Below are 72,089 nucleotides of genomic sequence, written 5' to 3' on the forward strand. Positions count from 1 at the left end.
AACATCTTAGTGGAGGCCAGTCCAGGAATTTCACAGAGCTAAAACTTGTAATACAGTGCCACCTAATGGAATAAAATAGAACAACCTCACAATAATTTTTTTTCCTTTTTTTCTCTTTTGAATTTCATTTTCTTTAATTTTTATCCTTTTCTTATTTCTTGTGGGTTTTTGTTTTCTTTTGATTATAGTTTTGTTTTGATATTTGGCTTTTCTGGTTTTTAATTTTTAGTTGTCATTATTTTTAAAATTTTTACATTTTTTAATTTAGAAAATTAAATTTAATGAGGTGACATTGATCAATGAAAATAGGTAGGTTTCAGGTAAACAACTCTATAGCATTTGATCTGTTGATTGTGTTGTGTACTCACCACTCATGTCAGATCACTCTTTTTTTTTTATAATAATTTTATTTTTTTAATGGGGTGACATCAATAAATCAGGATACATATATTCAAAGATAACAAGTCCAGGTTATCTTGTCATTCAATTATGTTGCATACCCATCACCCAAAGTCAGATTGTCCTCTGTCACCTTCTATCTTGTTTTCTTTGTGCCCCTCCCCCTCCCCCTTTCCCTCTCCCATTCCCCCCTCCCCCCCCGTAACCACCACACTCTTATCAATGTCTCTTAGTTTCACTTTTATGTCCCACCTACGTATGGAATAATGCAGTTCCTGGTTTTTTCTGATTTACTTATTTCGCTTCGTATCATGTTATCAAGATCCCACCATTTTGCTGTAAATGTTCCGATGTCATCATTTCTTATGGCTGAGTAGTATTCCATAGTGTATATGTGCTACATCTTCTTTATCCAGTCATCTATTGACGGGATTTTTGGTTGTTTCCATGTCCTGGACACTGTGAACAATGCTGCAATAAACATGGGGCAGCATGTGTCTTTATGTATCAATGTTTCTGAGTTTTTGGGGTATATACCCAGTAGAGGGATTGCTGGGTCATAAGGTAGTTCTATTTTCAGTTTTTTGAGGAACCACCATACTTTCTTCCATAATGATTGTACTACTTTACATTCCCACCAACAGTGGATGAGGGTTCCTTTTTCTCCACAGCCTCTCCAACATTTGTTATTACCTGTCTTGCTAATAATAGCTAATCGAACAGGTGTGAGGTGGTATCTCATTGCCGTTTTGATTTGCATTTCTCTAATAGCTAAAGAAGATGAGCATCTTTTCATATATCTGTTGGCCATTTGGATTTCTTCCTGGGAGAAGTGTCTGTTCATATCCTCTTCCCATTTTTTTATTGGATTGTTTGTTTGTTTGTTGTTGAGTTTTATGAGTTCTTTGTATATTTTGGATATTAGGCCCTTATCTGAGCTGTTGTTTGAAAATATCATTTCCCATTTAGTTGGCTTTCTGTTTATTTTGTTATCAGTTTCTCTTGCTGAGCAAAAACTTCGTAGTCTGATGTAATCCCATTCATTAATTTTTGCCTTCACTTCTCTTGCCTGTGGAGTCAAATTCATAAAATGCTCTTTAAAACCCAGGTCCATGAGTTGAGTACCTATGTCTTCTTCTATGTACTTAATTGTTTCAGGTCTTATGTTTAGATCTTTGATCTATTTTGAGTTAATTTTTGTACACGGGGAGAGACTGTAGTCCAGTTTCATTCTTTTGCATGTGGCTTTCCAGTTTTCCCAGCACCATTTATTGAAGAGGTTTTCTTTTTTCCATTGTGTGTTGTTGGCCCCTTTATCAAAAATTATTTGACTATATATATGTGGTTTTATTTCTGGACTTTCTATTCTGTTCCATTGGTCTGAGTGTCTATTTTTCTGCCAATACCATGCTGTTTTGATTGTTGTGGCCCTATAATATAGTTTGAAGTCAGGTATTGTAATGCCCCCAGCTTCATTCTTTTTCTTTAGGATTGCTTTGGCTATTCGGGGTTTTTTATAGTTTCATATAAATCTGATGATTTTTTGCTCTATTTCTTTAAAAAACGTCATTGGAAGTTTGATGGGAATTGCATTAAATTTGTATATTGCTTTGGGTAATATAGCCATCTTGATTATATTTATTCTTCCGAGCCAAGAACAAGGTATATTCTTCCATCTCATTATATCTTTTTCGATTTCCCTTAACAATGGTTTATAGTTTTCATTATATAAGTCCTTTACATTCTTTGTTATGTTTATTCCTAAGTATTTTATTTTTTTTGTTGCAATCGTGAAGGGGATTATTCTTTTGAGTTCGTTCTCAATTGTTTCATTGTTGGCATATAGAAAGGCTATTGACTTCTGTATGTTAATTTTGTATCCTGCAACCTTACTGTATTGGCTTATTGTTTCTAGTAGTCTTTTTGTGGATTCTTTGGGGTTTTCGATGTATAGGATCATATCATCTGCAAAAAGTGATACCTTTACTTCTTCTTTTCCGATATGGATGCCTTTTATTTCTTTGTCTTGTCTGATTGCTCTGGCTAGAACCTCTAGTACCACATTAAATAAGAGTGGAGAGAGTGGACAACCCTGTCTTGTTCCTGATTTAAGGGGGAAAGCCTTCAGTTTAGTGCCATTTAATATGATGTTAGCTGATGGTTTATCATATATGGCCTTTATCATGTTGAAATATTTTCCTTCTATACCCATTTTGTTGAGAGTCTTAAACATAAAATTGTGTTGTATTTTATCGAAAGCCTTTTCTGCGTCTATTGATAAGATCATGTGGTTTTTGTTCTTTGTTTTGTTGATATGGTGTATTACATTAACCGTTATATGTATGTTGAACCATCCTTGAGATTCTAGGATGAATCCCACTTGATCATGATGTATTATTTTTTTAATATGTTGTTGTATTCGATTTGCTAGTATTTTGTTTAGTATTTTAGCATCTGTATTCATTAGAGATATTGGTGTGTAGTTTTCTTTTTTGGTGCCATCCTTGCCTGGTTTTGGGATGAAGGTTATGTTGGCCTCATAAAATGTGTTTGGAAGTATTGCTTCTTCTTCAATTTTTTGGAAGACTTTGAGTAGAATACGAACCAAGTCTTCTTTAAATGTTTGATAAAATTCGCTGGTATAGCCGACAGGGTCTGGACTTTTATTTTTGGGGAGGTTTTTAATGGTTTTTTCTATTTCTTCTCTACTGATAGGTCTGTTTAGGCTTTCTGCTTCTTCTTGACTCAGTCTAGGAAGGTTGTATTTTTCTAGGAATTTATCCATTTCTTCTAGGTTGTTGAATTTAGTGGCATAAAGTTTTTCATAGTATTTTACAATAATTCTTTGTATATCTACGGTGTCCGTGGTGATTTCTCCTCTTTCATTTTGGATTTTGTTTATATGAGTTTTTTTCTCTTTTTTCCTTGGTAAGTCTTGCCAAGGGTTTGTCAATTTTGTTGATCTTTTCAAAGAACCAGCTCCTTGTTCTATTAATTTTTTCTATAGTTTTTCTGTTCTCTAATTCATTTATTTCTGCTTTGATTTTTATTATCTCCTTTCTTCGGCTGGTTTTGGGTTGTCTTTGTTCTTCTTTTTCTAGTTCCTTAAGGTGGGAAGTTAAGTGGTTCACTTGGGCTCTCTCTTGTTTGTTCATATATGCCTGAAATGATATGAACTTCCCTCTTATCACTGCTTTTGCTGCATCCCATAGATTCTGATATGTCGTATTGTCATTTTCATTAGTCTGTATATATCTTTTGATCTCTGCACTTATTTCTTCTTTGACCCATTCATTTTTTAAAAGTATGTTGTTTAGTTTCCACATTTTTGTGGGATTTTTTTCCTCTTTTTTGCAGTTGAATTCTAGTTTCAAGGCTTTATGATCAGAAAATATGCTTGGTACAACTTCAATTTTTCTGATTTTGCTGATGTTGTTTTTGTGGCCCAACATATGGTCAATTCTTGAGAATGATCCATGTACACTGGAGAAAAATGTATACTCAGTCACTTTGGGATGAAATGTCCTGTAGATGTCTATCATATCCAGGTGCTCTAGTGTTTTGTTTAAGGCCACTATATCTTTGTTGATTCTCTGTTTGGATGACCGATCTAGAGCCGTCAGCGGTGTATTGAGGTCTCCAAGTATGATTGTATTTTTGTCAGTTTTTGTTTTAAGATCAATAAGTAGCTGTCTTATATATTTTGGTGCTCCTTGGTTTGGTGCATATATATTAAGAATTGTTATGTCTTCTTGATTCAGTGTCCCCTTAGCCATTATGAAATGGCCATTTTTGTCTCTGAGTATTTTTCCTGTGTTGTAGTCAGCATTATCCGATATGAGTATTGCTACACCTGCTTTTTTTGGATGTTATTTGCTTGGAGTATTGTTTTCCAGCCTTTCACTTTGAATTTGTTTTTATCCTTGTTACTTAGATGAGTTTCCTGTAGGCAGCATACAGTTGGATTTTCTTTTTTAATCCATTCTGCTACTCTGTGCCATTTTATTGGTGAGTTTAATCCGTTTACATTTAGTGTAATTATTGATACTTGTGAGTTCCCTATTGCCATTTTATATCTTGCTTTCTGTTAGTTTTGTATCTTGTTTGATCCTTCTCTTTTGTTTTTCTATCTTTTGTTTTTATTTGGTTGTATTCCATACATCTTTCCTCTGTTGCTCTCTTTTTTATCTCATGTGCTTCTGTGGTGGTTTTTTCAATGGTGGTTACCTTTGAATAATGAAAAGGGTCCCTACCCTGTTCATTGTAGCGAACTATTTTGTGAGTACTTTTGCACTCCATCGTCCTTTGCTACTGTTAATCTCCATCTTCTCCCCCTCTTTCTTTTTGTTGTTGTCACAGTTTAAATTTGGTTTTATTGTGTTCTTCTTGGAGCTTTTACTTGTGGCTCTGTTTTTTTTTGTTTTTTTTTTTTGTTCTTTGTATCTGATTGGAGAACCCCCTTTAGTAATTCCTGGAGTGGGGGTTTTCTGATGATAAATTCCCTCATCTTTTCTGTATCTGTGAATGTTTTTATTTCTCCTTCATATTTGAAGGATAGCTTTGATGGGTATAGTATTCGTGGCTGAAAGTTCCTCTCTTTCAGGACTTTAAATATTGGGGTCCACTCTCTTCTAGCTTGTAGAGTTTCTGCTGAGAAATCTGATGATAATCTAATGGGCCTTCCTTTATATGTTGTATTCTTCTTTTCCCTGGTTGCCTTGAGAATTTTTTCTTTGTTGTTGGTTTGTGTCAATTTCATTATGATATGCCTTGGAGTAGGTTTGTTGGGGTTAAGAAAACTCGGAGTTCTGTTTGCTTCTTGAACTTGAGGCTTTAGTTCTTTCCACAGGCTTGGGAAATTCTCATTTATTATTTGTTTGAGTATGTTCTCCATTCCATTTTCTCTCTCTTCTCCCTCTGATATACCTATTATTCTTATGTTATTCTTTTTGATGGAGTCAGATAATTCTTGTAGGGCTATCTCATTTTGTTTTAATTTTTGAGTCTCTTTCTTCTTCTCTCTGTTGTGCCTCAAGTTGCTTGTCTTCTATTTCACTAATCCTCTCTTCTATCTGACCTGTTCTATTAGCTAAGCTTGTTACTTCGTTTTTCAGCTCTTGAATTGAGTTTTTCATCTCTGTTTGATTTGTTTTTATAGTTTCAATTTCCTTGGACATATATTCTTTGTGTTCATTGAGTTGTTTTCTGAGCTCCCTAAATTGCCTTTCTGTGTTTTCTTGTATATCTCGGAGGATTTTTAGGATTTCTATCTTGAATACTCTGTCATTTAGCTCCAAGGTTTCCACTATATTAAATTTTTTCTCCATAGATTTTTCCTCATCTAGCTGTGTTACCTCTCTTTCTTTTGTATCCATGATATTCGATTTTCTCTTCCTTAATGGCATCTGAGGGTGGTTTTGTTGATAGTATTAATGAGATTTAATAAAGAATAAAAATTTTAAAAAAATAAAAAAATAAATCGAAGAGTTGTTTTTTTTTAAAAAAAAATTACTAATGAAATAAAGAAAAATAAAATAAAATAAAAATTAAAAAAAAAGGAAATTATTCCCCCCCTCTTTTTTTCCTCTCCTCTCCTTTCCCCTCTTTTTTGAGAAAATCTTGTGGTGAACTGTGAATTATAAGAAACAATGCCTGTTATAGAGGGCCTGAATTGGGGAAAAGTAATAAAGGGGCAAAAAAAAAAAAAAAAAAAAAAAAAGGAAAAAAAAAAGGGGGGGTATGGACCCACAAAAAGCAAATAAGGAAAAAATTTGGGTCAAGAATAAAATGATTTGATTTTAGGTGTTGGTTGTCTAAGAGTTATGATGAGAGGAATAAGAGGAAAACAGAAAAATGTGGGGACAAATTAAAAAATTACTATTGTATTTAGTGGAATAAGAACTAGATAAAATGGAGAGTCAGGGATGGGAGCACTGCTAGTGAGTTAAAAAGGTGAAGTAAAAACCCCCCAAAATGCCATAAACATAAGTTTGAGTCCCAGATAAGATAATTTGTTTGTTATTGAGGTTTGAATGAGAGGAGATGTAAAGGAGAAAGGAAGAAACTAATATAGAGGGAGAAAAGAAAGAGAGAGAAAAAAAGAGGGAACCACTAAAAGAAGAAAGAAGAAAGGAGAGAGAGAGAGAGAGAGAGAGTTAAGGGTTTTGGAGTGCAATCCTCATAGAGAGAAAGGAAGAGGAGAGAAAAGATAATGGGAGATGTAACACTTATGGGTAGTGTAGTTCAAGGAGAGGAGAGAGTAAGACTGGCAGAGAGTTAATCGGCCAAATTGGAGGAGGAAAAAAAGTATCAAGAATGAATATAAGAGAAACAAACGAACAAATATAATAAAATGGGATAGGTTATAAAGTCTGCAGATTATTCTTGATTTTGAGAGGTTATCTTCTTGCTTTTTCTTTTCTCTCCCTCTTCCTGGTCGGTGACTCTGTACCCCGGGTTCTGCCCCATTGGCATGCTCAGGTAGAGGTTTGCAGTTGATAAATCTCTATGGCGATGTCATGTATTGTGCTTTAGTCTCGTTGGCAGTCGAGGCTCATTAGCATTTATAGGCTCCAACAGTGAGAGAGTCCGTGTTCCTGGAGCCTTTCTCCTAGTCTTTCCTTCCTCAATTAGTAGCCTGATAATCCAGCTATAGGGTTGCTGCTGCCTCTGCCTGGATCGTAAGAGGTTCAAAGAGCTGGCAACTCCCCACTCTATTTGCACTCAGCACAGGGCTCTGGGTAAGGCTCAGTCAGTCAGAGCTGCTAGCATAATCAGGTGGGCTTTTCGCCCACTCAAAGACCTCTGGCTCTGCCACTCTGTCTGGTAACACAGGCGGGCGCCCACTTCCAGGGCGCTTGGAGGAAACTCTCACTATCTGCACACGCAGACCAGGATATCCGGCCAGCAGTCTCACGCTCTGAGTGAAACCCCCAACCGCATAAAAAAGTTGCAGCGTTGGAATTGGCTCTCGCTCCCTTTTCTAAGGCACTGGGGCTGCCCAAGATTCCACTTTGGCCCACACAAAGGCCCCTGACTCTGCCCCTCTGTGCGATAACACGGGCGCACACTGCCGAGGCACTCGGAGGAATCTCTCACTCCCTATGTGCGCGCACAGACCAGGATATGAGGCCGGCCGCGTTTCCCTCTGAGTGAAACTCCCACCAGCACGGAAAATTTCCACCGTTGGAATTAGTTCTCACTCCCTCCCATGTGCGGCTTTCCCAGGGCGCTGGGGCTGCCCAGAGATTCTGCTTTCGGCCCACAGAAAGGCCTCTGACTCTGCCTCTCTGTGGGGTAACACGGGCACCCACTTCCGGGGCTTAGGAAGAAATCGCTCGCCCACTAACTGCGCACAGACCAGGAGAACGGGTCAAATGGCTGCCCCGCTTGTCTTTCTTTGTCTGGGTTTGGCGGAGTGTTAGCTTGTATTGCCCGGGTTGCCACAGGATCAGTTTTTCCTTGGCTTGGATCTCCGTGCCACAGCCTGGTTCGGCCGTTTGTGCCGCGGCCTGGATCTATTCACCCCCTTTGCCCGCCTCCGTTTCTATATTCACAGTTACCAGAGAAAGCCGCCCTGTTTAGGTTAGTGGGGAAGGCGGAGCATTTCTTACTCCTTATTTCCTTCGGGGTTTGGTTATATAGTTAGCCAATTTTTCACTCGACCCTACCTTTGGGTGTATTGCAAATCATCTGGAGGCTCCAAGTATAGGTTTTTCTGTTTCTGGTTGAAGATCTTGTTGAGTTTTGGGGGAGATTTATTGGTATCGCTTCCTACCCCACCATTACTCTGACGTCATCTCTCCAGATCACTCTTTGTTACCATATACTTGTCCCTCTATACTCCCCTTCCCAGTCCTCTCTCCCAAAACCATCTCCCCCTGGTAACCACTTCACTTTTATCTATGTCCATGAATATTAGTTTTATATCCCACCTATTTGTAAAATTACATAGTTCTTGGCTTTTTCTGATTTACTTATTTCACCCAGTACAATGTTCTCAAGGTCCATGTATGTTGTTGTAAATGGCAATATGTCATCATTTCATATGGCTCAGTAGTATTCCATTGTATATATGTACCACATCTTTTTTATTCAATCCTCTACTGAGGGACACTTTTCTTGTATCCATGTCTTGGCCACTGTGAGTAATGCTGCAATAAATATGGGGGTACATATGTTTTTATGTATCAATGTTTTCCATTTTATTTATTTTTTAAAAAAATTTTTTTCTTTATTTTATTTTATTTTATTATTATTATTTTTTATATTTTTCTGAAGCTGGAAACGGGGAGAGACAATCAGACAGACTCCCGCATGTGCCTGACCGGGATCCACCAGGCACGCCTAATGTTTTCAATTTTAAAGGTAGATACACGTAAGAGGGAATGCTGGGTCATATGGTAGTTTTATTCTTAAATTTTTGAGGAACCACCATATTATTTTTCATAATGGCTGTACCAGTTTACATTCCCACCAGCAGTGAATAAGGGTTCCCTTTTCTCCCCAGCCTCTCCAACACTTGTTACTACCTGTCTTGTTGATAACAGCCAATCTAAAAGGTATGAGGTATAATCTCATTGTAGTTTTGATTTGCATTTCTCAAATAGCTAGCGTAGATGAGCATCTTTTCACATATCTGTTGGGCATTTGTATGTTTTCTTGGGAGAAGTGTTTGTTCACGTCCTCTCTTCATTTTTATTTTTTGTGACAGAGACAGAGAGAGACAGAAAGAGGAACAGACAGACAGAAAGGGAGAGAGATGAGAAGCATCAATTCTTTGTTGTGGCACCTCAGTTGTTCATTGATTGCTTTCTCATATGTGCCTTGAGTGTGGGGCGACAGCAAACTGAGTGACCTTTTGCTCAAGCCAGCGACCTTGGGTGAGCCTTGCTCCAACCAGATGAGCCCACGCTTAAGCCAGCAACCTTGGGGTTTCAAATCTGGGTCCTCTGTGTCCCAGTCTGATGCTTTATCTACTGCACCACCACCTGGTCAGGCCCTCTCCCCATTTTTTAATTGGATTGTTTGCTTGTTTGTTGCTGAGCTTTGTAAGTTTTTTTCCTTGCAATTAATTGAGAGGGAGGGAAGCAGAGAGACAGACTCCCGCATGCATCCCGATTGGGATCCACTCGGCAACCTCTGTCTCGGCCTGATGTTCTACATATTTGGGGCCACTGCTCTGTTGTTCAGCAACTGAGCTATTTTAGCAGCTGAGGTGAGGCCATGGTGCCATACTCACTGCCCAGGGTCAACTTGCTTATTCGAGACATGGCTGTGGGAGGAGAAGAGAGAGGAGGAAAGGGAGAGGTGGCGGCGGGGAGAAGTAGATGGTCGCTTTTCCTGTGTGCTTGACGGAATTGAATTTGGGACTGACTCCCACATGCTGGGCTGATGCTCTACCACTGAGCCAACCAGCCAGGGCCTTGAGTTCTTATATATTTTGTATATTAACTCCTTATCAGAGCTGTTGTTTGCAAGTACTATTTCCCATTTGGTTGACTGCCGGTTTTTTTTTTTTTTTTTTTTTTTACAGAGCCAGAGAGAGGGATAGACAGGGACAGACAGACAGACAGGAACAGAGAGATGAGAAGCATCAATCATCAGTTTTTCGTTGCGCATTGCGACACCTTAGTTGTTCATTGATTGCTTTCTCATATGTGCCTTGACTGCGGGCCTTCAGCAGACCGAGAGTAACCCCTTGCTTGAGCCAGAGGCTGGTGAGCTTTTTGCTCAAACCAGATGAGCCCGCACTCAAGCTGGCAACCTCGGAGTCTCGAACCTGGGTCCTTCCGCATCCCAGTCTGACGTTCTATCCACTGCGCCACCACCTGGTCAGGTTGACTGCCTTTTTGTTATCAGTTTCTTTTGCTGTGGAGAAACTTTTTAGCTTGATATAATGCCATAAATTTACTTTTGCCTTTACTTCCCTTGCCTTTGGGATCAAATTTATAAGTTGTTTACTACAACCAAGGTCTATGAGTTTAGCACCTATGTTTTCTTCTATGTAATTTATTATTTCAGATCTTATATTTAGGTCTTTGGTCCATTTTGAATTAATTCTTGTGTGGAGGGACAAACTAGTGAAATTTCATTCTATTGCATGTGGCTTTCCAATTTTCCTAGCACCATTTATTGAAGAGGTTTTTTTTTTCCATTGCGTATTTTTGGCTCTTGTGTCAAATATTATTTGTCCATATGTATGTGGTTATATTTCTGGGCTCTTGATTCTGTCCCATTAGACTGTATATTTTTTGCCAATACCATGCTGTTTTGATGATTGTGGCTCTGTAGTATAATTTGAAGTCAGGTATTGAGATACTTCCAGCTTCATTCTTTTTTCTCAGGATTGCTTTGGCAATATGGGGTTTTTATGGTTTTATACATACCTGGTGATATTTTGTGCTGTTTCTTTAAAAAACAGTATTGAAATTTTCATGAGGATTGCACTAAATTGGTATATAGTTTTGGGTAATGTGGCCATTTTAACTATGTTGATTCTTCCAATCCATGAACATGGAATATTTTTCCATTTCATTGTGTCTTTTTCAATTCTTTCAAATAATGTTTTATACTTTTCAGTATATAGGTCATTCACATCCTTTGTTAAGATTATTCCTAGCCATTTAATTTTTGTTATTGCAATTGAAAAAGGATTTGTTTTTTTGAGTTCATTTTCTGAAGTTTCATTGTTGGTGTATAGGAAAGCAGTATACTTTTGTATATAGATTTTGTATTCTGTAACTTGACTGTATTGGTTTATTGTTTGTAGTAGGTTTTTGGTGGAGTTGTTGGGGTTTTTTATATACAGGTTGATGTCTCCTGCAAAAAGTGATATTTTTACTTCTTCTTTCTCAATATGGATGGCTTTTTATTTCTTTCTTTTGCCTGATTGCTCTGGCTAAAACTATGTTAAATAAGAGTCAAAAGCATGGGCAGCCTTGTCTTATTCCTAATTTTAGAGGAAAAACCTTTATTTTTTTCAACATTTAATAATACTAGCTGATGGCTTGTCATATATGGCCTTTATTATGTTAAGTTACTTTTCTGCTATACCCTTTAAATTAAGTGTTTTAAACATAAATGGATATTGTATCTTATTGAATGCCTTTTCTGCATCTATTGATAAGATTGTATGATTTTTGTTCTTTGATTTGTTGATGTGGTGTATTATATTGGTTGATTTTTATATGTTGAACCATCTTTGTGCTCCTGTAATAAATCTTAGTTGGCCATGATATATTATATTTTTAATGTGTTATTATATTTGATTTGCTAGTATTTTGTTTAGTAGTTTTGCATCTGTGTTTTCTGGAGATATTGGTCTGTAGTTTTTTTTTTTGTTGGTCTTTCCTGGGTTTGGTATCAGGGTTATGTTGGCCTTATAAATGTGTTAAGGAATATTGCTTCTTTTTCTATTTTTTGAAAAAATTTGAGAAGGATAAGTACCAACTTTTTTTTGAATGTTTAATAGAATTCACTAGTGTAGCTATCTGGTTCTGGATTTTTTTGGGGGAAGTGTTTGATAGTTTAAAAAAATTTTTCTTTTCAGAGAGAAAGAGAGAAAGAGAGAGGGATAGATAAGGACAGACAGACAGGAAAGGAGAGAGATAAGAGGCATCAATCATTAGTTTTTTGTTGCGACACCTTAGTTGTTCATTGATTGCTTTCTTATATGTGCCCTGACCATGGCGCTACAGCAAACTGAGTAACCCCTTGCTCAAGCCAGTGACCTTGGGTCCAAGCTGGTGACCTTTGCTCAATCCAGATGAGCCTGTGCTCAAGCTGGAGATCACGGGGTTTTGAACCTGGGTCCTCTGCATCCCAGTCGGATGCTTTATTTTATTTTATTTTTTTTGTATTTTTCTGAATCTGGAAACGGGGAGAGACAGTCAGACAGACTCCCGCATGCGCCCGACCGGGATCCACCCGGCATGCTCACCAGGGGTGACGCTCTGCCCACCAGGGGGCGATGCTCTGCCCCTCCGGGGCGTCGCTGTGCGGTGACCAGAGGCACTCTAGCGCCTGGGGCAGAGGCCAAGGAGCCATCCCCAGCGCCCGGGCCATCTTTGCTCCAATGGAGCCTTGACTGCGGGAGGGGAAGAGAGAGACAGAGAGGAAGGAGGGGGGGGTGGATAAGCAAATGGGTGCTTCTCCTATGTGCCCTGGCCGGGAATCGAACCCGGGTCCCCCGCACGCCAGGCCGATGCTCTACCACTGAGCCAACTGGCCAGGGCCCCAGTCGGATGCTTTATTCACTGCACCACCACCTGGTCAGGCCGATAGTTGTTTTTATTTCCTTCTTGGTTATGGGTCTATTTCGGTTTTTTTACTTCTTTGTGACTCAGTCTGGGATAATTGTATGGTTTTAGGAACTTATCTATTTCTTCTAGATCATTAAATTTGGTGGCATATAATCTTTCAGAGTATTCTTATATAGTTCTTTGGATATCTATGATGTCTAAGATAATTATTCTCTTTTATTTTAAATTTTATTTATATGAGGTATTTTTTTGTGACCTTAAGCAGGAGTTTGTCATTTTATTGATATTTTCAAGGAACTACCTGTTTGTTGTATTAATTTTTTCTATAGTTTATTTGCTCTTTATTTCATTTAATTCTGCTCTAATGTTTACTATTTCCTTTCTTCTGCTGACTTTTGGTTGCCTTTGTTCTTCTTTTTTTAGTTCTTTAAGATGTGATGTTAGGTTGTTCACTTGGGATCTCTCTTATTTTTTTTTCTGACAGAGACAGAGAAAGAGAGAGAGAAGGACAACCAGGGACAGATAGACAGGAAGGGAGAAAGATGAGAAACATCAATTTTTTGTTGCAGTGCTTTTGTTGTTCATTGATTGCTTTCTCTCCTGTTTCTTGATATAAGCCTGTAATGATATAAACTTCCCTCTTATTGCAGCTTTTGTTGCATCCCAGAGATTTTGATATGTCATGTTGTCATTCTTTTTTTTTTTAAAGATTTTATTTATTGATTTTAAAGAGAAAAGAAAGAGAGAAGAAAAGGTTGGGGAAGAGCAGAAAGCAGTATTAGCTGCTTCTGATATGTGCCTTGACCAGGAAGCTCAGGGTTTCAAACCAGAGACCTCAGTGTGACAGGTTGATGCTTTATCCGCTGTGCCACCACAGGTCAGGCTGTCATTTTGTCATTTTTTTAATTTTTTTATTTTTTACTACAGAGACAAGGAGAGAGAATCAGAGAGAGGGATAGACAGGGACAGACAGACAGGAATGGAGAGATGAGAAGCATCAATCATTAGTTTTTTGTTGCACATTGCAACACCTTAGTTGTTCATGATTGCTTTCTCATATGTGCCTTGACTGCGGGCCTTCACTGACCGAGATACCTCTTGCTTGAGCCAGCAACCTTGGGCTCAAGCTGGTGAGCTTTTTTTTCTTTTGCTCAAACCAGATGAGCCCGCACTCAAGCTGGCGACCTCGAGGTCTCGAACCTGGGTCTTCCGCATCCCAGTCCAACGCTCTATCCACTGCACCACTGCTTGGTCAGGCTCATGTTGTCATTCTTATTTGTCTGTATATACCTTTAGATTTCTGCTTTTATATCTTTAACCCCGTCACTTTTTAAAAATATGTTTTTTAATCTCCATATTTTTGTCGGTTTCTTTTCTTATGTTTTGCTGATGAGTTTTAATTTCAAAGCCTTATGGTCAGAAAATATACTCAGTATAATTTCAATCTTCCTGAATTTGTTAATGTTAGTTTTGTGGCCCAACATATGGTCTATCCTTGAGAATGTTTCATGAACTGTGGAAAATAATGTATAATCTAAATGTTCCAGGATGAAATGTTCTGTAAATGTCTATTACATCCATTTGGTTTAGTGTGTCATTCAAGGCTGATATTTGTTTATTGATTTTCTGTTAGGACGATCTATCTAGAGCTGTCAATGGTATGTTAAGATCTCCAAGTATGATTGTGTTTTTGTCTGTTTTTATTTATTATTTATTTATTTATTTATTTATTTTTTAGATTTTATTTATTAATTATAGAGAGGAGAGAAAGAGAGAGAGAATGGGGAGGAGCAGGAAGCATCAACTCCCATATGTGCCTTGACCAGGCAAGCCCAGGGTTTTAAACCGGCAACTTCAACATTTCCAGGTTGACGCTTTATCCACTGCGCCACCACAGGTCAGGCCTGTCTGTTTTTATTTTTAGATGAGTTAATAGATGTCTTATATATTGGCACTCTCTGATTTGGTGCATATATATTAAGAAGTGTTATATCTTCTTGATGCAATGTCCCTTTTATTATTATAAAATGTCTATCTTTGTCTCTTGTTATTTTTGTTGTTTTAAGTCAGCATTGTCAGATATGAGTATGGCTATATGTTCTTTTCTTTGAGTATTATTTTTTGGGGGAATCATTTTCCAACCTTTCACTTTGAGCTTACTTTTATCCAGAGGCAGATTTAATGATGGGCACACTGGGCATGTGCCCAGGGCCCTGACTTCTGTAGGGTTCTGCAAGACCCTAAGTTTACATTATTTTTCTAATGTAAGGGGCCCAATATTTTCTTCTTCACCTGGGGCCTCAACTGACCTTAATCTGCCTCTGTTTTTGTTTTTGAAGCTTAGATGTGTCTCCTGAAGGCAGTATATGTTTGGGTTTTGCTGTTTGACACAATCTGCTACTCTGTGCCTTTTTATTGGTGAATTTAGTACATTCAAATTTATGGTAATTATTGAAATATGAAGATTTTCTATAGCCACTTTATGTTTTGTTTTCTGATAGCTCTGTGTTTCTTTGGTTCTTTTCCTCTGTGTTTCTGTCAGTGGATTTTTGTTGTTGTGTGCAATGTTTCTTTTATCTATTTTATCTTTTTTAAAGTTATGTATTTCAATTTTGTATTTTTCATAGGTGTTTACAATTAAGTTATTGAGTAAAAAAGTTTCATATGTATGAGTCCTTTGTCTTAAGGGTGGTTCTGCACTTCATCCTCCCTTGTTACTTTAGACCTTTATCTTCTCCCTTTTTATGTTATTGTTATCACAGATTATACTTGTTTATATTGTAAACTTGCTGAATCACTTTCAGTTTTGTTCTTCGTATTTGGTAGAATAGCTCTCTGGAGTATTTCCTATAGTGAAAGTTTTCTGGTGATAATTCCTTCAGCTTCTGTATGTCTGCAAAAGTTTTTATTTCTCCTTCATATTTGATGGACAACTTTGATTGATATAGTATTCTTGGCTGGTAATTCCTCCCTTCCAGTACTTTAAAAGATTGGGTTGAGAGACTGGAAGATGGCAGTGGAGTAGGCAGATGCACAGACTCCCAGCTAACACCACCGAACTGGATTATAAATTAATTTATAAAGAATCAGCATGAAAAACCAAATCTGGTCTACAAGAATAGCTCTCGAAAACCAAGGAGCAAAGAAGAAACCACAACAAACCTGGTAGGGAGCACCTGAATCACCCCTGCTTACAGGAACAGGGTGAGGGGTGAGGCTGAGAGCCCAGAAGGGATCTCCCTTCAAGAAAAAGAGCAATAAATACTGCTCACAGCCACTTGTCTGGCGACCAGGGAACGAGGTGTGTTGAAAAGGCAAGCTTGTTTTCCAAAAAGAAAGGGGAGAGAGAGAGAGACAGATGGTGAGGGGCAGAGGAATGCAGGGAACCTGAAAAGCTGACTCATTCAGTGCTAAAGGCAGCCATAGCTGGGGGAGGGGTGATCCTTCCACAAAGTGAAATACAAAGTGCTTCCAGGTTACAGATCTCCAGAAATCTCTCCAACTCCAATCAGCGCAACAAGACACAGCCGAAAACAAGAAGTGTGGAGGAGGGGAAGTAACTCAGGTCTCCATGGAGATATGAGATACACCTCCCCTTACTGAAGCTGAGAAATCAACCTGCCTTCAGAGAGATTAACTGGCAGAAAAGGAATTCAGAGCCTCAGGTTACACCCACTGCATTCCTGGATACAGTTTCAAATAAGCCTTCTGCTGAGCTCAACAAACAAGACAATCACATGTTAAGAAAACAAACAAATCAAGACTTCATAGCATCCCAAATCCAAAAGTGGATTACAAATAATAGCTGAGGCCAACCCAAGAAGACCTAGAAATAACACAATTTAAAACTGGAGGCAAACAACACCAAGCCTAGATTCAACCAGCTGTACAAACAAAACACCCAAATATACAGATATAATGAGAAGACAGAGAAGTGCAATCCAAATGAAACCACAGGAGAAACATCCAGGAAATGAACTGAGTGATATGGAAATAACCAAACTTCCAGATGTGGAATTCAAAATAATGATTGTAAGGATGCTTAGGGATCTTAGAACAACAATGGATGGTCATTACGATCACCTAAATAAAGAAATAGCAAGTATAAAAAAGGATATTGAAATATTAAAAAAGAATCAGTCGGAGATGAGAAATACAATATCAGAAATGAAGACCACAATGGAAGGAATTAAAAACAGGATGAATGAAGCTGAGGACCGAATCAGTGAGTTGGAGGACAACTGGAATGAAGGCATGAAAGCAGAGAAGAAAAAAGAAAGGAGACTCAAAAAGTCTGAGTAAACTCTTAGAGAGCTCTGTGACAACATAAAGAGAAATAACATCTGCATTATAGGGGTTCCTGAAGAAGAAGAGAAAGAACAAGTGATAGAAACTTTGTTCAAGCACATCATAGCTGAAAACTTCCCTAAATTAATGCAGGAGAAACTCTCACAAGGTCAAGAAGCACAGAGAACTCCATTAAAGAGAAACTCAAAGAAACCTACACCAAGACACATCATAATTAAAATACCAAAAGCTTAGTGATAAAGAGAAAATATTAAAAGCTGTTAGAGAAAAAAAGGCCATCACCTCCAAGAAAGCCCCCATAAGGATGACATCAGACTTCTCAACAGAAACACTTGAGGCCAGAAGGGAATGGCAAGAAATATTTAAAGTAATGCAGAACAAAAACCTACAACCAAGACTAATTTATCCAGCAAGGCTATCAATTAAAATTGAAGAAGAAATAGAAAGCTTCCCAGACAGAAAAAAACCCTCAAGGAATTCATTACAACCAAACCAATGCTGCAGGAAATGTTAAGGGGCATGGTGTAAACAGATCAAAGTGGGAAAAGAATATAGCAAAAGAGGAATACAGCTTTAAAGAATAAAATGGCAATAAACAACTACATATCAATAATAACCTTAAATGTAAATGAATTAAATGATCCAATGAAAAGACATAGGGTAGCTGCATGGATAAGAAAACAGGACCCGTACATATGCTGTCTACAAGAGACACACCTTAAAACAAAAGATGCACATAGGTTGAAGGTAAAAGGATGAAAAAAAACATTTCATGCAAATGGAAATGAAAAAAAGCTGGGGTAGCAATACTTATATCAGACAAAATAGACTTTAAAACAAAGAATATAGTAAAAGATGAAGAAGTCCACTACATAATGATAAAGGGAGCAATCCAAAAGGAAGATATAACTATTATAAATATCTACACATCTAATATAGTAGCACTTTAATATATAAAGCAGACTTTGATGGATATAAAGGGGAGATCAACAGCAATACTATAATAGTAGGGGATTTTAATACCCCACTAACATCACTAGATAGATCCTCAAGAAAGAAAATTAACAAAGAAACAGCAGACTTGCCAACTTGCGGAGGCGGCTCAGCCCCGGGGCTGTGATCCCTCCTACAGAGAGACGGTGAGGACCGGGCTGGGGGACGCAGTGCAGGAGTTGCGTGCCAGAGAAGGATATGAGCCGTGCCCCTCGCTAGCTCCTAGGCCCTCAGAGCTCATCGCGGAGACCAGCTGGTTTGCAAATATTTGAATCACATTATGGGATTGTTAGACAGACTTTCAGGGCTTCTGGGCCTAAAGAAGAGGCAAGTTCATGTTTTGTGCCTTGGGCTGTATAATAGTGGCAAAACAACAATCTTTAACAAACTTAAACCAGCAAATGCTCAATCTCAATATATAGTTCCAACAATAGGATTCAGCATAGAAAAGTTCAAATCATCCAGTTTGTCTTTTACAGTGTTTGACATGTCAGGTCAAGGAAGATACAGAAATCTCTGGGAACACTATTATAAAGATGGAAAAGCCATGATTTTTGTCATTGATAGCAGTGACAATTTAAGAATGGTTGTGGCCAAGGAAGAACTTGATACTCTTCTGAATCATCCAGATATTAAGCACCGACGCATACCAATCTTATTCTTCGCAAACAAAATGGACCTTAGAGATGCAGTGACATCTGTGAAAGTGTCCCAGTTGCTGTGTTTAGAGAACATCAAAGATAAGCCATGGCGTATTTGTGCTAGTGATGCCATAAAAGGAGAAGGATTGCAAGAAGGTGTAGACTGGCTTCAAGATATGATCCAGGCACTGAAGACATGAAAAGATAGTATTTGGAAACAACAGTTACCAATTCAAGCAACATATCTTAAGGCAAACTGAATATGTTAAAAAATTTTAAGTTATTTGGGCATCTAAGAACACTTTCTAATCTGTTTCCATTTATGGACTCTGAATAAACTTTATAAGACTATAGGACTTCAGATACATGAATGTGACCATTAATTTTGTGAAGATAAATCCTCAGAAAGACTTCCCAGAATTATCAACTTCTTAGTAAAAGTCAAACTTATTGTAATGAGAATGTTTAAAGTCTGAGTAAAATCCATCTCATTGTGAATTATGTTTTCATTTTATTTCTTAAATTGTCTTCTAAAAATTTAGTTTATAGTATGACTGCAGTGTGGTTACACTTGTGAAAAAGATCTTTAAATATTTATAAAGGACCATGGGTGATTATTGTATATTAGATTTTTACTGTATGTCACCATCAATAAAGCAAAATGTCATGTAAAAAATAAAAAGAAACAGCAGACTCATTGGACACACTAGATCAACTCGATTTAATAGATATATTCAGAACGTTTCACTCTAAAGCAGCAGAATATACATTATTTTCAAGTGCTCATGGTACATTCTCTAGGATAGACCACATGTTACAGCACAAAAGTGGTCTCAACAAATTTAAGAAGATTGAAATCATATCAAGCACTTTCTCTGATCACATTGGCATGAAAGTAGAAATCAATCACAACAGAAAAGCTCAAAAATTCTCAAACACATGGAAACAGAATAGCAGGTTGTTAAATAACTAATGGATTAAGAATGAGATCAAAGAAGAAATAAAAAAATTTCTAGATACGAATGATAATGAGCATACAACAACCCAAAATTTATGAGACACAGCGAAAGCAGTACTGAGAGGTTAGCACAGGCACACTTTAAGAAGCTAGAGAAAGCTCAAATAAACAACTTAACCCTGTATCTAAAAGAACTAGAAACAGAACAGCAAGCAAGTAAAGCCCAAATATTGTAGAAGGCAGGAAATAATAAAGATCAGAGCAGAAATAAATGACATAGAGGCAAAAGAAACAAAACAGAGGATCAATGAAAGCAGGAGCTGGTTCTTTGAAAAGGTGTACAAGATCGATGAACCTTTAAGTAGACTCACCAAGAAAAAGAGAGAGAGGACTCAAATAAATAATATTAGAAATGAGAGTGGAGAAATAACAACCAACACAACAGAAATATAAAATATTGTAAGAAAATACTATGAAGAACTGTATGCCAAAAAACTAGACAACCTAGATGAAATGGAGAAATTCCTTGAAACATAGAACCTTCCAAAAATCAATCTGGAAGAATCAGAAAACCTAAACAGACCGATTACACCAAATGAGATCAAAACAGTTATCAAAAAACTTCCAACAAAGGAAAGTCCTGGGCCAGATGGCTTTACAAGTGAATTCTACCAAATATTCCTATCCATCTCAAGCTATTTCAAAAAATTCAAGAGGAAGACTTCCAAGCTTCTTTTATGAGGTGAGCATAATTCTGATTTCAAAACCAGACAAAGACAACAGAAAGATAGAAAATTATAGGCTGATATCCCTGATGAATATAGATGTTAAAATCCTCAACAAAATATTAGCAAACGGGATCCAACAATATATGGAAAAAATCATGCACCATGATCAAGTGGGATCTATTCTGGGGAGGCAAGTCTGGTACAATATTTGCAAATCAATCAATGTGATTCATCACATAAACAAAAGGAAGGAGAAAAACCACATGATAATTCCAATAGATGCAGAAAAAGCATTTGATAAAATCCAGCACCCATTCATGACCAAAACTCTCAACAAAGTTGGAATACAGGGAACATACCTCAACATGATAAAAGTCATCTATGAGAAACCCACAGCCAACATCATACTCAATGGGCAAAAATTAAAAGCAATCCCCTTAAGATCAGGAACAAGGCACTCTTATTCAACATAATCCTAGAAGTCCTAGCCACAGCAATCAGAAAAGAAGAAGAAATAAAAGGCATTCAAGTTGGAAAAAAAGAAGTAAAGCTATCATTATTTGCAGATGATATAATATTGTATATAGAGAACCCTAAAGTCTCAGTCAAAAACCTACTGGACCTAATAAATGAATTCAGCAAAGTGGTAGTATATATAATTAATACTCAGAATTCAGGTATTTTTATACACCAACAATGAACAGTCAGAAAGAGAAATTAAGGAAACAATCCCCTTCACTCTTACAACCAAAAAAATAAAGTACCTAGGCGTACATTTAATCATGGGACTAAAGACTTGTACTCAGAAAATTATAAAACATTGATAAAAGAAATCAAGGAAGATACAAACAAGTGGAAGCATATACCATGCTCATGATTAGGAAGAAGAAACATGATTAAAATGTCTATATTACCCAAAGCAATTTATAAATTCAATGCAATACCAATTAAAATACCAATGACAGGAGATGACGTCAGAGTAATGGCGGGGTAGGAAGGGATACCGATAAATCTCCCCCAAAACTCAACAAGATCTTCAACCAGAAACAGAAAAACCTATACTTGGAGCTTCCAGATGCTTCGCAATACACCCAAAGGTATGATTGAGTGAAAAATTGGCTAAATATATAACCAAACCCCGAAGGAAATAGGGAGTAAGAAATGCTCCACCTTCCTCACTAACCTAAACAGGGCGGCTTTCTCTGGTAACTGTGAATATAAAAACTGAGGCGGGCAAAGGGGGTGAATACATCCAGGCCGTGACACAAACGGCCGAACCAGGCTGTGGCACGGAGATCCAAGCCGAGGAAAATCTGATCCTGTGGCAACCCGGGCAATACAAGCTAACACTCGCGCCAAACCCAAACAAAGAAAGACAAGGGCGCGGACATTTTACCCGGTCTCCTGGTTGGTGCGCAGTTAGTGGGCGAGAGATTTCTTCCTAAGCCCCGGAAGTGGGTGCCCGTGTTGCCCCACGGAGAGGCAGGGTCAGAGGCCTTTCTGTGGGCCGAGGGCAGAGTCTCTGGGCAGCCCCAGCGCCCTGGGAAAGCCACGCACGGGAGGGAGTGAGAACTAATTCCAACGGTGGAGATTTTCCGTACTGGAGGGTGTTTCACTCAGAGGGAAACGCAGCCGGCCTCATATCCTGGTTTGCGCGCGCAGATAAGGAGTGAGCGATTCCTCCGAGTGCCTCGGCAGTGCGCGCCCGTGTTATCGCACAGAGGGGCAGAGTCAGGGGCCTTTGTGTGGGCCAAAGCGGAATCTCGGGCCGCCCCAGCGCCTTGCAAAAGCCGCGCACGGGGACGGAGCGAGACTCAATTCCAACGCTGCAACTTTTCCCTGCGGTTGGGGGTTTCACTCAGAGCGTGAGACTGCTGGCCAGATATCCTGGTCTGCGCGCGCAGCCAGTGAGTGAGAGTTTCCTCCAAGCGCCCCGGAAGTGGGCGCCCGCTTGTGTTACCGGACAGAGTGGCAGAGCCAGAGGTCTTTGAATGGCCGGAAAGCCCGCCTTATTATGCTAGCAGCTCTGACTGACTGAGCCTTACCCAGAGCCCTGTGCTGAGTGGAAATAGAGTGGGGAGTTGCCAGCTCTTTGAGCCTCTTACTATCCAGGCAGAGGCAGCAGCAACCCCATAGCTGGATTATCAGGCTACTAATTGAGGAAGGAAAGACTAGGAGAAAGGCTCCAGGAACACGGACTCTCTCACTGTCGGAGCCTATAAATGCTAATAGCCTCGACTGCCAACGAGACTAAAGCACAATACATGACATTGCCATAGAGACTTATCAACTGCAAACCTCCACCTGAGCGTGGCAAAGGGGCAAAACCCGAGGTACAGAGTCACCGACCAGGAAGAGGGAAAGAAAAGAAAAAGCAAGAAGATAACCTCTCAAAATCAAGAATAATCTGCAGACTTTTTAACCTATCCCATTTTATTATATTTGTTCGTTTGTTTCTCTTATCTTCATTCTTGATACTTTTTTTTTCCTCCTCCAATTTGGTCGATTAACTCTCTACCGGTCTTACTCTCTCCTCTCCTTGAACTACACTACCCATAAGTGTTACATCTCGCATTATCTTTTCTCTTCTCTTCCTTTCTCTCTATGAGGGTTGCACTCCAAAACCCTTAACTCTCTCTCTCTCTCTCTCCTTTCCTTTTTCTTCTTTTAGTGGTTCCCGCTTTTTTTTTTCTCTCTCTCTCTTTCTTTTCTCCCTCTATATTAGTTTCTTCCTTTCTCCTTTACATCTCCTCTCATTCAAACCTCAATAACAAACAAATTATCTTATCTGGGACTCAAACTTATGTTTGTGGCATTTTGGGGGGTTTTTACTTCACCTTTTTAACTCACTAGCAGTGCTCCCATCCCTGGCTCTCCATATTATCTAGTTCTTGTTCCACTAAATACAATAGTAATTTTTTAATTTGTCCCCCCATTTTTCCGTTTTCCTCTTTATCCTCTCATCATAACTCTTAGACAACCAACACCTAAAAGCAAATCATTTTATTCTTGACCCAATTTTTTTCCTTATTTGCTTTTTGTGGGTCTATACGCTCTTTTTTTTTTCTTTTTTTTTTTTTTTTTGCCCCTTTATTACTTTTCCCCAATTCAGGCCCTCCATCACAGGCATTGTTTGTTATAATTCACAGTCCACCACAAGATTTTATCAAGAAAGAGGGGAGAGGAGAGGAGAGGAAAAAAGGAGGGGGGGAATAATTTCCTTCTTTTTTTTTTTTTTAAAATTTTTATTTTATTTTATTTTTCTTTATTTCATTATTAATTTTTTTTTAAAAAAACAACTCTTTTCGATTTTTTTTTTATTATTTTTTTAAACTTTTTATTCTTTATTAAATCTCATTAATACTATCAACAAAACCACCCTCAGATGCCATTAAGGAAGAGAAAATCGAATATCATGGATACAAAGAAAGAGAGGTAACACAGCTAGATGAGGAAAAATCTATAGAGAAAAAATTTAATATATTGGCAACCTTGGAGCTAAATGACAGAGAATTCAAGATAGAAATCCTAAAAATCCTCCGAGATATACAAGAAAACACAGAAAGGCAATTTAGGGAGCTCAGAAAACAACTCAATGAACACAAAGAATATATGTCCAAGGAAATTGAAACTATAAAAACAAATCAAACAGAGATGAAAAACTCAATTCACGAGCTGAAAAACGAAGTAACAAGCTTAGCTAATAGAACAGGTCAGATAGAAGAGAGGATTAGTGAAATAGAAGACAAGCAACTTGAGGCACAACAGAGAGAAGAAGAAAGAGACTCAAAAATTAAAACAAAATGAGATAGCCCTACAAGAATTATCTGACTCCATCAAAAAGAATAACATAAGAATAATAGGTATATCAGAGGGAGAAGAGAGAGAAAATGGAATGGAGAACATACTCAAACAAATAATAAATGAGAATTTCCCAAGCCTGTGGAAAGAACTAAAGCCTCAAGTTCAAGAAGCAAACAGAACTCCGAGTTTTCTTAACCCCAACAAACCTACTCCAAGGCATATCATAATGAAATTGACACAAACCAACAACAAAGAAAAAATTCTCAAGGCAACCAGGGAAAAGAAGAATACAACATATAAAGGAAGGCCCATTAGATTATCATCAGATTTCTCAGCAGAAACTCTACAAGCTAGAAGAGAGTGGACCCCAATATTTAAAGTCCTGAAAGAGAGGAACTTTCAGCCACGAATACTATACCCATCAAAGCTATCCTTCAAATATGAAGGAGAAATAAAAACATTCACAGATACAGAAAAGATGAGGGAATTTATCATCAGAAAACCCCCACTCCAGGAATTACTAAAGGGGGTTCTCCAATCAGATACAAAGAACAAAAAAAAAAAAAAAAACAGAGCCACAAGTAAAAGCTCCAAGAAGAACACAATAAAACCAAATTTAAACTGTGACAACAACAAAAAGAAAGAGGGGGAGAAGATGGAGATTAACAGTAGCAAAGGACGATGGAGTGCAAAAGTACTCACAAAATAGTTCGCTACAATGAACAGGGTAGGGACCCTTTTCATTATTCAAAGGTAACCACCATTGAAAAAACCACCACAGAAGCACATGAGATAAAAAAGATAGCAACAGTGGAAAGATGTATGGAATACAACCAAATAAAAACAAAAGATAGAAAAACAAAAGAGAAGGATCAAACAAGACACAAAACTAACAGAAAGCAAGATATAAAATGGCAATAGGGAACTCACAAGTATCAATAATTACACTAAATGTAAACGGATTAAACTCACCAATAAAAAGGCACAGAGTAGCAGAATGGATTAAAAAAGAAAATCCAACTGTATGCTGCCTACAGGAAACTCATCTAAGTAACAAGGATAAAAACAAATTCAAAGTGAAAGGCTGGAAAACAATACTCCAAGCAAATAACATCCAAAAAAAAGCAGGTGTAGCAATACTCATATCGGATAATGCTGACTACAAGACAGGAAAAGTACTCAGAGACAAAAATGGCCATTTCATAATGGCTAAGGGGACACTGAATCAAGAAGACATAACAATTCTTAATATATATGCACCAAACCAAGGAGCACCAAAATATATAAGACAGCTACTTATTGATCTTAAAACAAAAACTGACAAAAATACAATCATACTTGGAGACCTCAAAACACCGCTGACGGCTCTAGATCGGTCATCCAAACAGAGAATCAACAAAGACATAGTGGCCTTAAACAAAACATTAGAGCACCTGGATATGATAGACATCTACAGGACATTTCATCCCAAAGTGACTGAGTATACATTTTTCTCCAGTGTACATGGATCATTCTCAAGAATTGACCATATGTTGGGCCACAAAAACAACATCAGCAAATTCAGAAAAATTGAAGTTGTACCAAGCATATTTTCTGATCATAAAGTCTTGAAACTAGAATTCAACTGCAAAAAAGAGGAAAAAAATCCCACAAAAATGTGGAAACTAAACAACATACTTTTAAAAAATGAATGGGTCAAAGAAGATATAAGTGCAGAGATCAAAAGATATATACAGACTAATGAAAATGACAATACGACATATCAGAATCTATGGGATGCAGCAAAAGCAGTGATAAGAGGAAAGTTCATATCACTTCAGGCATATATGAACAAACAAGAGAGAGCCCAAGTGAACCACTTAACTTCCCACCTTAAGGAACTAGAAAAAGAAGAACCAAGACAACCCAAAACCAGCTGAAGAAAGGAGATAATAAAAATCAGAGCAGAAATAAATGAATTAGAGAACAGAAAAACTATAGAAAAAATTAATAGAACAAGGAGCTGGTTCTTTGAAAAGATCAACAAAATTGACAAACCCTTGGCAAGACTTACCAAGGAAAAAAGAGAAAGAACTCATATAAACAAAATCCAAAATGAAAGAGGAGAAATCACCACGGACACCGTAGATATACAAAGAATTATTGTAGAATACTATGAAAAACTTTATGCCACTAAATTCAACAACCTAGAAGAAATGGATAAATTCCTAGAACAATACAACCTTCCTAGACTGAGTCAAGAAGAAGCAGAAAGCCTAAACAGACCTATCAGTAGAGAAGAAATAGAAAAAAACATTAAAAACCTCCCCAAAAATAAAAGTCCAGGCCCTGACGGCTATACCAGCGAATTTTATCAAACATTCAAAGAAGACTTGGTTCCTATTCTACTCAAAGTCTTCCAAAAAATTGAAGAAGAAGCAATACTTCCAAACACATTTTACGAAGCCAACATAACCCTCATACCAAAACCAGGCAAGGATGGCACCAAAAAAGAAAACTACAGACCAATATCTCTAATGAATACAGATGCTAAAATACTAAACAAAATACTAGCAAATCGAATATAACAACATATTAAAAAAATAATAAATCATGATCAAGTGGGATTCATCCCAGAATCTCAAGGATGGTTCAACATACGTAAAACGGTTAATGTAATACACCATATCAACAAAACAAAGAACAAAAACCACATGATCTTATCAATAGACGCAGAAAAGGCTTTCGATAAAATACAACACAATTTTATGTTTAAGACTCTCAACAAAATGGGTATAGAAGGAAAATATTTCAACATGATAAAGGCCATATATGATAAACCATCAGCTAACATCATATTAAATGGCACTAAACTGAAGGCTTTCCCCCTTAAATCAGGAACAAGACAGGGTTGTGCACTCTCTCCACTCTTATTTAATGTGGTATTAGAGGTTCTAGCCAGAGCAATCAGACAAGACAAAGAAATAAAAGGCATCCATATCGGAAAAGAAGAAGTAAAGGTATCACTTTTTGCAGATGATATGATACTATACATCGAAAACCCCAAAGAATCCACAAAAAGACTACTAGAAACAATAAGCCAATACAGTAAGGTTGCAGGATACAAAATTAACATACAGAAGTCAATAGCCTTTCTATATGCCAACAATGAAACAACTGAGAAGGAACTCAAAAGAATAATCCCCTTCATGATTGCAACAAAAAAAATAAAATACTTAGGAATAAACATAACAAAGAATGTAAAGGACTTATATAATGAAAACTATAAACCATTGTTAAGGGAAATCGAAAAAGATATAATGAGATGGAAGAATATACCTTGTTCTTGGCTAGGAAGAATAAATATAATCAAGATGGCTATATTACCCAAAGCAATATACAAATTTAATGCAATTCCCATCAAACTTCCAATGACATTTTTTAAAGAAATAGAGCAAAAAATCATCAGATTTATATGGAACTATAAAAAACCCCAAATAGCCAAAGCAATCCTAAAGAAAAAGAATGAAGCTGGGGGCATTACAATACCTGACTTCAAACTCTATTATAGGGCCACGACAATCAAAACAGCATGGTATTGGCAGAAAAATAGACACTCAGACCAATGGAACAGAATAGAAAGTCCAGAAATAAAACCACATATATATAGTCAAATAATTTTTGATAAAGGGGCCAACAACACACAATGGAGAAAAGAAATCCTATTCAATAAATGGTGCTGGGAAAACTGGAAAGCCACATGCAAAAGAATGAAACTGGACTACAGTCTCTCCCCCTGTACAAAAATTAACTCAAAATGGATCAAAGATCTAAACATAAGACCTGAAACAATTAAGTACATAGAAGAAGACATAGGTACTCAACTCAGGGACCTGGGTTTTAAAGGGCATTTTATGAATTTGACTCCAATGGCAAGAGAAGTGAAGGCAAAAATTAATGAATGGGACTACATCAGACTAAGAAGTTTTTGCTCAGCAAGAGAAACTGATAACAAAATAAACAGAAAGCCAACTAAATGGGAAATGATATTTTCAAACAACAGCTCAGATAAGGGCCTAATATCCAAAATATACAAAGAACTCATAAAACTCAACAACAAACAAACAAACAATCCAATAAAAAAATGGGAAGAGGATATGAATAGACACTTCTCCCAGGAAGAAATACAAATGGCCAACAGATATATGAAAAGATGCTCATCTTCTTTAGCTATTAGAGAAATGCAAATCAAAACGGCAATGAGATACCACCTCACACCTGTTCGATTAGCTGTTATTAGCAAGTCAGGAAACAGCAAATGTTGGAGAGGCTGTGGAGAAAAAGGAACCCTCATACACTGTTGGTGGGAATGTAAAGTAGTACAACCATTATGGAAGAAAGTATGGTGGTTCCTCAAAAATCTGAAAATAGAACTACCTTATGACCCAGCAATTCCTCTACTGGGTATATATCCCAAAAACTCAGAAACATTGATACGTAAAGACCCATGCAGCCCCATGTTTATTGCAGCATTGTTCACAGTGGCCAGGACATGGAAACAACCAAAAAGCCCATCAATAGATGACTGGATAAAGAAGATGTGGCACATATACACTATGGAATACTACTCAGCCATAAGAAATGATGACATCGGAACATTTACAGCAAAATGGTGGGATCTTGATAACATGATACGAAGCGAAATAAGTAAATCAGAAAAAACCAGGAACTGTATTATTCCATACGTAGGTGGGACATAATAGTGAAACTAAGAGACATTTATAAGAGTGTGGTGGTTACGGGGGGGAGGGGGGAATGGGAGAGGAATAGGGGGTGGGGAGGGGCACAAAGAAAACAAGATAGAAGGTGACAGAGGACAATCTGACTTTGGGTGGTGGGTATGCAACATAATTGAACGACAAGATAACCTGGACTTGTTATCTTTGAATATATGTATCCTGATTTATTGATGTCACCCCATTAAAAAAATAAAATTATATAAAAAAAAATACCAATGACATACTTTAAAGATATAGATCACATATTCCAAAACTTTGTATGGAATCAAAATAGAACACAAATAGCCTCAGCAATCTTAAAAAAGAAGAATAAAGGGAGAGGTATCACACTTCCTGATATCAAGCTATACTACAAGGCCATTGTACTCAAAACAGCCTGGTACTGGCATAAGAACAGGCACATCGATCAATGGAACAGAACTGAGAACCCAGAAATAAACCCACAGCTCTATGGACAACTGATATTTGACAAAGGAGGTAAGGGCATACAATGCAGTAAAGACAGCCTCTTTAACAAATGGTGTTGGGAAAATTGGACAGCTACCTGCAAAAAAATGAAACTAGACCACCAACTTACACTATTCACAAAAATAAACTCAAAATGGATAAAAGACTTAAATGTAAGCTGTGAAACCATAAGCATCTTAGAAGAAAACATAGGCAGTAAGCTCTCCGACATCTCTTGCAGGGATATATTTGCTGTTATATCTCCACGGGCAAGTGAAACAAAAGACAGGATAAACAAATAGGACTATATCAAACTAAAAAGCTTTTGCACAGCCAAATACAATAAGAACAGAATAAAAAGACAAACTACACAATGGGAGAACATATTTGACAGTACATCTGATAGGGGGTTAATAACCAAAATTTATAAAGAACTTGTAAATGTCAACACCAGAAAGACAAACAATCCAATCAAACAATTGGCAAAAGAAATGAATAGACACTTCTCCAAAGAGGACATACAGATAGCCAATAGGCATATTAAAAAAATGCTCAACATCACTAATCATTAGAGAAATGCAAATTAAAACCACAATGAGATATCACCTCACACCTGTCAGAATAGCGCTTATCAACAAAACAACACACAATAAGTGCTGGCGAGGATGTGGAGAAAAGGGAATCCTTCTACACTGCTAGTTGGAATGCAGCCTGGTGCAGCCTCTGTGGAAAACAGTATGGAGATTTTTCAAGAAATTGAAAATAGAACTGCCTTTTGACCCAGCTATCCCACTTTTAGGAATATACCCCAAGAATACCATAGAACTGTTCCGGAAGGAGAAATGCACCCCCATGTTTATGGCAGCATTGTTCACAATAGTGAAGATCTGGAAACAGCCCAAGTGTCCGTCAGTAGATGAGTTGATTAAAAAGCTCTGGTACATATATACTATGGAATACTACTCAGCCATAAGAAATGATGACATTGGATCATTTACAATAACATGGATGGACCTTGATAACATTATACGGAGTGAAATAAGTAAATCAGAAAAAACTAAGAACTATATGAACCCATACATAGATGGGACATAAAAATGAGACTCAGAGACATGGACAAGAGTGTGATGGTAACGGTTGGGTGGGGTTGGGGTGGGGAGGAGGCAATGAAGGAGAGAGAGGGGGTGGGCGGAGGGGAGGGGCACAAAGAAAACCAGATAGAAGGTGACGGAAGACAATTTGACTTTGGGTGAGGGATATGCAGCATAATCAAATGTCAAAATAATTTAGACATGTTTTCTCGGAACATATGTACACTGATTTATCAATGTCACTGCATTAAAATTAATAAAAATAAGATTAAAAAAAAGATTGGGTTTACCTCTTCTGGCTTGTAGAGTTTTTGCTGAGAAATCTGATGATAATTTGATTGGCTTTTCTTATGTTTAGTTTTTCATTTCCCTAGCTGCCTTGAGGATTTTTCTTTGTAATTAATTTTTGACATTTCTATTACAATATGTTTTGGAGAAGGCCTGTTTGGGTTGATGTAAGTCAGTATTTTGTTTGCATCTTGTGTTTCAGAACCTAAGTCTTTCCAAAGGTTTGGGAAGTTCTCATCAGTTATTTGTTTAAATAGTTTCTCTATTTCCTTCTTCCTCTCCTCTTCTGATATACTCATTATTCTTATATTGCTATTTTTTTGGAGTCAGACAATTTTTTTATAGCTGTATCATTCTTTTTTAAATTTGTGAGTCTCTTCTTCTCTCTGTAGTATCTCTAGTGGCCTGTCTTTGCTGTCACTAATTTTCTCCTGTATTTTTCCTGTTATATTAGCTAAAATTGCCAACTCATTATTCATTTTATGTGTTGAGGTTTTTGTCTCTGTTTCTAATGGTTTAATTTTCTTGGTGAAGTCCTCATTTTGTTCCTTAATTTCTGGAGCTCATTCAATTGTCTACTTCAATGTTTTCTTGCATCTCATTAAGTGATTTCAGAACTTTAATTTTGAATTTTCTATCATTTTTCTCCAAGGTTTCCATGTGACTGAGATTGCTTTCTGGATATTTTTCATTTTTTTTTGAACTATATCTCTTTCTTTGTAGGCATGGTATTTGTTTTATTTTTTTTTCCTTGATTCATTCAAGAATGGTATTGTTAAAAAATTTAACAAAAAACAACTAAAAAAAAGAAAAAATACAATGAATAATAAATTTTTTTAACAATAATGAAAACTAAAAAGAAAAAGCCAAGAAAGAACAAAGAACAAAAAAAAATATTAAATAATAAAAAACAAAACATCCTCCCAAAGTAAGAATAACAATATAAAACTTAAAGAAAATTAAATTCAAAAGGAAAAAACCCCCAGAGTTTAGTAGTGAGAGGTTTCTCTGTTTTCTTCTAGTAGGTGGCATTGTATTACAAGTTTTGGCCCTGTGAAGTTTCTGTGCTGTCCTCCACTGAGATGTTCCTGTCACAATGATGAAGGCAGGGCTCTCATTGTGATTACAGGTGGGGTGTGTTGTGAGGACTTGACTGTTTTAGTAATTGCAATCTCAGGTCTCAAGGCACTCCCCCATGTTTAAACAGACCAGAGGACCAGAGAAATAGCACCTCTGTTCTTCAGAGAAGAGAGTGATTCTGGAGAGCTAGCTGTGGGTAAGTCTCTGCCATTCTCTGTACTCACGAGTTGAGGGAAACACAATCTGGGAGTCTTGGGAGCCACACTTTGTTTTTCTCTGTCTTTGCACTGAGTGCAGGCTGCAGGCAGACTGCAGGCACTCTGGCTGTGACTGCTTATTCTTCCACTGCTTTGGTGTAGTATGTCCCCCACTGCCCTTCAATCTCACTACTCCTCCCAGAAGATGATCCAGTCAGTCCAGGTTTCTCCTATCTCCAGAGTCCTGACAGAAAAAATCCCAGACAGTCCAAGCTTCTGTCCTCTTTGGAGCGCCTGTGGACAAAAACTCAGACAGTTTGAGCTTTCTTCCTCTGTGGAACCTTGGCAGACAAAAACCCTGTGAGTCTAGGCCTCTCTCCTCTCCCAAGCTGACCCCAAGTGCATTTTATCTGCACCCCCCAACCCTTCCCACCTTTAGTTGACTCCACACCTCACCTGACTCTGCAGATCTTTTCAGGCATTCCAGCGGGCCCAGCTGGGGTTCTTTTGCTTTGTTGTAGCTGTCAATTTGTTTAAGTTTCAAGGAGAGAGATCAAAGGTATCTTTCATGCCACCATTACTCTGACATCATCTGTGATTCTTCTCTGCACCAAATTTTGACATCCTTTGTCCATCCCTTTGTATGGTACAATACAGTACAACAGTGGATATTGCCCATTTCCTAGCCCCTGTATTGTTTTTACCACATAGATTTTCTTCAGATTTGGTGCACACTCAGCTGTGGTAGCACCAGGGAGAAGTCTGAGGCCAGAGGCCACAACTCTAGGAAATTAAAGAGGAGTAGAATGTGGGTAGCTTGAGATCCAGGCTAATGTGTTTTGAGTCAGAATGTACCATTTGACTCATCAATTTCAAGCAAATAATTTATCCTAGAAATGTACTCAACTTTGTGCAAAATAACTTTGCAAATTATTTGTTTCAGCTTTCTTTAACAGTGAAGATTGAAAATAACCAAGTGTTCACCATTAGATGACTGACTAATAAATTTTGGTACATCCATACAGTGAAATGCTGTCAGTCAGGATCCCAGCAGGAAAGGTAAGTTGCACATAAATAGGATAATTGAGAGTTTAATAAAAGGACCATTTACAAAGTTTATGGATATCCATTGAGGGATGGAAAACACCTGTAAACTGGGCACAGTGAGGCTCTATGGCAGTGGTTCTCAACCTTTCTAATGCCGTGACCCCGCAATACAGTTCCTCATGTTGCGGTGACCCCAAACCAAAAAATAATTTTGGTAGCTACTTCATAAGTGTAATTTTGCTACAGTTATGATTCGGAATGTAAATACCTGATTTGCATTATTTATTTTCCGATGGCATTAGGCGACCCTGCTGGGGTCGCGACCCACAGGTTGAGAACCGCTGCTCTATGGGATCCCCATTTCTGCAGGTGCAATGGGAGAGAGCAGTTAACAACTGCAAAACAATCCTGAAGACCATAGAACCCTAGGGGTGAGCAAAGATGTAAGAAGATGAGCAGAATAGGGGCAGGGAGATCAGAATTTTAAATCTGTACATGCAATTGGTTGAACACCTGTGCTGCATTTGCCCTATCCCTTAGCTGTACCTGCTCCCCCTGTCAGAGCTGGGGCCTCAGAGGGGACCAACTACACAGTTTCTATAGCTGGACTACTTGGGTCTGAATCTTGGCCATAGTGATGAATTTCTGGGTAACGCCTTTCAAATTGCTTAACCTCTCTGAAATGAGGATAATAACAGAACTACACCTTCCTCACAGGGTTGATGTGGGAATTTAATAAACTAATATGTAAAGTGCTTAGACTAAGGCCTGTCACATCTTACAAGCTAGTGATGTGTAGCTGTTACTATACCTGCTTTCTTATCATTAGTGAGCGATGGAGGACAGATACACAGAGATGGGGCAGCAGTCAAATACTCCCCATACATTTGAGTCTTTGTAACCTGCCTCCTCTTCCTTCTTCCAGGAACCCTCCAGGACTCCACCCTTATCTCTCACTCTGTTACTGCCAACATCATCTGCTCCATTATCTTTGGAAAGTGCTTTGTCTACAGAGACCCTGAGTTCCTGAAGCTTCTGGACATGTTCTACTAGTCTTCCACACTCATCAGCTCATTCTCCAGCCAGGTCACGGAGAGGGTGGACATCCAGGGAAGGGAAAGGAGCGATCTGTTTTGGGGCTGCAGACATGCAGCTTAGGGTTGGAAGAGGGCCAGGGACAACAGGGAAAGACAGGGGTACAGGCACCTGGAGGAAGAGAGAGATTGTGAGGTAGCGACTGAGTGACTAAAAGAAAAAAAGAGGAGTGACAGAAAGAGAAGAAACAGAGTCAGAGTACTAGAGAGAGAGAGGAGAGGAAATAAAGAAGAAAGAAAAAACAAGAAAGAAAAGTGTAGAAATAAGGAGAGCTTGATAGACAGAATTGAAAAGAATGTGTGTGTGTGTGTGTGTGTGTGTGTGTGCGTGAGGGGGAGAGAGAGAGAGAAAGAGAAAGAGAGAGAGAGAGAAGCAGATGGAGATTTCCCTCTATCAAGGTAATAGGGCCCTGGAGGACTGTCCCTTCCTGTGTCCCTCTGGCTCAGTCCCAGGAGGACATCACAGACCCTTGTCTCCCACAGGTGTTTCAGCTCTTTTCTGACATCTTAAAGTACTTTCCTGGCACACACAGAGAAGTCTACAGAAACCTGCAAGAAGTCAAAGACTTCATTGGCCGCAATGTGGAGAATCACAGGGAGAGATTCTGGACTGTAGCCCTGCCCCCCTCACCCTGGGACCTCATTGATACCTACCTGCTCAACATGGACAAAGTGGGGTTTGGAAGAGGGGAATGAATTGAGAGGGAAGAGAGGAAAAGGTGAGGAGGCAGTGAGAAGAAGAGAGGGTGTATGAGAATGGAAGAATAAATGCTGAAGGGAGATTAGGAAAAAGAGAGGAGATGTCGAAGGGAAAGTAGGGGAGATTAAGGAAGGAGAATCTAGGGAGCATACAGTGAGGGAGAGAAGGAGAGAGAGAGAGAGAGAGAGAGAGAGAGAGAGAGAGAGAGGAGAAATACAGGACAAGAAACAAAACTACAGTGACAGGTGAAAAGACCCACAGAGGCAGAAAGAGGTTGGGAGAGAAAGTGAGACAACCATGCCAAAGAGATGATGAGATGGTTTGAGATAGAGCCAGAGTAAAGAGAGACAGAACGACAGAGATTGAGATATATGGGTGAATATACAGAGAACAGAGGAAAGCTATATGGACCAGATGATATGAGAGACCCAGAAACAGGTAGGTGGACCCTCCATACATGCATGCAGCAAGGTTCCAGCCTTTCCTGACATGAACCCTGCCCTTCTGGACTCATGAGAGGTCCAACCCAGAAAGCAAGTTTCACCCTAAGAACCTTATCAACACTGTGCTCTCTCTGTCTTCTTGCTCCAGTACCATTCTCTGCTGTGGATTCCTGCTCATGCTCAAATCACCCCACATCACAGGTGGGCGGACTAGGGGCAGCCAGTCGAGGATTGGCCTCTGATCCACTTTTTGCTGCATAAGTAAATTAGGGATTTTACTTAAATGAGAAAGGCAGCATTTCCATCTTAAGTCAGAATCACTACAGGTTTAAATGAGCTGCCAACTAAGCCAGTTCTGTTGGTGGTGGGTGGATGAATGAAGGATCTGTTAATCTGCCTTCTTGTTTTCACTGATCACTTAAAGATTTATTCATCCCATCTCTCCACTCACCCACCCATTCATTCATCTGTCTGTACTTTTATCCATTAATTGATATACTTAGCTTCTTTTATCTATGATTCACTCAAGAACATACACTTCCATTTTTAAAATTTAGATTAATAGATTTATCTGTTGATCCTTTGAAACACTGGTTAATTGAATGAACTTTTGTCATGGGTTCATTGGCTCATCTACTTATTTATTTAAGCATCCAGTTATCCCTTCTATAAACTAGATTTCATTACTTAACTTTTCCATCATTTGGTCTTTCAATCATATTTAACCCTTCTACCACTTTATTTATTAATGTTATAATGCACTCACTGACTCATCTTTAATTATTCATCTGTCATCAAATTATCATTCATTTATTATTTTAGCTATCTATATCTCCACTAATTTATTTGTTTTCTACATCCTTCATTAGATCCAACCATCCACTTATTCATGTGATTAATTGGTTAATTAGGTTCATTCATTTGTCCATGAATCATTTATTAATGATTTATTACCTCATCTATTGATTGATAAGTAAATACACACATCCATTAATTAATGTTCTTCTATTCATTAATCTTTTTATTTATGAATTGATTGAGTGATATATTCATTTATTTATTCAATTGTTCACGGATTACTCTATTGATCTATTTCACTGTTATATTCTTGAGGACCTAGCACAGTGCCTCATTTGTAATGCACACACAATAAATATTTCTTTATTTTCCATTCATCATGCAGAAGGAATTTTGACAGGTTCATAGCCTCAAGTTCTCAATCTGAAATTTTTTTGCAAAATCTGTGATGTATGTGCACATGCACTCACATGCTTATGTGTGTGTTTCCTTGTGCATGTGGGGAAAGAATCTCTAACATTTATTAAATTTCAAAGAATGAGAATTCTTGTTTCTTCCTGCTGCTCTGCCCACCCCAAGCTGGTTGTTCTGAGGAGTATCAACAATGTAACACTTTAGTACAGGTTTTTCCTGGTTCATTGGCCTATAGAAAATAGTGTCCCTGCTGAAATGCCCCTTCAGTGAGGTTCACTGGTCCTATGCTTCTGTACAGAGAAAGTCCACAAGGAGATTGATCAGGTGATTGGTTCACATCGTCTTCTAGCCCTTGATGATAGAGCTAAAATGTCATACACTGAAGCTGTCATCCACTAGATTCAGAGATTTGGAGACCTCCTCCTCATTTGTGTGCCCCGCGTGGTCATCCTGTGTGGGATCCTGGGTCCTCTTAATCTCAAAACTTGTCCTCTTGTTTTTATTTATTTTATTATTATTATTATATTTTAATCACCAGGGCTTCTTGTTTCATCTTGTGTTTTAAGGGTGGGGTGGGGAAGAAAATGGCAGTATTTTTGATCGTGTGATCATCTCTCAGGGCACTGAAATATTTTCCATCTTGACCTCTGCTCTCTTTGACCCATGCTACTTTGACATACCAGACATCTTTAATCCTGACAACTTTCTGGATGCTAATGGGGCACTAAAGAAGAATGATGCTTTTATCCCTTTACCATAGCAAAGCTGAATCTACACTCAGAGTACATGTTGTTGTAAAGTAACATTCCACCAGGTTTATGTAGAGACACCAAGTTTAAATGAATTTTTAAGGAGCTTTATTAAAAGGAGGAGATTTATTAATATGCCAGTTGCATATGACTAACATGGGGCAAAGCTGACCCAAATCGTGTCGTTCAGACTGCATATAGCCCTGAGGTAGGTTATATACTTTTTTTTTTTTTTGTATTTTTTTGAAGCTGGAAATGGGGAGAGACAGTCAGACAGACTCCTGCATGCGCCCGACCGGGATCCACCCGGCATCCCAACCAGAGGGCGATGCTCTGCCCACCAGGGGGCGATGCTCTGCCCCTCTGGAGCATCGCTCTGTTGCGACCAGAGCCACTCTAGCGCCTGGGGCAGAGGCCAAGGAGCCATCCCCAGCACCCGGGCCATCTTTGCTCCAGTGGAGCCTCGGCTGCGGGAGGGGAAGAGAGAGACAGAGAGGAAGGAGAGGGGGAGGGGTGGAGAAGCAGATGGGCGCTTCTCCTGTGTGCCCTGGCTGGGAATCGAACCCGGACTTCTGCACACCAGGCCGACGCTCTATCACTGAGCCAACCGGCCAGGGCTGGGTTATATACCTTTGATCACACACAGCTTGGCAGGAGAAGGAGGGGAAGATGACACAATTCATTAGCAAGCTTATAACATTCGTCTATAGCAGGGGCAGTCAACCTTTTTATACCTATCGCCCACTTTTGTATCTCTGTTAGTAGTAAAATTTTCTAACTGCCCACCAGTTCCACAGTAATGGTGATTTATAAAGTAGTGAAGTAACTTTATAAAATTTATAAAGTAGAGCTACAGCAAGTTAAAACATAATAATAATTACTTACCAAGTACTTTCTGTTGGATTTTCACTAAGTTTGGCAGAATAAATCTTTATAAAACAACTTACTATAGTTAAATTTATCTTTTTATTTATACTTTGGTTGCTCTGCTACCTCCCACCATGAAAACTGGAACGCCCACACTGGGTAGGGACCAGGTTGACTACCACTGGTCTATAGGATTTATTAAAAACATTTCTACATGTTAAAACATATAAGGTAACACAATAGCAAAAAATATTGCTTTTCATATTAAAAGACATTTCCAAATCTTTCAGTGTTTATCTGCTATTCCTTTGTCTAGAGGTACAGACATTAACTATACACTTTAGAATGGGACCGGGAGCCTACATGGTGCTAGGGAATAAGCATCCATGGATGGCCCATTTAAAGAAAGAAAGAAAGGGAAAGAAAAGGCTTTGCTTAATCTCTCTTCTCCCCCCTCCCCCCACACCTGACTAGGTGTTTATTTTATTCCTTACAGGTGCGGGGGGGAGGGAGGAAATTCAAGTTTTCTTTCTACTTCTATTTAAAACCTAGCACAAAATCTTTTTATTTATAATACAATGCTGTCGTCTATCCTGAGTTGGTGCAAATCACACACAAGTATAAAAATCATATTTACAAAATCTCTTTGTATGCTAGCCCAAATTATAAAATGCCCTTTAATCTTCCTAGTAAAAGGGGGTTTCCCTACACAGTATGTCTTGCAAGCCAGGAAAGTTTTACATTTCTCTTCCCTCACTCTCTGCAGAAAGGAGAGGACAAGGAACCTGACTTTTTCTCCTAAAATATTAATATTAATTTTTCAATTTTTTGGTATCTTATTACATTCCCCACTGGTTTTATATTTTGAGTCAAATCTTTGACTTAATTTAATGAGGTGCATGAGGCTGTTGAGTAGGAGTATTAGCCTATAACATGTAACAGATATTTAACAGACAGATTTAATGCTTTCATTAATAGTAATTCAGTTCATTGAAGAAACAAATGTTATTGATTAATCTCTTATAAACTGTACAAATTTTCTGTAACTTATATAAAATTAACTGGTTTTTATAACAATTTATTTTTAGTCAGAATTCTTAATTTTAAAAAGTTTAACCTTTAGTGACAACTAAACTGGCTGCTGGAGAACAGCAAACTGCTTACAGGCATGCCGGGAGTGGGGGTGGCACTGCCAAAAGTATTAGGTATGCCTATGCACCCACTGGTGCTTCTGCCATGGCGTGTGAGTGGCTGGACGCCAAAGTACTGGACCAGTAGCTGCTATATCCAGAAGGGAATGAAGCATGCCCAGAAGAGTAGCACAATGTCCGGGATGAGATGCAGCACTCTGGGGTCGGGTCGCCGCTGTGTCTGTGAGAAGGATGCCTGCTGTGACAGTCAGCAAGCCCAGGCTAGGTGCATGCAGAGCAGTTTGATGACCGTGCCAGGTTCTACAATGCTGGTCCTAAAGAGCAGTGTCAGGCAGACACAGTAGGTGTTTTCGATCCCGGGCAGCAGGCAGAGGCTTTTGTGTTCCCTGTGGACCAGCCAGATAGCCGGTATCATGGGCAGTATCAGTAGCAGTGCCAGCAGCTACATGTGAAATGCCAGGTTGACAACATAGACATACATGGAGGCCGAGATTTGCAGGAAGCGGCAAGCTTGGGCTAGTTCATAGCCACAGGTGCGGAGGAGGGTCCTTCACTCCTCAGTGCAAATGCTGAGGGAGGCCTGCTGCCTCATGCTGGACTTGAGGCGGGGGTGTGCTTGTGACAGGGGCATCTGTGGTTGACAAGCTTGTCCTTGGTCACCATGCAACAGATTGAGCTCCCGCAACTGCACTTCTGCAAAAGCTTCACCTTGCCGTGTTGAGTAAACAAAAGAGGGCTGAGCTCTGTACAGTTGGGTCCTGGTCATTGCCACCTCTGCGTCTAGCTGTCAGTCAGGATACGCCCAGGCCCTGCTTCCATGCCGATTGAAGGGAAGACAGTGCTGTCAGCTCTGGAGGGGCGAGAGGGGGTGCCCCTCATTCTAAGGAGGGCTGCTTCTCACCAGTTTCAAAAACAAATTTGGTTCAAGTTTCCTTTACAATTTGTTCTACCTGCCCTGAACTTTTGGGGCCTGTAGGCATAATGTAACTTCAAAGTAATTTTCAATTTATATTGAGTTTCTTTCCTACTAGCTGTGAGATTTTGGATACAAATGCAGGCCCCTCATTAGAATGGGGAAGCTAAATTTGGAAAGAATTTCATATAGCAATTTCTTAATAACTGTTATTGTGGTCTCATTCTAGTAGGAAAAACTTCTACCTCTTTGTTAATTATGTTAGTAAAATGTATTTCTAAATATTTACCTGGGAAAGTTCCTTTTTGCCTGTTTTTTTTTTTTTTTTTACAATTTCCTTACTTTGCTTAGTATTTACTTGGGCACAGACTAGACACTTGGACATTATGTCTTCTGTAATGAATTCTAAGTCTAGCTTTTCTAATTATCCTTTTCCTGCTAGCAAAATCTTTTTCTAATTCGTTGCAAATAAACCTTTAGCAACAGGGGTTTTAGTAAAGTCATTAAAATTTCCAAAAACCCCACTGGTTTTAGGTAGCATTTTCAGCTGTTTGGTTTTTCTTGAGTTTTTAGGGAGTCTCCCTTTTTTTGGTGTCCTGGTTAGTAGATAAAACTCACTATTTTAGGGTAGCAGTCTCCTAAATTATTGGGGTGAAGGTTTGAGCATTACCTTCGTTACTTCTAAGCCTTCTCCTTCTGGCCCGTCTTTGTGCCTGTCTTAGGTCGTCCCCGCTTTTAGGAATCTTACCCGTCCCTGACTAACCAGTCATCTTTAGGGGCCAGACAGGGTTATGTGATTGAGAGAGGAGCAATGTCCCTTCTGAAATGCTTAGTTTTATTCATTTATTTTTAGCAGCTGATGATGCTACCTTTAAAAAATTTATAACAGCCCTGGCCGGTTGGCTCAGCGGTAGGGCGTCGGCCTGGCATGCGGGGGACCCGGGTTCGATTCCCGGCCAGGGCACATAGGAGAAGCGCCCATTTTTTTCTACACCCCCCTCTCTGTCTCTCTCTTCCCCTCCCGCAGCCAAGGCTCCATTGGAGCAAAGATGGCCCGGGCGCTGGGGATGGCTCCTTGGCCTCTGCCCCAGGTGCTAGAGTGGCTCTGGTCTCGGCAGAGCGATGACCCGGAGGGGCATAGCATCATCCCCTGGTGGGCAGAGCGTTGCCCCTGGTGGGCGTGCCGGGTGGATTCCGGTCAGGCGCATGCGGGAGTCTGTCTGACTGTCTCTCCCTGTTTCCAGCTTCAGAAAAATACAAAAAAAAAAAAAAATTGTAACATATTTTTTAATTTCTAGAGCTGATTGCTTTGTAAAGGCTAAGCTGACTGCCTCAGTATTTTTTCTGATCTTGGCTACCAGAACCTGCTGGAAAGTGTCCAAACTTTCCTCACTTGCTTGGTTGTTAGAGTTCTACTTAAGATAAGCAACTAGAAATATTTTCTTGAGGTGGCCTTGATTGTCTAACAGTCCTGTTAGGGTTTGAGGTTTTCCTGATAAAGGGAACTTTGAGCTTTCTAATTCTATAGGTCACTTGGGAAAAAAGGATTTAAGCAATTTCCTATTACTTTTGTGTCTTACATGTTCATTATTTAGTTACAATCACTAATTGAAATGACTAATAAATTTTATATTTTATTTAAGTATAATTTTTTTTTTACATTTTAAGAAAACACACCTTATTTATGCTGTAATTTTATGCACCCTAACAAATAATGTCTAAAAAGCTCAAGAGAAACAGATTCCTGTTCATATCTTTAGCCCTTTTAATTTGGGCTCAAAATTTAAAATGTTTTTCACTACTACAATTAGTTATTTATTTTCTCTTGTTAAGCCAGTTAATAGTAATTTTTGCCATTCTGGATTTAATGCCCTAATATTGAACAATACTGCTTCAAAATGATAATAAACTAAACATTATATAAAAAGACATTATTAACAATTATTACATATTCCCTAATATTTAAACCAAGATTTCAACATTATAGGGCTATGTTAGAATAGAAATTATATTTTCTAGTAGAAAATAAAAAGAATTAACAAAAGACCTTTGAAATAACATATACATTTTTAACATAGAAAATATTTTTTTCACATTTTTTTACATACCAGTGGAGGATAATAAGCTATTATTCCTAACCCAGTGGTTGGCAAACTCATTAGTTAATAGAGCCAAATATTAACAGTATAACAATTGAAATTTCTTTTGAGAGCCAAATTCTCAAATTTAAACTAGATTGGTAGGCACTGTAAGGTATTTTTTCCCCTCTGAGGAAGAAGGAAAGGGCCGGAGCCATGAAGTGTGGAATAATAAAAGGCTTTATTGAGTACAGAGCGCATTCTGCCCAACGAAATTTTCTGGTCCCAGGGACATGGAAGCCGGGGAAGTTGCATAGGGTGACCCACGTGGTGGATATTTAAAGGGCCTCTAGGTTGGTCGAGCTAATATGATGTGGTGAAATCTCACTGGCTGGCAGACGGTTGCTTTTTTCCAAAGTGCTCCTGGGAAGTTTCCTTTGGCGCACCCAAATGTGAGTGGTCCTAGCCAAAGTTCCCAGGTCTGGGTTCCCCACGTGACCATCCCAGTTGTTGGGAGCTGATCAACAACTGCTGGCTGACAAGGTCACAGCAGGAGAAGATTCACAACTGCTGGCTGACAAGGTCACAGCAGAAGAAGATCAAAAACTGCTGATTGACAAAGTCACAGCAGAGAAGACCAACAGCTGCTGGTTGACAAAGTCACCACAGTGAAGACCAATGGCTGCGGTTGACAAAGTCACCAGAAAGGAAATGCACAACGATACTTTCCCCTTTGACCTTTTGAATTAATTTGGCCTTATATCCCCCCTTTTCTGGGTGTGTGCTATCATTTATGGCACAGGGATAATAGTACCGTGCTTTCCCTGTAGATTCGTAGTAATTTCTTTGGAAATGAGACAGAGGGTGTGAGTTCTACAGAAAAGCCTGTAAGCCCCTTGAACTGGGCTCATAAACATAAGAGGCTGGCTATAATATCCCTCGTAAAGGGTTAAGTTTGTAGGAGAATTTCTTCTTATTAATCATGTTAGAAAGAATAGATTGTGACTTATGAATAGGTAAGAAACAGTAATTATGCACAGAGCACCTTTCAGCCTTCACTTAATTCATCACTTTACCTCCCTAGCCTTTTCATGTGGTAGAGTAGAGAAACTTTCCTTTCTTCTTGCTTACCTGACCTGCAGGTGATGGAACACTCTGAGAAGAATAAAGTTAGAAGTTAACTAGTGTATGAATATAGTAAATAAATAAAATTTGACTAGACAATAAAATCTTAGGGAAGGTGTAGTGGAATAACCCATTGCATGGCCTTGGATGGGAACACAGCCAACAAGAAAAGAATGTTTTGCTAAGAGAATTGTTTTGTGACTGAAGGCAGTTGCTGGGCTTTTCTCAGTAAAACATTCTCATGAGATTTTTGTACTTTCCTAGGTTTTCCCTTCAGATAAGGAGAGGAATGTGGTGGGATCCATAGAAGCAATAGCAATTAATGCCTTCTGATATTATGTTGCTACTAAGCTATCTTGCAGGTGTACTCTATGTATCTTTAAGCAAAAGTTACTCTTGATGTTATGCCAATTTCTCAGTAAACAAGCTTTTTGTAGTCTTGTGAAAAAAATTAGGACACTGCATGAACTCAAGGCCATTTGCCTGAGCAAGCGGTGGTCCTTTGCTAGTCCTTGATGATTTCGTCTGTTAATCTCTCTCTCTGCGCCCTTGACTCACAACAACAGTAAGGTAGAGTTATTAATTAGTACTAATCTCTTAGAAGTTTGTACCAATATTGTTATTGCTATTGTATACTGTACTTTGAATGACTTACCACCTGATTTATAGCTTATAGATATGAATTAACTGTTATCTGGAAATATGTAACCATAGTGAAACAAAAAACAATGATTAATCAATGTATTCAAAATACCATGTGATTGTAACTTAGTGTGTGTGTATAAAAAGAGAACTAGACCAGCATTTGGCAGAGATGCCTGGCAGTAAATGCTAATGAGAGAATAAAGAGAAAATAAAGAATTTGGTTCTTTCACTTGATTCGCTGACACCGTCTCTTCCTGTGGGACCCTTGGATTCCCCCCGGGGCTGGACCCCGACAATCCCCCATTACTGACCACCCCACATTCTGATCTTTTTGTGTTAATTAGGGGTGCCGCTTATTCATCTGGCTACTTCCTGCTGATTAGGGGCATCATGGGGAGGGGAAGATCAAAAGGTGGTAGTTTTGAGGTGTGTCAGGAGGACCATCTCTTTGGCCATGACTGGAATCACTTCACGGATGTGGTCCTGTAAGGATTTAAAAAAAAAGAGGAGTAAAAAAAAAAAAGAGGAGTAATAGAGGGATCTGCAAGGCCCAGCCTTTTGGTGAGCTGGAGATGGGTTGGGGCCAGCAAACTTGAGGCAAAACTGTATGCTAGGAGTGGCATATGAAAGGGAAAAACTGCATGTTAGAGGTGGTGTGTAAAGGGGAAAAGAAGGGGTCCCATCTATTTCCATAATTGAGACTTGTGAGGAAACTAGAGGTCCAGAGTGTGATGGCAAAACAGAGAAGGCAGCTTCTGTGTCCACAAGAAATAAGATGAACTTATCCATTTTTGTGGCATTTCCCTGAAGTTTGGTGAGGATGATGAGGGTCTCTGAGTCCAGGGCATGTCAGCCATCCATGATGTTTAGGAGTTTGAGTGGTGGGCCCATCTGGCTGGACCAGCCTCCCTCATGGGTGGCTCATCCTCCATGTAGAGATGCTGAGGAAAAGCTTGTTGCCAAAAGGGGCAATAGCTCTGCCAGTGACTGGGCTGCTTCCAGTCAGGGCAGGGCTCAGTGGGCAACTGTGGGCAGAGGCCCTGCCAGGACCAATGACCCTGCTTGCCACACTTAAAACAAGCTTCTGTTGGGGATTCCTTTTTGTGGCTTGGACTTGGGTCAGGCACTTCCTGTGCCTTGCCCCTGTTGCTCTGCTGGCCTCAGGGTTTAGAGCATCACCTTCTGCTGCATGCAGGCCTGGTGAACAGCCTTGGCATTTTTCTACTAGTTGGGATCATTAAAATCTTTAAATGCCATGTTCACAGGTCTCAGATAGGGGTTTGGGGGTTGAAAATAAAAGGAGGGGGGCTCATGGGGAGCCCGGCACCCAGATTCTGCCAGAAGTGCTGGAGCCAGAGGCAGGGCAGGGCCAGAACTTCCTGCAAGAAAATTGGGGTTGGGCATCCTGCAAACCAGTGTAAGAGCCAATAGCATGCTGAGAATGGCCTGATGGAGGAGGGGTTTAAGAACACAGTGGAGAAGGGAGAGGCCACTGACTAGCAGGGGAGGAGAAAGAGAGAATGGTATTTGCAGGTGAATGAGAAACAGGATCCAGTGAAGGAAGGGGAGGGGGCTCTTGGAGGGAAGATACCCAAGTGAAAGAGGTCCACAGAGGAATCAGAGAGGGGTCCCAAGAGAGGGGCACCCCTAGGGGTCAGGTAGGAAGGGGAGAGAGAGTTGGGGATTGGACGAAGAAGGAAAGATTTGGAGCAGAGGTTTCAGTTGAGGTTTCTCTGGCCAGAAAAAGGGCCTGCATGGTAGAACAGGTGGTATAGAGTTTAAGGATAAAAGTGCGAATAACTAGAAGCCCTGAATGTAAGGAATCTCCAACCAGTTCCCAGTTATTTTAGTGATAGTTAAATTGGTGAGGGTGTTAAAACCAAAAGTCCCTTCAGGACCTGGTTTGATTATTCAGTGGGTTCTGTGGCCTGGCCGCAGTGGAGAAGAAGAATAGTTTCTTCTTCTTTAGGTTTGTCCATGCTGCACCTGTTGACACTGGTCACTGGACCCTGTTAAACCTCCTTCGAAGTCAGGTAAATTGGTCCACGACACAGTCCAAGTTTTTTTTTTTTTTTCATTTTTAGAGACGAGGGGGGAGATATATATAGAGAGAGAGAGAGAGAGAGAGAGAGAAGGGGGAGGAGCAGGAAGCATCAACTCCCGTATGTGCCTTGACCAGGCAAGCCAGGGTTTTGAACTGGCAACCTCAGTGTTTCCAGGTTGACGCTTTATCCACTGCGCCACCACAATTCAAAACATTTTTAAAGAATACCTTACTTTTTTTTAATTCATTTTTTTTTTAGAGAGGAGAGAGAGACAGAGAGGGAGAGAGAGGAGAGAGAGAGAGAAGGGGGGAGGAGCTGGAAGCATCAACTCCCATATGTGCCTTGACCAGGCAAGCCCAGGGTTTCGAACTGGCAGCCTCAGCATTTCCAGGTTGATGCTTTATCCACTGTGCCACCACAGGTCAGGCTCTTCTTCTTTAGGGAGAGAGATATTTCTGATAAGGCAATTCCAGGAGTGTTTTTGGATTTTTCTGTGTTTCCACAGCTGTCCTCAGTCCTCGGAGTGGTCAGAGATGAGCATTGGCATCCCAAAACTCAAGCTCTGGCTACGGATGGATAAGGTAAAGTGGACGTGCTTGGGATGTCTCCACGGGCACACATGCACTCGGAACAAAATGGAAAGAGGTCCCTGACGCAGCTGTGGTTTTGGACAGGGAGCCTCAGTGGAAAGAACTGAGGGGAGTTTGGAGGCAGGGGACTTACCACACTGTGCGCCAAAGTGGGTGGAAGGCTGGAGGTCCTGGTTCTTTCTCAGAGGGGAAAGGAAGAGAAGCAGTCCTTGCAGACTTCAATTCTTCCCGAGTTTTGGCACCAAAATGTAAGGTATTTTTCTCCACAGAGGAAGAAGGAAGGGGCCGGAGACAAGAAGTTTGGAATAATAAAAGGCTTTATTGAGTACAGAGCACATCACGCCCAACGAGGTTCCCTGGTCCCGGGGACATGAAGGCTAGGGAAGTAGCATAGTGTGACCCGCATGGTGGATATTTAAAGGGTCTCTAGGGTGTTTGAGCAAATACGACGTGGTGAAATCTCACTGGCTGGCAGATGGTCGCTTTTTTTCAAAGGGTTCCTGAGAAGTTTCTTTTGGCACATCCGAATATGGGTGGTTCTAGCCAAAGTTCCTGAGTCTGGGTTCCCCACGTGACTGTCCCTTATTGCTGACCACCCCACAGGCACATGTCACATTGAAGCAGCGCCCGCACATGGCACTCTGTGGGAGAGCCATACTGAAGGGGCCAAAAGGCTGCATGCGGTCTGCTAGCCAAAGCTCGTTGACCAGGATTTCAATGAAGGGCCTGTGTTTGACCTTCAAGTCTTAGGGGAGGGGAAAGGGGGAAGAGGCAGCCAGAGGGCCGTCCCTGATGATTTTATTATTTATTCTGTTTTGTGGAGCTGTAATTTATTTCAAGAAACTAATAATTAACAAGGTTTACACCTGTGGTTTGCTATTTTCTAAACATTTCTAAACCTGACTTTTCTTGCACAACCCGAGGTGTGCTGAACCCTAGCCTGCCCACTGAGCCCTGCCCTGACTGCAAGCAGCCCGGTCACTGGCTGAGTACCGTGGGTGGGGGCAGCAGTGGTGGTGGCAGGGCTTAGATCTTGGGGCTTGGCCGGCTGCCCTATGGTGGCTGACGCAGGAACGTGGCAAGAGGGGGAGGAGCAGGTCTACACTTGCCTCTCCATGGCCATGCCCCCACCTTGTTGTTCCACACACTGTGCATCCTGGCTTGTATTTTTACTTTTCTCTCAGCTAAATTCTTACTTGCTGCTCTTTCCCCCCAGAGGCTGGAGAAACACTTCCAGAAGCGTATTCCCTAGCCTTTTCCTTATTGCAATATGTACATTGATTCTTTTCCAGCAGAGTGCCCTGAAGCCAGAGGTCTTGGGTCCAAAAAAAAGATATGTAATGGTCTGGGGAGAGAGGTCCAAACCATGAAATGTCACGAGAGACTTCTCAGACAAACAAAGAGAATCTACAGTACAGACAATTCAACATTTAAGAATATTTAATACTTTTATAAATTTTGCTAGTTGTATAGTTTATAAGCTCCGCTGGACAGCCACTAACTCAATATGAAGTTTACAAATTTCCCTTTACTTTGCCCTCTGGTTTGAAGCCAGAAATGTCCAATTTTTACATGCAATAACTTAATTCAGGCCTTAAAAGCAGACACATTTAGACATTAAATAAAGACTTCACATACACATATTACAAATCAAGAGATTTAAATGAGCATACTTTACTTATTCTAATTAAAATTATACAGAGATTTTCCTGACAAACAAAGAGACAAAACAGACCATTTACTATTTAAGGACACAGCTCAATAGACAAAGAAAGGGGTTTCCCTGTTAGGGGACTTTCAGGTGCTTGCTCAGCCATGTTCCTGGAACTTAGTCTCTGGCACCAGAGATCCCTACTCACACACCAATCACTTAGGGGTTTTAGACAAAAACATTAAAAACAACGACTGAGATCTTGGCAAACACAAAGGTGTCCCTAGAGGTCTGAGACAAGACTGATTAACTCAGTCCCTACTCAGGTTTCCTCCTGAGAGAACCACCAAATGTCCCCACTCAAGTCTCTTTCTGAGAGCACAACTAGATGTCCCTGGAAGTCTGAGACAATACTGATCAACCTGGTTAACTCAGTCCCTACTAATCATCCCTCCAGAGTACAACCAGATGTGTTCCAGAAAAGCCCAAAGTAGGATCCAAAAGTCTCCACCAATGTCTTGGTCATGGAGAGCCTATTGCATGTGTAAGATTGCATCCAATCCCCAGGCAATAGTCCCAGATTGACTAGTCACAAACAGTAAAACAAAAGATTTGCCTTACCTACATACCTTTGGAGGTCAGAATTTTACACTCCTCAATCTCTCTGCGAAATTGTCCAAATAGTCAAATTTGGGAACCAGGGTTGTCTGCCGAAGAACTATCTGAACCCCACAGGAATATGGGGAGCCCTGGAAACATCTCAGGTGGTGCCTCTCCTTGAGGTTCTAGCAGGGTCAGGCAGTCCCCCAGAGAGACCAGCTGATTCCGGTGTCTCTACTCAGTGACGCGGAACACCGGATCCCAAACTAGCCCTCAAATGTTGTAAAGTAATGTTCCAACAGGTTTATGTAGAGACACCAAGTACAAATGAATTTTTAAGGAGCTTTATTTAAAAGGAGGAGATTTCTTAATATGCTGGCCGCATATGACCAACACAGGGCAAAGCTGACCCAAATCGTGTCGTCCAGACTACATATAGCCCTGAGGCAGGTTATAGACCTTTGATCACACACAGGTTGGCAGGAAAAGGAGGAGGAGGGGAAGATGACACAATTCACTAGCAAGCTTATAACATTCATCTATAGGATTTATAAAAAACATTTCTATGTGTTAAAACTTATAAGGAAACCAAATAGTGAAAAATGTTGCTTTTCATATTAAAAGACATTTCCAAATCTTTCAGTGTTTATCTGCTATTCCTATGTCTAGAGGTATATACATTAATTATACGCCTTCAGGATGAGATGGGGAGTCTACCTGGTGACAGGGGATAAGCGTTTGTGAACCCATTTAAAAAAAAAGAAAGGAAATGGAAAGGCTTTGCTTAATCTCTTTCCATTCCCACTGCCCCCCGCACCTGGCTAGGTGTTAATTTTCTTCCTTACAGGTGTGGGGGAAGGTAGGGAATTCAAGTTTTCTTTCTACTTCTATTCAAAATCACACAGAAGTATAAAAATCATATTTACAAAATCTCTCTGTATGCTTAGCCTAAATTATAAAATGCCCTTTAATCTTCCTAGTAAAAGGGGGTTTCCTACACAGTATGTCTCTGCAAGCCAGGAAATTTTCACATTTCTCTTTCCTCACTCCCTACAGAAAGGAGAGACAAGAAGCCTGACTTTTTCTCCTAAAATATTAATATTAATTTTTCAGTTCTTTGGTACCTTACCACAATGTGTTTTTCTCTCCTTAGGACAGAAAGGACAGATTTTTGTTTACTGAGTATTTGGTACATACCAGTTGCTTTACTTTCATTATCCCATCCCATATACACTACAGTCCTTGAAGGGGTTTAATAAGTGAGATCACAACTCAGGGGTACACCTTGGTATGCTGGACCTTGGCAGAGTATGTTAACCTCTCTATATCTTAGTATAAGATCTCTGTTGAGCACTACTCTGAACCCAATTATTCACTGGGGCTGAATATAATGTGTCCAAAAAGTCACATAGAGACACAAATTTTGCCTCAGAAAATATACATTTCAGCAGTAGAGATAGACATTAATCGTATGGCCACATCATATGGCCATTATATATCATATCATAGGAATTAATGCATGCAATGTACATAAAACTGCATGGCACAAAGTAAGTGCTCATAGGGCAATTATTATCATAATTAATCATAAATATGATAATTACTCTGAAGAGGGCTTTGGGAGTACAATATTGGAAGTAGAAAATTGTGTCAGTGAGGAAAAGCTTAGTTTCTATACTAAGATCTCATAGGTGAGTATCAATCAGCTACTGGAGTGTTCCAGGAAGAAGGAACAGTAAGGGTGAAGTTTCAAAGAAGAGCCTGACCAGGTTGTGTTGCAGTAGATAAAGCATTGATTTGGGATGTAGAGGACCTAAATTCAAAATCCCAAGATTACTGGATTAAGCAAAGGCTCACCAGCTTGAGTGCAGGGTCACTGGCTTGAGTGTGGTATCATAGATATAATCCCATGGTCACTGGCTTGAAGCATCAGGTTGCTGGGTTGAGTCCAAGGTTGCTGGCTTGAAGCCCATGGTTGCTGGCTTAAGCCCAAGATCGCTGGCTTGAGCCAAGGTTGCTGCCTTGAGCAAATGGTCGCTGGCTCAGCTGGAGCCCTCCAGTTAAAGCACATAGGAGAAAGCAATCAATAAACAACTAAGATGCTGCAACAAAAAAATTGATGCTTCTCAGATTTCTGTGTTCCTGTCTGTCTGTCCCTATCTGTCCCTCTCTCTGTCTCTGTCTCTCTGTCTCTTTTATAAAAATAAAAATTTCGAAAAAAGAGACAACTTGACACATGATTGAAGCATGGGGAACTCAGGGAGTCTATGCTGTGGCTTACAAGAGGAGACAAGGGTGAGGAGCTCATCTGGAGGGCCTTGAAAGCTGGGTGGAGTTTGGATTTATTTTCTTGGCACCAATTAGATTGTGAGGGTCTTGACATGCTTTGACTTGTCTCTATCTTTATTGTGCACTCTTTGGCCCCATTGAGAAAAAAAACAAGGCCAGATTCTTAATTTGAGGAGATAAAGGAAGCCTCCAGAATCAAGTTCCTCGTCTTGAGTTCTGTCAGCAACTTTAGCAGCCTAGCTTAGCACTCTTGTCTCTGCCCAGTGCAGTGGATTTCTCTCTCATTTCATCTACAGTGAGAGTTGGGGACATGTGAGTAGGGTGTGAGGGTCAATTCTCGCATTCAATAGTTGTCCTACATTCAGAGAGAGGCAGAGATGCAGAGAAATAAAAACAGAGACAGATTGCTAAGGACAGAGTGAGTGAGAAACAGTACGGAACAAAGACATACAGAGAAAGAAAGATATAGGCAGATAGTGGCAGAAATAAAAAGTAAATAAGAGATAGTATAAGGAGGAAGTATGAAAAAAGGAGGAAGAAAGAAAAGCAGAATAAAAGATAGGGAAAGAAAGTGACGTGAATAGAGAGGTGAAACAAAACAGTGAGAAAGAGAAGAAGGATCTGTAGAGGGAAATAAAAATGAAAGAGAAAGAGAGCTGCAGACACAATCATGTCCATATAGAGACAGGAAGTAAAATCAGATAGAAAAAAAGCAGAAAAAAGAAGTGAAATATTAGAAGAAAGTGAAGCAATGCCTGTCATGAAGTGAAGACAGAAAAAAAAAACAAAAAAAAAAACACAAAGAAGACTGAGGCCAAATGGCATGGGCAGACAGAAGGACTAACCTAGCCAAAAATGTGTTAGATTTAAAGGTCTACCAAAGGGTGTTTAAAGAACAGCCCCCAAGATGAGAAAGACAGAGTGGGAGGGTCAAAAGTGGTGGGTGTAGGAACCAGGTCCAGGAAAAGAACCAAGTCAAATCCCTGCCCCAAGGATTTCTAGCTCATGTCTCTGGGTCTGCCAAAATTGTGAACCCTTTCCCAGATACCTCCACATAGTACAGTGTCTAACAACCTGAAAAATTTAGGAAATGCCTGGAAAACCCATCCTTGAAATTCCCTTTCTCAGGTGGTCAATTTGCAGGTTAGGAGCCAAGGAAATAATGGAAGAGAGACTCTTGGTGTCTCTGTGTGACCGCAGCAATGCAGCTGGTGGTCAAATTTAGGGTGGGACTTCTCAGGCCAATATGCCCACAGAAAAGGTTCTGGAATTCCTGTGAGTATCAGTGTGGGAAAGGGAGACTGAAGGGTGAAGTTCTGACAGACTAAAGATTTTGAGATGTGGTCCTTCTACTTTGGGAGGTACTAGATCTGGAATGTGGGGAGCCTTAGCAATTCTTAAAATAGAAGTTTGGAGGGTTCTTGAAAAAGCCAAGAGGAGGACACTTGGGGTTAGGAGGGAGGAAGCCATGGAGTGCAAACGTGCCTTCTTTGTGATGGGGCTGCAGCCAGTGAGGTTTAGGCTGCACTGGAAGTGTGATGCAGGTGTGAGTGTGGAGACTCTTCTCTTGAGTCAGGGAGTGAGATCTTGACGCTGCCCCCACAGCTGTAGGAGAAATACAGTGATGTCTTCACAGTCCACTTTGGTCTCCAGCCTGTCATTATTCTGTATGGATATGAGATGCTGAGAGAAGCCCTTGCAGATACGGATTGGTCTTTCTCTGGCTGCTGGCACACTGCTTTTTGTTGACCCCCATATTCCAGAAAATTGGTGGGTTAAAGACAAGATTGGACTTGGGTAAGGACAAGGGAACATCCCATGCATCCCTCAAACTTTTCTCTATGCCCCACAAATCAGGTGTGATTTTTGCCAGTGGAAATTCTTGGAAGGCCCGTAGAGGATTCTCTCTGGCCAGTAAGGGGACTTTGAAATGGGGAAGTGAAACAACAAGGAGCCAATTCAGGAGGAAGTTCAGTGACTGGTGGAGGAACTATGAAAATTTCAGGGTAAGCCCTGAGCTCAGGGAAGGTGTGGAGGAACAGACAGGGGTGGATGAGATGAGGACAGAGAGGGAGGAGAGAACACAGCTGATGAAGAGAGACTCAGACACAGACACAGAGATGCAGGGACAGGTTTAGAGATAAAAAAGAGAAAGAGAATGAGGAATATAGAGAGAGACAGATAATAGGAAGGAGAGAGGAAGAATCAGAGAAAGCAGCCAAGAGAGAAAAAACAAGCAAAACAGAAAAAGTGAGTATGCTGACTGTGGGAGACAGGCTGTAAGCTGATAAAATCCTTACAGCCTAGGGCTTAGTTCAAGACTAAGCTCTTTTCCTGACTTCTAATACTAAGATCTTTCACACACCTTTTTAAGACTAAGATCTCAACACCCTTCTAATACTAAGATCTTCCACAGACCCTTATAATACTAAGATCTTCTCAAGACCTTTCTCAAATCTAAGCTTTTTCCCACAACCTTGACTGTTGCATGATGTGATGTGGTGCACGCTTATGAGAAATCCCATTTACGCCTCAGATAAGTGGCTTTGTATTGGAGACTTTCTTATTTGTATATTGGCTTAAAGGCTTTAATTGTCTATGCTATTTAATAAAGCAAGATTGTGGGCTCTCCCTCTCTGATCTTTCCATCAGCATTGCAGAGGCTTCCCGATCCCATCCTCTTTACTTGGTGAGTTTATTTTCTTAATTCCATGCCATTCTCCTTCAGGACCTGGAATTACTAGCTGCACTGGTTCTTGTTAGCTGACAAGGATTGATCTAGGATCAGAGACTGATACAACCGATACATCATGAGGGAAGCCCTCTTGACACCTCCACAGAGATTCTGAGTCACCTTAGAGTACCCAGAAGCAGATTAAAATTGGTTGAGACCCCAAATGTTGGAGATTGCAAGCTGACAGGGTCCTTACAGTTTAGATTTTTTGGGGACAGAGGTGTGGGGGACTGGCATTAGGCTGGCAATCTGCCCATCCCCCACCTCACTTGCTTGGTTAGGTTGCTAAAGGATAAATTCTCCACACCTCCATGTTAGCTGTGTTTCTACTTTTTCCATCCCCTATGTCCCTGGAAGAGACTAGAGGCAGTTTTCCTTTTATACTTTGTTTTGTGAAGTTAACATGTTATTCTGGGTGGAGTGTTTTCTGCACTGGGGAGAATTCTTGAATTGCCTTAGAAATGTAACTTTGTATCAGAGACATCTTTGATTTGTTAAGGACTTTGCTCTGCCCTATAAATCAAGTAGTTTGGTGGTGGAAACTCACTCTTGCAAGCTATCTGGACTTTGCAAAGAGATTTCCTGATCCCATCCTTTTTCTCTCTTAGTTTATTTCTTCATTCTGTACTGTTCTCACTCAGGACCTGGAAAATTACTAGCCACACTGGTCTGCAGCACCCAGGTTCAGATGACAATATTGGGCCCTTAAAAAAAAAGAGACAGGAAAAATAAAATACATGTTAATCAAAATTTTAAATAAAGAAAAAATATTATGTACTATTAATGTTAAAACTGACATATGAAACCAAACTTAGTGTCATTAGAAAAAAATATAAAGTTGGGGTTTCGGAGGCCCTTCAGAAGTTGGGGCCCAGAGTACATGCCCAGTGTGCCTGCCATTCAATCCACCTCTGAGAATACCTGAGATTCAGGCTAGAGGGAGGAAGTGCCACTTATATTCAAAACTGAACAAGTTCAGGCTCTCATTTTTCTAGCAAAGGCTTTCTTTGTTCAGACTTGCAGTTAAGAAATTCTAATTGAAAAAAAACAAAATTAAAAACCAGCCACCCATTATTTATCCCTCAGTTTCACAGACCTGAGTACAGTTTTACACACAAACAAGACAATTATGATACAGAGAGACATGGGCATGACACATAAATAAATCTGATTAATCTTAGTAGCAGAGTTGCTAGTTGGCCCTCAACTCTGAAGACAAAGAACATAAAGTGTAACAATCAGCATGACGAGACCTCAAAAAACTAAAAAACCAAGTTTTGGATTCAAAATTTCATTTTATTTAAATTTAAATGAACACTCCTTACATATTCCAATTTTAAAACAACAATGCTAGACTAAAACTGTTTTATTTAGTTCAATATTAGAGCTAACATTTACAATTTTGTAGGCAAGAACTTAATTCAGGCCTCAAAAGAGCCATGTTTTGGCTAATTATTATTTTATAGATGTATAAGCATAGATTGACCAATTAGCTAGAATTCACCTAGGAAGGCTATCCTTGGGAATGGACACCGTGTTACCCATTCTGTTACAATATCAGACAAAAACTAAACAGAAACCAGAATCAGACAAACCAGAGAGGAATCCAGGATATCAGTGTGCAACCAGACCAGAAAGATGCCTGCCCAATCTCAGTCAGGGCGTTTTGTGATGGGGGTGTTGGAGGATGGAACTAGCATAACCTCCCCAAGTAAATACACAGTCAGCAGCTGCTTGTGAAGTATTGTAGTCAGATCCTTCAGGGTCCCCTAGTCAGGAAATAATGTCAAGGCAAAGAATAGGGAAGAAACAAAATGTTAGTTCAGAGGATTGTAGTTAAAACATTAAAGAAAATCAAAATAATTCAGAACTGTACAATAACAGGAAAATCTGTAGCTTTAATAGTTGCTGGGTCTCCTAACTTTAATCCTTCTCAGAGAAAATTTTCCATTAAGGAAGGAGTATGACCTTTCACAGATCCCAGGGAGAAGAGGTGGAAGAGGTTAGTGAAGGAACTGAAGCCTTCTCAGGAGGGAAGGGAGGAGGAAGAGGTGTTTTGTCCTCCTTATCGGCCTCCTCAAATTTTATTATTGCTGTAACTGGTGGTTCTGGTTGACTATGCTGAGATTACTTTTTTACTTTCTGCCATGTTGTGAGAAGAGAAACTTTTAATCCTTGTTCAAATTGCCTTTTCAAAACTTTACCTACTTGCTCCCATAATTTGCCATCTAATGTTCCCTCATCAGGGAACCTTGGGCAGTGCTCTTACACAGCCAGTAAAAGTTGCTGTAGGCCCTGGCCGGTTGGCTCAGCGGTAGAGCGTCGGCCTAGCGTGCGGGGGACCCGGGTTCAATTCCCGGCCAGGGCACATAGGAGAAGCGCCTATTTGCTTCTCCACCCCCCCTTCCTCTCTGTCTCTCTCTTCCCCTCCCGCAGCCAAGGCTCCATTGGAGCAAAGATGGCCTGGGCGCTGGGGATGGCTCCTTGGCCTCTGCCTCAGGCGGTAGAGTGGCTCTGGTCGCAGCAGAGCGACGCCCCGGAGGGGCAGAGCATCGCCCCCTGGTGGGCAGAGCATCACCCTGGTGGGCGTGCTGGGTGGATCCCGGTCGGGCGCATGCGCGAGTCTGTCTGACTGTCTCTCCCCGTTTCCAGCTTCAGAAAAGAAAAAAAAAAACGAAAAAAAAAAGTTACTGTAATGTTTTAGGCTTTACAGTACACTGAGTAACATGGAGCAAGTGTTGTAAATTTCTAATGTAAATGCACTGCTGCTTGGTGAGCTTCTGAGCCATGAGGAAACCCCTCTCTGACCTCCATGCATCAGTCCCTTTGTCAAGGCTAGTAGGGACTTTTCCTTACCGGAATTCCCCATAAAATGCAGCCACTAAACTACTCTTTATGCAAAAATTCCACATGATCACGTTGGGGTTACCACTTGTAGTACTCCAGCCTGCTGGGAACTACCAGTGTCGTGTGGAAAAAAAACTACTATAGACACAAACTTATGTCAAGAGGAATAAAGAGGGAGGCCTGCCAAGGGAGGCAAAGAAGACCTCCTGAATTTCCTTCTCCCTCAGCTGTTATTGATCAGAAGCTGAACAGAAGTAATAGAATTCCAAGGGAAGGAGACTAGGTGATGAGTGGAAAGAATAATTGATGGCCATTTTGCTGACATGGAGAAAGGGCTAATTTGGGTCAGTACATTCTTTTTTTTTTTTTTAATTAACAAGCACAAAGGAAGCGGCCATCTAGAACCTCTAGGCTAATTTTCTATAGCTTGTTCACATGCATTCCTTTGTGTCTGCACTAAGGTTACTCACTCACACAGCTCCTTGGTGTTTGTATTCAAGAGATTTTAACTAAAGTTCCCCAATCCAAGTCATGGAGGGTTCAAGTTTAAATGGGTGATTTTCTACAGATGTGGTCAGCCAGGCTATCAAAGATGATCCACTTGACTGGCATCTTTGAGATGCATCCCTGGCAGTAGTAGTTCCCATTCTAGATCTTCCTGGAGAGCCCAAAGTCTGCCAAAAACACATACATGGTCTCATTCAGCCTGCCAGGATGCAGGAGAGGAACAGGGTCATGACATTGGCTCCCCAGACATATCTCTGTTGGAATCCATGGGAGTCCGAAAGACCAGAGTAACAGGCTTTATTGAAAGGAAGAAAGGAACCCTGCTGGGCACTTCTGGGTGAGAAGAGCACCGGGTTACAGACTAGGGGTGAGTTATATAGTGTTTGGGAGAGCCTGAGGGGATACTGAGGTAAAAGTCCTGGTATGTCCGGAATGCTCCTCCTTGGGGGCTTGGAGCATGTGGGTGTTGAATCAAAAGTCCTGGTGTGTCCAGAGCCCCTCCTTGGGGCGGCTTGTCAGTTTTTTGGAATTCCTCTGTCTCAGGGGCATTCCAGTAAGGGTGAGGTCTGACAGATAAGTGGAACATCAAGAGGGCAGTTCGGAATTTACATATCTATCAATCTCTATCTCCCACCCTGGCTGTCCTGTTTTAGGTTAGATGTCTGTCTCCTCTCTTTGTCCCAGATGCGGAGGGAACTGTGTTACATATTCTCTCCTTCATGAAATGAGAGCAGAACAAAAAGCTACTGAGGGCCTTCTCAGCTCTGGCTTTTTGCCAGACCCTAAAGTCCTTCCTAAGATCCCTGGGTTTGATTCTGTGATTTAAAAAGAAAAAATCCCTGACCAGTTTGCTCAGTGGTAGAGTATAAGCCTGGTGTGTGGATGTCCTGGGTTTGATTCTGGTCAGAGCACACAGGAGAAGCACCCATCTGCCTCTCCACACATTCCCCTCTTGCTTTTCTCTCTCTATCTCTCTTCTCCCTCCTCGCTTCTCCCCCTACTTCTGCAGCCATTGGAGCAAGTTTTCCCAGGGAGCCAAAGATGGCTTCATGGCCTCTGCCTCAGGCACAAAAGAATGGCTCTGGTTGCAATGGAGCTAGGGCCCCAGATGGGCAGAATATTGTCACCTAGTGGGCTTGCTAGGTGTATTCTGGTAGGGGTCTATGCAGGAGTCTGTGTATGCCTCCCCTCCTCTCACTAAAAAATAAAATAAAATAAAATTGTGTTCTTATTTTCTTTTTAGAAAGTTTTTCCATTGATTTGAGAGAGAGAGAGAGAGAGAGAGAGAGAGAGAGAGAGAGAGAGGACGAGGAGTCAGAAGAGAGAGTGGAAGGGAGAGAGTGAGATGCATCAATTTGTTCCAGTTAGTTGTTCCATTTAGCTGTGCATTCATTGACTGTTTTTAATATATGCCCTGACTGGGGATCAAACCTGTGACCTTGATGGGCTGGAATGACACTTTATCCACTGAGCCACCTGGCTATGGCTCAGAACTGTTTTCTCTTTATTTTAGAGAGAGAGAAAAAGAGATACAGACAGACATACAGATAGGAAGGGAGAGAGATGAGAAGCATCAACTCATCATTGTAGCACGTAGCTGTTTGATTGCTTTTTCATACATGTCTTGTCTCTTCCAGTTGCTTGTCTTTGATGCCACTGATTTTTTCCTCTATCTGGCCTGTTTTATTAGCTAAACTTGCTACTTCAGTCTTCAATTCATGTATTGAGTTCTTCATCTCTGTTTTTAAAATTTTAATCTCCTTGGTGAAGTAATCATTTTGTTCATTAATTTGTTTTTTGAGTTTATTAAACTGCCTATCAGTGTTTTCTCACATCTCATTGAGTCTTTTCAAAACTTCAATTTTGAATTCTCTTTTGTTTAACTTTAAGCTTTCCATGTGATTGATATTGCTTTCTAAAGATTTTTCATTTTCTTTCTGAACTACTTGTCTCTCTTGTGTAGCCATGGTATTCAATTTCTTCTTCCTTCATAACATTTGAAAGTGGTATTGTTAATAACTCTAACAGCCTTACCAGGTGCTTGCACAGTGTATAGAGTGTCAGACTGGGACACAGATTACCCAGGTTCAAAACTCTGAGGTCACCAGTTTGAGAATAGGATCACCTGGCTTGAGTGCAGTCTCACCAGCTTGAACATGAGGTCACTGGCTTGAGCATGGGATCATAGACATGACCCCATGGTTGCTGCCTTGCACCCAAAGATCACTGGCTTGATGCGCAAGGTCACTGGCATGATCCCAGGGTCACTGTCTTTAGCAAGAGATCACTTACTCTGCTGTAGCCTCCCCAGTCAAGGTACATATGAAAAAGCAATCAATGAACTAAGATGCGGCAATAAAGAATAGATACCTCTCATCTCTCTCCCTTCTTGTCTGTCTGTCCCTATCTGGCCCTCTCTCTGTCTCTGTCACAAAATATAACTCTAACAAAAAACAACTTATAAAAATAAAAATGAAAAAAATACAATGAGAAATATAAACTTTTTAAAAATAAAAGCAAGTAAAAAACCCCACAGAAAACAAAGAGTGAAAAACCAAAAAAAAATCCAAAAGACCTACAAAGTAATAGTAATAAACATATAAAAATTAAAGAAAATGAAATTCAAAGGAGAAAAAATTTTTTAAAGAAAAAAAGACAAATTCAATTTTAAGAGGTTAATGCTTTCTTCCAGTAGGTGTCTCTATATTACAAGTTTTAGGTCTGTGAAATTCTTGTGTAACTTCCTCTGAGATGTTGCTGTCACACTGATGCATAGGCAGGTCTGCTGTTGCTTTGATGGGTGGAGTGTATTGTAAGAGCTTTTGTGACTTTACAGCTTTAAAAATGGTAATGAATTCCTTGAGCAAATTTTTGTCTGAAAGCTCTTTATTTCTCCTTCAATTTTAAATGCTAGCTTTGCTGGATAAAGTAGTCTTGATTGTGGGTTCTTGTTTTCCATCACTTTGAATATTTCTTGCCAAAGGCTTCTGTTTGAAATATTCCTGTTGAAAATACAATGTCAGCCTTATGGGGGCTCCTTTGTAAATAATTGCTTTTCTTTTGCAGCTTTTAGTATTCTTTCTTTGTCTCTTAACTTTGGCATTTTAATTATGATGTGACTTGGTTGGGGCCTCTTTGGGTTCATCTTTAATGAAACTCTCTTTGTGCTTCTTTAACTTGTGTGACTTTTTCCTTCATTAATTTAGGGAAGTTTTCAGCTATGATTTCTTCAAACAGGTTTTCTATCCCTTGTTCATTTTCTTCTTCTTCAGGAACTGCTATGATGCAGATGTTGTTTTTCTTCATTTTGTCATAGAGCTCTCTTAGAGTTTCCTCAGTCTTTTTAAGCCTCTTTCCTTTCTGATGCTCTGCTTCTCTGCTTATGTTTATCTCGTCCTGTAAATTGTTGAACCAATCCTCCACTTCATTTAACCTACAGTTTATTCCTTCTAGTATAGTCTTCATTTCTGTTATTGTATTTGTCATTTCCAACTGGTTTTTTTCTATAGCTTTAATGTCCTTTTAATGCTTTCTAAGTTCTCATTCTGATCATTCATTCTTACTCTTAGATCCTTGAGCATCCTAATAACCATTATTTTAAAATCCACATCTGGGAGTTTGATTACTTCCATTTCATTTAGTTCTTTTTCTGGGGATTTCTCTTGTTCATTCATTTGGGGCATATTTCATTGTGTGCCCATTTTGTCTGTGTATTATTTCACTCTTCTCTGACTTTCAAATTGTTGAGGCATCTTTATAAGGAAGATGGGATCACTGGTACTAATGTCTAGGCCACCTGCATTTCTTGTTTTAAGAATGCTTCTTTTTTTTTTTTTTTAATTAAATTTTTATTAATGGTAATGGGATGACATTAATAAATCAGGGTACATATATTCAAAGAAAACATGTCTAGGTTATTTTGTCATTAAATTATGTTGCATACCCCTCGCCCAAAGTCAGATTGTCCTTCGCCACCCTCTATCTAGTTCTCTGTGCCCCTCCCCCTCCCCCTAACTCTCCCCCTGTCCTCCCTCCCCCCACCCCTGGTAACCACCACACTCTTGTCCATGTCTCTTAGTCTCATTTTTATGTTCCACCAATGTATGGAATCATGTAGTTCTTGTTTTTTTCTGATTTACTTATTTCACTCCTTATAATGTTATCAAGATCCCACCATTTTGCTGTAAATGATCTGATGTCATCGTTTCTTATGGCTGAGTAGTATTCCATAGTGTATATGTGCCACATCTTCTTTATCCAGTCTTCTATTGAAGGGCTTTTTGGTTGTTTCCATGTCTTGGCCACTGTGAACAGTGCTGCAATGAACATGGGGCTACATGTGTCTTCACGTATCAATGTTTCTGAGGTTTTGGGGTATATACCCAGTAGAGGGATTGCTGGGTCATAAGGTAGTTCTATTTGCAGTTTTTTGAGGAACCACCATACTTTCCTCCATAATGGTTGTACTACTTTACAGTCCCACCAACAGTGAATGAGGGTTCCTTTTTCTCCACAGCCTCTCCAACATTTGCTATTACCCGTCTTGTTGATCATAGCTAATCTAACAGGGGTGAGGTGGTATCTCATTGTAGTTTTGATTTGCATTTCCCTAATAACTAATGAAGCTGAGCATTTTTTCATATATCTGTTGGCCATTTGTATCTCTTCCTGGGAGAAGTGTCTATTCATGTCTTCTTCCCATTTTTTTATTGGATTGTTTGTTTGTTTGTTGTTGAGTTTTATGAGTTCTTTGTAAATTTTGGAAATTAGGCCCTTATCTGAGCTGTTGTTTGAAAATATCATTTCCCATTTAGTTGGCTGTCTGTTTATTTTTATATCAGTTTCTCTTGCTGAGCAAAAACTTTTTATTCTGATGTAGTCCCATTCATTTATCTTTGCCTTCACTTCTCTTGCCATTGGAGTCAAGTTCATAAAATGTTCTTTAAAACCTAGGTCCATGAGTTTAGTACCTATGTCTTCTTCTATGTACTTTATTGTTTCAGGTCTTATATTTAGGTCTTTGATCCATTTTGAATTAATTTTAGTACACGGGGACAGGCTGTAGTCGAGTTTCATTCTTTTGCATGTGGCTTTCCAGTTTTCCCAACACCATTTGTTGAAGAGGCTTTCTTTTCTCCATTGTGTGTTGTTGGCCCCTTTATCAAAGATTATTTGACCATATATATGTGGTTTTATTTCTGGGCTTTCTATTCTGTTCCATTGGTCTGAGTGTCTATTTTTCTGCCAATACCATGCTGTTTTGATTATTGTGGCCCTATAATATAGTTTAAAGTCAGGTATTGTAATGCCCCCAGCTTCATTCTTTTTCCTTAGGATTGTTTTGGCTATTCGGGGTTTTTTATAGTTCCATATAAATCTGATGATTTTTTGTTCCATTTCTTTAAAAAATGTCATAGGAATTTTGATGGGAATTGCATTAAATTTGTATATTGCTTTGGGTAATATGGCCATTTTGATTATATTTATACTTCCTATCCAAGAACAAGAAATATTTTTCCATCTCATTGTATCTTTTTCGATTTCCCTTAACAATGCTTTGTAATTTTCATTATATAGGTCCTTTACATTCTTTGTTATGTTTATTCCTAGGTATTTTATTTTTTTTGTTGCAATCGTGAAGGGGATTATTTTTTTGAGTTCGTTTTCTAATATTTCATTGTTGGCATAGAGAAAGGCTATGGACTTCTGTATGTTAATTTTGTATCCTGCGACCTTACTGTATTGGTTTATTGTTTCTAATAATCTTTTTGTGGAGTCCTTCGGGTTTTCGATGTATAGGATCATATCGTCAGCAAAAAGTGATACCTTTACTTCTTCTTTTCCAATATGGATGCCTTTTATTTCTTTGTCTTGTCTGATTGCTCTGGCCAGAACTTCTAGCACCACGTTAAATAAGAATGGAGAGAGTGGACAACCCTGTCTTGTTCCTGATTTAAGGGGGAAAGCCTTCAGTTTAGTGCCATTTAATATGATGTTAGCTGATGGTTTATCATATATGGCCTTTATCATGTTGAGATATTTTCCTTCTATACCCATTTTGTTGAGAGTCTTAAACATAAAATTGTGTTGTATTTTATCAAAAGCCTTTTCTGCATCTATTGATAAGATCATGTGGTTTTTGTTCTTTGTTTTGTTGATATGATGTATTACGTTAAGAATGCTTCTTAAGAGTTGTATTTACCCTCCTGTTGTATGTGAGTCTTGAATGCAGTTGGCCTTTTCTTTTTTTTTTTATTATTTTATTTTATTTATTTATTTTTTTATTATAATTTAATTTTTTTAATGGTGCGACATCAATAAATCAGGATACATATATTCAAAGATCAACAAGTCCAGGTTATCTTGTCGTTCAATTATGTTGCATACCCATCACCCAAAGTCAGATTGTCCTCTGTCACCTTCTATCTAGTTTTCTTTGTGCCCCTCCCCCTCCCCCTTTTCCTCTCCCTTTCCCCCCTCCCCCTATAACCACCACACTCTTATCAATGTCTCTTAGTTTCACTTTTATGTCCCACCTACGTATGGAATAATGCAGTTCCTGGTTTTTTCTGATTTACTTATTTACTTTGTATAATGTTATCAAAATCCCACCATTTTGTTGTAAATGATCCGATGTCTTCATTTCTTATGGCTGAGTAGTATTCCATAGTGTATATGTGCTACATCTTCTTTATCCAGTCATCTATTGAAGGGCTTTTTGGTTGTTTCCATGTCCTGGCCACTGTGAACAATGCTGCAATGAACATGGGGCTGCATGTGTCTTTACGTATCAATGTTTCTGAGTTTTTGGGGTATATACCCAGTAGAGGGATTGCTGGGTCATAAGGTAGTTCTATTTTCAGTTTTTTGAGGAACCACCATACTTTCTTCCATAATGGTTGTACTACTTTACATTCCCACCAACAGTGGATGAGGGTTCCTTTTTCTCCACAGCCTCTCCAAAATTTGCTATTACCTGTCTTGTTAATAATAGCTAATCTAACAGGTGTGAGGTGGTATCTCATTGCAGTTTTGATTTGCATTTCTCTAATAACTAAAGAAGATGAGCATCTTTTCATATATCTGTTGGCCATTTGTATTTATTCCTGGGAGAAGTGTCTGTTCATGTCCTCTTCCCATTTTTTTATTGGATTGTTTGTTTGTTTGTTGTTGAGTTTTATGAGTTCTTTGTATATTTTGGATATTAGGCCCTTATCTGAGCTGTTGTTTGAAAATATCATTTCCCATTTAGTTGGCTTTCTGTTTATTTTGTTATCAGTTTCTCTTGCTGAGCAAAAACTTCTTAGTCTGATGTAGTCCCATTCATTAATTTTTGCCTTCACTTCTCTTGCCATTGGAGTCAAATTCATAAAATGCTCTTTAAAACCCAGGTCCATGAGTTGAGTACCTATGTCTTCTTCTATGTACTTTATTGTTTCAGGTCTTATGTTTAGATCTTTGATCCATTTTGAGTTAATTTTAGTGCAGGGGGACAAACTGTAGTTCAGTTTCATTCTTTTGCAAGTGGCTTTCCAGTTTTCCCAGCACCATTTATTGAAGAGGCTTTCTTTTCTCCATTGTGTGTTCTTGGCCCCTTTATCAAAGATTATTTGACTATATATATGTGGTTTTATTTCTGGACTTTCTATTCTGTTCCATTGGTCTGAGTGTCTATTTTTCTGCCAATACCATGCTGTTTTGATTGTCGTGGCCCTATAATATAGTTTAAAGTCAGGTATTGTAATGCCCCCAGCTTCGTTCTTTTTCTTTAGGATTGCTTTGGCTATTCGGGGTTTTTTATAGTTCCATATAAATCTGATGATTTTTTGCTCTATTTCTTTAAAAAACGTCATTGGAAGTTTGATGGGAATTGCATTAAATTTGTATATTGCTTTGGGTAATATAGCCATCTTGATTATATTTATTCTTCCTAACCAAGAACAAGGAATATTCTTCCATCTCATTATATCTTTCTCGATTTCTCTTAACAATGGTTTATAGTTTTCATTATATAATTCTTTTACATTCTTTGTTATGTTTATTCCTAGGTATTTTATTTTTTTTGTTGCAATTGTGAAGGAGATTATTCTTTTGAGTTCGTTCTCAGTTGTTTCATTGTTGGCATATAGAAAGGCTATTGACTTCTGTATGTTAATTTTGTATCCTGCGACCTTAGTATATTGGCTTATTGTTTCTAGTAGTCTTTTTGTGGATTCTTTGGGGTTTTCGATGTATAGGATCATATTCTGCAAAAAGTGATACCTTTACTTCTTCTTTTCTGATATGGATGCCTTTTATTACTTTGTCTTGTCTGATTGCTCTGGCTAGAACCTCTAGTACCACATTAAACAAGAGTGGAGAGAGTGGACAACTCTGTCTTGTTCCTAATTTAAGGGGGAAAGCCTTCAGTTTAGTGCCATTTAATATGATGTTAGCTGATGGTTTATCATATATGGCCTTTATCATGTTGAGATATTTTCCTTCTATACCCATTTTGTTGAGAGTCTTAAACATAAAATTGTGTTGTATTTTATCGAAAGCCTTTTCTGAGTCTATTGATAAGATCATGTGGTTTTTGTTCTTTGTTTTGTTGATATGGTGTATTACATTAACCGTTTTATGTATGTTGAACCATCCTTGAGATTCTGGGATGAATCCCACTTGATCATGATGTATTATTTTTTTAATATGTTGTTGTATTCGATTTGCTAGTATTTTGTTTAGTATTTTAGCATCTGTATTCATTAGAGATATTGGTCTGTAGTTTTCTTTTTTTGTGCCATCCTTGCCTGGTTTTGGTATGAGGGTTATGTTGGCCTCATAAAATGTGTTTGGAAATATTGCTTCTTCTTCAATTTTTTGGAAGACTTTGAGTAGAATAGGAATCAAGTCTTCTTTGAATGTTTGATAAAATTCGCTGGTATAGCCATCAGGGCCTGGACTTTTATTTTTGGGGAGGTTTTTAATGTTTTTTTCTATTTTTTCTCTACTAATAGGTCTGTTTAGGCTTTCTGCTTCTTCTTGACTCAGTCTAGGAAGGTTGTATTGTTCTAGGAATTTATCCATTTCTTCTAGATTGTTGAATTTAGTGGCATAAAGTTTTTCATAGTATTCTACAATAATTCTTTGTATATCTACAGTGTCCGTGGTGATTTCTCCTCTTTCATTTTGGATTTTGTATATATGAGTTCTTTCTCTTTTTTCCTTGGTAAGTCTTGCCAAGGGTTTGTCAATTTTGTTGATCTTTTCAAAGAACCAGCTCCTTGTTCTATTAATTTTTTCTATAGTTTTACTGTTCTCTATTTTATTTATTTCCGCTCTGATTTTTATTATCTCCTTTCTTTGGCTGGTTTTGGGTTGTCTTTGTTCTTCTTTTTCTAGTTCCTTAAGGTGTGAAGTTAAGTGGTTCACTTGGGCTCTCTCTTGTTTGTTCATATATGCCTGAAGTGATATGAACTTCCCTCTTATCACTGCTTTTGCTGCATCCCATAGATTCTTATATGTCGTATTGTCATTTTCATTAGTCTGTATATATCTTTTGATCTCTGCACTTATTTCTTCTTTGACCCATTCATTTTTTAAAAGTATGTTGTTTAGTATTTTAGCATCTGTATTCATTAGAGATATTGTTCTGTAGTTTTCTTTTTTTGAGCCATCCTTGCCTGGTTTTGGTATGAGGGTTATGTTGGCCTCATAAAATGTGTTTGGAAGTATTGCTTCTTCTTCAATTTTTTGGAAGACTTTCAGTAGAATAGGAACCAAGTGTTCTTTGAATGTTTGATAAAATCGCTGGTATAGCCTTCAGGGACTGGACTTTTATTTTTGGGGAGGTTTTTAATGGTTTTTTCTATTTCTTCTCTACTGATAGGTCTGTTTAGGCTTTCTGCTTCTTCTTGACTCAGTCTAGGAAGGTTATATTGTTCTAGGAATTTATCCATTTCTTCTAGGTTGTTGAATTTAGTGGCATAAAGTTTTTCATAGTATTCTACAATAATTCTTTGTATATCTACGGTGTCCGTGGTGATTTCTCCTCTTTCATTTTGGATTTTGTTTATATGAGTTCTTTCTCTTTTTTCCTTGGTAAGTCTTGCCAAGGGTTTGTCAATTTTGTTGATCTTTTCAAAGAACCAGCTCCTTGTTCTATTAATTTTTTCTATAGTTTTTCTGTTCTCTAATTCATTTATTTCTGCTCTGATTTTTATTATCTCCTTTCTTCGGCTGGTTTTGGGCTTTCTTTGTTCTTCTTTTTCTAGTTCCTTAAGGTGTGAAGTTAAGTGGTTCACTTGGGCTCTCTCTTGTTTGTTCATATATGCCTGAAGTGATATGAACTTCCCTCTTATCACTGCTTTTGCTGTATCCCATAGATTCTGATATGTTGTATTGTCATTTTCATTAGTCTGTATATATCTTTTGATCTCTGCACTTATTTCTTCTTTGACCCATTCATTTTTTAAAAGTATGTTGTTTAGTTTCCACATTTTTGTGGGATTTTTTTCCTCTTTTTTGCAGTTGAATTCTAGTTTCAAGGCTTTATGATCAGAAAATATGCTTGGTACAACTTCGATTTTTCGGAATTTGCTGATGTTGTTTTTGTGGCCCAACATATGGTCAATTCTTGAGAATGATCCATGTACACTGGAGAAAAATGTATACTCAGTCACTTTGGGATGAAATGTCCTGTAGACGTCTATCATATCCAGGTGCTGTAGTGTTTTGTTTTAGGCCACTATGTCTTTGTTGATTCTCTGTTTGGATGACCGATCTAGAGCCATCAGCGGTGTATTGAGGTCTCCAAGTATGATTGTATTTTTGTCAGTTTTTGTTTTAAGGTCAATAAGTAGCTGTCTTATATATTTTGGTGCTCCTTGGTTTTGTGCATATATATTAAGAATTGCTATGTCTTCTTGATTCAGTGTCCCCTTAGCCATTATGAAATGGCCAATTTTGTCTCTGAGTACTTTTGTTGTCTTGTAGTCAGCTTTATCAGATATGAGTATTGCTACACCTGCTTTTTTTGGATGTTATTTGCTTGGAGTATTGTTTTCCAGCCTTTCACTTTGAATTTGTTTTTATCCTTGTTACTTAGATGAGTTTCCTGTAGGCAGCATACAGTTGGATTTTCTTTTTTAATCCATTCTGCTACTCTGTGTCTTTTTATTGGTGAGTTTAATCCGTTTACATTTAGTGTAATTATTGACACTTGTGAGTTCCCTATTGCCATTTTATAGATTGCTTTCTGTTAGTTTTGTGTCTTGTTTGATCCTTCTCTTTCGTTTTTCTATCTTTTGTTTTTATTTGGTTGTATTCCATACATCTTTCCTCTGTTGCTATCTTTTTTATCTCATGTGCTTCTGTGGTGGTTTTTTCAATGGTGGTTACCTTTAAGTAATGAAAAGGGTTCCTACCCTGTTCATTTTAGCGCACTATTTTGTGAGTACTTTTGCACTCCATTGTCCTTTGCTACTGTTAATCTCGATCCTCTCCCCCCTTTCTTTTTGTTGTTGTCACAGTTTAAATTTGGTTTTATTGTGTTCTTCTTGGAGCTTTTACTTGTGGCTCTGTTTTTTTTTGTTCTTTGTATCTGATTAGAGAACCCCCTTTAGTAATTCCTGGAGTGGGGTTTTCTGATGATAAATTCCCTCATCTTTTCTGTATCTGTGAATGCTTTTATTTCTCCTTCATATTTGAAGGATAGCTTTGATGGGTATAGTATTCATGGCTGAAAGTTCCTCTCTTTCAGGACTTTAAATATTGGGGTCCACTCTCTTCTAGTTTGTAGAGTTTCTGCTGAGAAATCTTATGATAATCTAATGGGCCTTCCTGTATATGTTGTATTCTTCTTTTCCCTGGCTGCCTTGAGAATTTTTTCTTTGCCATTGGTTTGTGCCCATTTCATTATGATGTGCCTTGGAGTAGGTTTGTTGGGGTTAAGAAAACACGAAGTTCTGTTTGCTTCATGAATTTGAGGCTTTAGTTCTTTCCACAGGTTTGGGAAGTTCTCATCTATTATTTGTTTGAGTATGTTCTCCATTCCATTTTCTCTCTCTTCTCCCTCTGATATACCTATTATTCTTATGTTATTCTTTCTGATGGAGTCAGATAATTCTTGTAGGGCTATCTCATTTTTTTTTTAATTTTTGAGTCTCTTTCTTCTTCTCTCTGTTGTGCCTCAAGTTGCTTGTCTTCTATTTCACTAATTCTCTCTTCTATCTGGTCTGTTCTATTAGCTAAGCTTGTTACCTCGTTTTTCATCTCGTAAATTGAGTTTTTCATCTCTGTTTGATTTGTTTTTATAGTTTCAATTTCCTTGGACATATATTCTTTGTGTTCATTGAGTTGTTTTCTGAGCTCCCTAAATTGCCTTTCTGTGTTTTCTTGTATATCTCTGAGTATTTTTAGGATTTCTATCTTGAATTCTCTGTCATTTAGCTCCAAGGTTTCCAGTATATTAAATTTTTTCTCCATAGATTTTTCCTCATCTATCTGTGTTACCTCTCTTTCTTTTGTATCCATGATATTTGATTTTCTCTTCCTTAATGGCATCTGAGGGTGGTTTTGTTGATAGTGTTAATGAGATTTAATAAAGAATAAAAAGTTAAAAAAATCAAAAATTGATAAAAGTTTTTTTTTAAAAAAAATTAATAATGAAATAAAGATAAATAAAATAAAATAAAAATTAAAAAAAGGAAATTATTTCCTCCCTCCTTTTTTCCTCTCCTCTCCTCTCCCCTCTTTCTTGAGAAAATCTTGTGGTGAACTGTGAATTATATTGTATTTAATAGAACAAACAATGCTTGTAATGGAGGGCCTGAATTGGGGAAAAGTAATAAAGGGGCAAGAAAAAAATAAGGGGGGGTATGGACCCACAAAAAGCAAATAATGAAAAAATTTGGATCAAGAATAAAATGATTTGCGTTTAGGTGTTGCTTAACTAAGAGTTACGATGAGAGGAATAAGAGGGAAACAGGAAAATGGGGGGACAAATGAAAAAATTACTATTGTATTTAGTGGAACAAGAGCTTGATAAAATGGAGAGCCAGGGATGGGAGCACTGCTCTTGATTTAAAAAGGTGAAGTAAAAACCCCCCAAAATGCCACAAACATAATTTTGAGTCCCAGATAAGATAATTTGTTCATTATTGAGGTTTGAATGAGAGGAGACGTAAAGGAGAAAGGAAGAAACTAATATAGAGGGAGAAAAGAAAGAGAGAGAGAGAAAAAAAGAGGGAACCACTAAAAGAAGAAAAAAGAAAAAAGAGGAGAGAGAGAGAAAGAGAGAGAGAGAGTTAAGGGTTTTGGAGTGCAACCCTCATAGAGAGAAAGGAAGAGGAAAGAAAAGATAATGGGAGATGTAACACTTATGGGTAGTGTAGTTCAAGGAGAGGAGAGAGTAAGACCGGCAGAGAGTTAAACGACCAAATTGGAGGAGGAAAAAAAAAAATCAAGGATGAAGATAAGAGAAACAAACGAACAAATATAATAAAATGGGATGGGTTATAAAGTCTGCGGATTATTCTTGATTTTGAGAGGTTATCTTCTTGCTTTTTCTTTTCTCTCCCTCTTCTTGGTCGGTGACTCTGTACCCCAGGTTCTGCCCCTTTGGCATGCTCCGGTAGAGGTTTGCAGTTGATAAGTCTCTATGGCTATGTCATGTATTGTGCTTCAGTCTCGTTGGCAGTCGAGGCTCATTAGCATTTATAGGCTCTGACAGTGAGAGAGTCCATGTTCCTGGAGCCTCTCTCCTAGTCTTTCCTTCCTCAATTAGTAGCCTGATAATCCAGCTATGGGGTTGCTGCTGCCTCTACCTGGATAGTAAGAGGCTCAAAGAGCTGGCAACTCCCCACTCTATTCCCACTCAGTGCAGGGCTCTGGGTAAGGCTCAGTCAGTCAGAGTTGCTAGCATAATCAGGCAGGGCTTCTGCCCACTCAAAGACCTCTGGCTCTGCCACTCTGTCCAGTAACATGGGCGGGCACCCACTTCCGGGGTGCTTGGAGGAAACTCTCTCTCACTATCTGCGCATGCAGACCAGGATTTCAGGCCGGAAGTCTCGCCCTCTGAGTGAAACCCCCTGCCTGCACTGAAAAGTTCCAGCGTTGGAATTGGCTCTTGCTCCGTCCCCGTGTGCGGCTTTTTCAAGGCGCTGGGGCAGCCTGAGACTCCGCCCTCGGCCCACACAAAGGCCCCCGACTTTGCCCCTTCGTGAGACAACACGGGCTCCCACTCCCGAGGTGCTGGGAGGAGTCTCTTGCCCACTCTCCGTGTGCGCAGACCAGGATGTCAGGCCGGAATTCTTGCCCTCTGAGTGAAAACCCCCCGCCCACACTGAAAAGTTCCAGCATTGGAATTAGCTCTCGCTCCCTTCCCATGCACGGCTCCCTCAGGGTGCTGGGACAGCCCGAGATTCAGCTTTTTGGCCCACACAAAGGCCCCTGACTCTGCCCATCTGTGGGATAACACAGGCAGGCACTGCCGAGGCACTCGGAGGAATCTCTCGCTCACTATCTGCACACGCAGACCAGGATATCAGACCAGCGGCCTCACCCTCTGAGTGAAACCCTGCCAGCACTGAAAAGTTCCAGTGTTGGAATTAGCTCTCGCTCCCTCCCTGTGTGCAGCTCTCCCAGGGCGCTGGGGCGGCCCGGAGGCTTTCAGCCCGCACAAAGGCCTCTGACTCTGCCTCTCTGTGGGGTAACACAGGCACACCCTCCCGGGGCTTTGGAAGGAATCTCTCGCCCACTATCTGTGGGCGCCGACCAGGAGATCGGGTAAAATGGCTGCCCTGCTTGTCTTTCTTTGTCTGAGTTTGGCGCGAGTGTTAACTGTATT

General features: G+C 39.4%; 2 pseudogenes; both read left to right on the forward strand.

The window, feature by feature from the left end:
* Positions 1 to 18,211: 18,211 nt before the first annotated feature.
* Positions 18,212 to 19,102, forward strand: LOC136380690 (ADP-ribosylation factor-like protein 6 pseudogene; annotated as a pseudogene).
* A 10,882-nt stretch (positions 19,103 to 29,984) lies between these two features.
* Positions 29,985 to 37,231, forward strand: LOC136381493 (cytochrome P450 2B11-like; annotated as a pseudogene).
* Positions 37,232 to 72,089: the final 34,858 nt, after the last annotated feature.

Source organism: Saccopteryx leptura, chromosome 9 (genome assembly GCF_036850995.1).
Source record: "Saccopteryx leptura isolate mSacLep1 chromosome 9, mSacLep1_pri_phased_curated, whole genome shotgun sequence".
NCBI lineage: Eukaryota > Metazoa > Chordata > Mammalia > Chiroptera > Emballonuridae > Saccopteryx > Saccopteryx leptura.